The sequence below is a fragment of the Drosophila persimilis genome, unplaced genomic scaffold, assembly GCF_003286085.1.
Source record: "Drosophila persimilis strain 14011-0111.01,24,50 unplaced genomic scaffold, DperRS2 tig00000622-arrow-arrow-pilon, whole genome shotgun sequence".
Taxonomy (NCBI): Eukaryota; Metazoa; Arthropoda; class Insecta; order Diptera; family Drosophilidae; genus Drosophila; species Drosophila persimilis.
The window spans coordinates 423,576-494,236 of record NW_020825326.1 but is presented as its reverse complement, the minus strand read 5'-3'; the positions used below and the strand labels follow the sequence as shown (position 1 = coordinate 494,236).

General features: G+C 44.6%; 2 protein-coding genes and 2 long non-coding RNA genes across 7 annotated transcripts; 2 read left to right on the top strand and 2 right to left on the bottom strand.

The window, feature by feature from the left end:
• Positions 1-19,403: 19,403 nt before the first annotated feature.
• On the bottom strand, positions 19,404-20,361 carry LOC6604179 (S-phase kinase-associated protein 1). Of its 2 annotated transcripts, none has more exons than XM_026990874.1 (2): positions 20,308-20,361; positions 19,404-20,113 (listed from the first exon to the last, which is right to left on the bottom strand). In XM_026990874.1, exon 2 carries the CDS (start codon positions 20,095-20,097, stop codon positions 19,609-19,611), a length of 489 nt encoding a protein of 162 aa, XP_026846675.1. In that variant the 5' UTR covers positions 20,098-20,113; positions 20,308-20,361; the 3' UTR covers positions 19,404-19,608. The 2 variants fall into 2 exon arrangements, with proteins under 2 accessions (XP_026846675.1, XP_026846674.1); XM_026990873.1 differs by lacking the exon at positions 20,308-20,361 and adding an exon at positions 20,206-20,222.
• Positions 20,362-21,091: 730 nt separating this feature from the next.
• Positions 21,092-25,338, top strand: LOC113566210. Of its 3 annotated transcripts, XR_003408990.1 has the most exons (6): positions 21,092-21,170; positions 21,225-21,525; positions 21,620-22,228; positions 22,283-24,929; positions 24,989-25,110; positions 25,170-25,338. It is a non-coding gene; the product is annotated as an uncharacterized LOC113566210 (long non-coding RNA). The 3 variants fall into 3 exon arrangements; XR_003408988.1 differs by having other exon boundaries at positions 24,989-25,338; XR_003408989.1 differs by lacking the exons at positions 24,989-25,110; positions 25,170-25,338 and adding an exon at positions 24,973-24,987.
• Positions 25,339-38,097: 12,759 nt separating this feature from the next.
• LOC113566211 lies at positions 38,098-40,749 on the bottom strand. The gene is made up of 3 exons (XR_003408991.1): positions 39,965-40,749; positions 38,505-39,893; positions 38,098-38,445 (listed from the first exon to the last, which is right to left on the bottom strand). It is a non-coding gene; the product is annotated as an uncharacterized LOC113566211 (long non-coding RNA).
• Positions 40,750-43,953: 3,204 nt separating this feature from the next.
• Positions 43,954-44,822, top strand: LOC6603752 (S-phase kinase-associated protein 1). Its single transcript, XM_002028681.2, has 2 exons — positions 43,954-44,014; positions 44,088-44,822. Exon 2 carries the CDS (start codon positions 44,104-44,106, stop codon positions 44,590-44,592), a length of 489 nt encoding a protein of 162 aa, XP_002028717.1. The 5' UTR covers positions 43,954-44,014; positions 44,088-44,103; the 3' UTR covers positions 44,593-44,822.
• The last annotated feature ends 25,839 nt before the right edge of the window (positions 44,823-70,661 follow it).

Sequence of the window (70,661 nt, the reverse complement as noted above, 5' to 3'; positions counted from 1 at the left end):
CTCTTCGCGTTTCCCGCGCAATTCTGGCAGGTCGGGCAATATACATCGGGCTTTCCACACCGGTAGCAAAAAATTCGCCTCTCCGATGCCATACAGTCTCTAAAGCCATGATTGGTCTGCCCGCAGTTCCAGAAAATCAACTTTTACGGAACACGCCGTGTCACTTGCGCTTTCTTAATGACCTCGACCTCTTCATCGCTAATCGACCGATCCTGTACGACCTCGCGGACGTTCGCATTTGCCCCACGGCCATAGCTGGTGGCTTTGGGTGCTCCTCACCACGAAGATCTAGCCTTCCTCTTCAGGTGTGCCTCTATTTCCACGCATTCATCCCGCAGTTGGTCTAAGGAATAAACCCGTAAGCCGTAAACGAAACTCGCTATCTCATCTGTGAGTGCCTTTTTGACTATTTTTACCATCTCCTTTTCAGGTGGTGCCGTCTCCAACCTCGAGGCGAGCTTCCTCATGATATGGAAAAAGTCTTCCACACTCTCGTTTGACCGCTGCATTCTTTCCCGCAGCTCTCTCATATGGTCGAACTCGGACGCCGAGCTTCGGAAACGTGCAATTAGGTCGTCCCTAAGATCCTGCCAAACACCACCGCCATGATCGCGAATGTACTGCCAGTACCATTCCCGCGCGTTTCCTGTAACCTGGTGATAGAATCCCTTGAGAACCTCATTCCACGGGCAGCGACATTGGGATTGTAGGAATTCAATTCGGAACAAAAAATCCTCGACCGTCATTTTGTTGTCTCGGCCCCACCGTGGCCAAGGTCTATAACCCGGCGGGTTTGAATGCGGATCTTCTCGAGGAATTTCACCAGCTCTCCTTCTCTCGCCACGACCCTGACCTGAGTGTCTACATACTATCGGGTTTCGCCAATCTCGCGCTTGATTCTCAGCTCGTTTATGCTGCTCACTGGATGCGGTCGTCCCTACTCCTGAAGACGGTTCCGGACCAATACCACCTCACCCCAAGCGAGCCAAAAATGGCCATTCTTCCTGGCCTGGACAGCTCCAAGTTCCTCCCGACCTTGATCGAATATCGCCCCGGACGCTTCTCCTATCGGGTCCACTGTTTCGTTTACGCGTGATCGCGTATGATACGGTCGACTACCCCCTTCTTGGGGCATCTGCACTGAGCAACACCAATACTACAACAAAAAACGAGGGGGAACGTTGTGAGTTGCTGCGGACACCGCAACTCTACATTTATACCCGATACTAAGTCAGTATGGCTCTCCTTCGGCAGACGCCGCTAATATTAAACGACACGACAAAGAGTGCGAGAGAGACAGAAAATCAGTCTGAGCGTGACGTCGGGCGCTGCGTAGCCACTGCAAATTGATTTCTTGCTTTTGGCTACAAAAATTATCCGATCTGATCCAGATTCATCAACCGGATAGATATGGTCATTCTCTATGATTCTGCGTTTTTAGTTTTCTCAAATCTGCAATATTGTGGATGCAACAGATTTTCGTCTTTTGTGTGGGCGGAAGGGGGTGGGGAGAAATTTTGAGATATACGTTGTATAGTGAGATCTAACAGAAGTGCGGATACCAAATTTGGTTACTCTAGCCTTAATAGTCTCTGAGATTAATGAATATCCCCAGATTTTCATCCTTTGCGGGGGCGGAAGGGGGTGTGGCGAAATTTTGACACAAAATAGTCAAGGTCCGATATTACAGGAGTGTGGATACCAAATTTGGTTGCTCTGGCTCTTACAGGTTCTGAGATCCTTGAACTCATATTTTACAATTGGCAAAACCGACCATGAAACCTGTGTGTAAGAGAGAGAGACAGAGCGAGAAAGAATGAAATTGTTTTTATACCCGATACTCAAAATGAGTATTGGGGTATATTAGATTTGTGGTAAAAGTGGATGTGTGTAACGTCCAGAAGGAATCGTTTCCGACCCTATAAAGTATATATATTCTTGATCAGCATCAATAGCCGAGTCGATTGAGCCCTGTCTGTCTGTCCGTCTGTCCGTCCGTCCGTCTGTCCGTCTGTCCGTCTGTCCGTCCCCTTCAGCGCCTAATGCTCAAAGACTATAAGAGCTAGAGCAACGATGTTTTGGATCCAGACTTCTGTGATATGTCACTGCTCCAAAAATATTTCAAAACTTTGCCCCGCCCACTTCCGCCCCCACAAAGGGCGAAAATCTGTGGCATCCACAATTTCGACGATACGAGAAAACTAAAAACGCAGAATCGTAGAAGATGACTATATCTTCTAGAGTGCAAAATCTGAACCAGATCGTATAATTATTACAGCCAGAATCACGAAAACAATTTCACTCTTTCTCGCTCTGTCTCACTCTAACACACAGGTTTCATGGTCGGTTTTGCCAATTGCAAAATATGAGTTCAAGGATCTCAGAACCTATAAAAGCCAGAGCAACCAAATTTGGTATCCACACTCCTGTGATATCGGACCTTGACCGTTTCCTGTCCAAATTTCGCCACACCCCCTTCCGCCCCCGCAAAGGACGAAAATCTGAGGCAACCACAAATCTCAGAGACTATTAAGGCTAGAGTAACCAAATTTGGTGCACACACTCCTTTAAGATGTCACTATAAAACGTATATCTCAGAATTTCGCCCCACCCCCATCCGCCCCCACAAAGGACGAAAATCTGTTGCATCCACAATATTGCAGATTTGAGAAAACTAAAAACGCAGAATCATAGATAATGACCATATCTATTAGATTGCTGAATCTGGATCAGATCAGATCATTTTTATAGCCAAAAGGAACAAATCAATTTGCAGTGGCTACGCAGCGCCCGACGTCACGCTCAGACTGATTTTCTGTCTCTCTCGCACGCACTCTTTGTCGTGTCGTTAAATATTAGCGGCGTCTGCCGGAGGAGAGCCATACTGACTTAGTATCGGGTATAACCGTAGAGTTGCGGTGTCCGCAGCAACTCACAACGTTCCCCCTCGTTTTGATTCTGGCTATGATAATTATACGATCTGGTTCAGATTTTGCACTCTAGAAGATATAGTCATCTTCTACGATTCTGCGTTTTTCGTTTTCTCGTATCTCTGAATTTGTGGATGCCACAGATTTTCGCCCTTCGTGGGGGCGGAAGTGGCCGGGGCAAAGTTTTGAAATATACTTGTAGCAGTGACATATCACAGAAGTCTAGATCCAAAACATCGTTGCTCTAGCTCTTATAGTCTTGGAGCACTAGGCGCTGAAGGGGACGGACAGACGGACGGACAGACAGACGGGGCTCAATCGACTCGGCTATTGATGCTGATCAAGAATATATATACTTTGTGGGGTCGGAAACGATTCCTTCTGGACGTTACACACATCTACTTTTACCACAAATCTAATATACCCCAATACTCATTTTGAGTATCGGGTATAATTACAATAACCGTGGAGGAAGACGAGGCCAAAATCGAGGAAGAGGCCGAGGTAACTCCAACCAAGGTTACAATAATACAATTATAATAAAACTCTCAGAACCCTTTAGGAAACAATCAGTAAATGCAAAGGTTCATTCCATCAATTATAGTCTTAATTTATTTGTCACTTTTTATAATCATTCAACTGAAAATAGACTCACATTCCTAATAGATACTGGTGCAGACATCTCACTTTTAAAAATAAATTCAGATAATTTCAATATTCAAGAAGACAAAATTAGAAACATCCAAGGCATAGGCCAAGGTGTTATAAAATCTCAAGGAACAACTTCAATAGAACTTCAATCAACAAAATATATTATTTCACACAAATTTCATTTAGTAAATTCAGATTTTTCAATACCGTGTGATGGAATAATAGGCATTGATTTTATAAAAAATGCAATTGCCAATTAGACTTCAAGCCAAGTGAATACTGGTTTATAATTAGACCTCAAAACTTAAATTATCCTATTTATGTTCCGATAACATATAGTGCTGGCAACAATACAGTTCTTCTGCCAGCCAGATCCCAAGTAATTCGAAAAATAGACATTAATACAGTAAACGATTATATATTTGTTCCTAAACAAGAAATACATAATGGAATTTATGTTGCAAATACAATATCATCATCCAAACATGTCTACATTCGCCTTCTAAACACAACTAATTTCGACCAATTGGTCAATGTGAACAAAATCCAATATGAAAATTTAACAGATTACGACATTCATAACACTAATCCAGAAAATAGAAGCGAACAAGTACTTTCAAAGTTACAGAAAAATTTTCCAGAACAATTCAAAAATCAACTAACAGAATTATGCACCAAGTATAGTGATGTGTTCGGACTGGAAACCGAACCAATAGCGACAAATAATTTTTATAAACAAACATTAAGACTTAAAGATGATGAACCCATTTATATTAAAAACTACAGAAGCCCGCATAGCCACGTTGACGAAATTCAAACACAAGTAGGGAAATTAATAAATGACAAAATCGTAGAACCGCCTGTATCCGAGTATAACAGCCCACTCTTGTTAGTTCCGAAAAAATCATTACCAAATACGAAAGAAAAGAAATGGCGATTGGTAATTGAATATCGCCAAATCAACAAAAAACTTCTTTCTGATAAATTCCCGCTCCCCAGTATTGATGATATTCTAGACCAACTGGGCAGAGCTAAATACTATTCATGCCTTGACTTAATCTCAGGTTTTCACCAAATCGAACTTGAAGAAAATTCAAGAAATATAACATCTTTTTCAACGAGCAATGGCTAATATCGCTTCACGCGATTACCATTTGGTCTTAAAATAGCACCAAATTCATTTCAGAGAATGATGACAATAGCATTCTCCGGTTTAGAACCCTCTCAGGCATTCCTTTATATGGATGACTTAATGGTGATAGGATGTTCCGAAAAACACATGATTAAAAACTTAACTGATGTTTTTAATGTATGTAGGAAATACAACCTAAAGTTGCATCCAGAAAAATGTTAATTTTTCATGCATGAAGTGACATTCTTAGGTCACAAATGCACTGACAAAGGAGTATTGCCAGATGACAAGAAATTTGACGTCATCAAAAATTATCCTGTCCCTCATGATGCGGACAGCGCGAGACGATTTGTAGCATTCTGCAATTATTATCGTCGATTTATAAAAAACTTCGCCGATTATTCACGGCACATAACTAGATTATGTAAACAGAATGTTCCTTTTGAATGGTTAAGTGAATGACAAAACGCATTCCAATACCTTAAAGAAAAGCTTATGCACCCCACATTATTACAATATCCGGATTTTCGCAAAGAATTTTGCATTATAACAGATGCTAGTAGACAAGCTTGCGGAGCGGTTCTAACTCAGAACCGTGACGGAATTTAGCTCCCAATAGCTTATGCATCTCGCTCATTTACAAAAGGGGAAAGCAATAAGAGCACAACAGAACAAGAGTTAGCTGCAATTCATTGGGCAATTACCCATTTCAGACCATATATTTATGGCAAACACTTTACTGTTAAAACGGATCACAGACCATTAACATATAATTTTTCTATGACTAATCCCAGATCGAAATTAACTCGCATGCGGCTAGAACTTGAAGAATATTACTTCACTGTAGAATACCTAAAGGGGAAAGATAATTTTGTAGCACGTATTACTATAAAAGAACTCAAAGACATGCAACATAAAGACCTGAAAGTCACTACCAGGCGACAAAGTAGACAAAATAAAAACTGTCCAGTAGAAAAATATGAACTTCTGCCAAGGCAAAGTCATAAAAATGTATCTAAGCCCAACATGAAGTCATTACAAATGATGAAGTACGAAAAGTAGTGACCTTGCGCATAACAGAATCTAAATGTTTATTTAAACATGGAAATAAAATTATCGCAAGAATTGAAGTTAGCGATTTATATACTAATGGAATTCTCGACCTAGTTCAGTTCTTCCAAAGGCTCGAAAAAGAGGCCGGTATATTAAAAAAACCAACTCAAAGTGGCACCGAGCGAAAAGATCTTTGAATAGTTTCAATAGATTCTTTTAAAAATATGGGCAATGAAATATTAGCGCTACTCCAGCCGGTGACCCAAATAACAGATGAAAAAGAGATACAACAAATATTGTCTACATAGCATGACGACCCAATTCAAAGAGGCCAGAGTGGCATAACAAGAACGCTAGCGAAAATAAAAAGACACTACTACTGGAAAAATATGACATGTCATATAAAAGAGTACGTATGTACGTAGATGTCAAAAATGTCAAATGTCTAAAACAAAGACGCACACAAAAACTCCTTTGACTCTCACAGAAACACCTGTGAATGCTTTCGATATAGTAATAGTGGATACAGTTGGTCCGCTACCTAAATCAGAAAATGGCAATGAATACATAATCACATTAATTTGTGACCTTACAAAATATTTAGTAGCCATTCCAATATATTCGAAAACTTCATACTCAATTTTGGTCCAATGAAGACGTTCATCTCGGACATGGGAACAGAGTATAAAAACCAGATTTTATCTGATTTATGCAAGTGTATGAAGATCGAGAATCTCACCTCTACTGCATATCATAACCAAACATTAGGGACAATAGAACGAAGTCATCGAACGTTTTATGAATACATTCGTTCATACATCTCTGCAGACAAAACTGATTGGGATATCTGGATTCACTTATTTCACTTATTGTTTCAACACGACACCATCAGCAACGCATGAGTATTGTCCATACGAACTAGTATTTGGCAGACTACCAAAACAGTTCATAGATTTAAATAGAACTTATTACATAGATCCTATTTACAATTTAGATGACTACTCTAAGGAAATAAAGTTTAGATTAGAAATAGCATACAAAAGAGCTAGAATTATGTTAGAAAAAGCCAAGGCTTATAGGAAATTAGCATACGATGAAAAAACAAGAAATTTTGAATTAAAAGTAGGAGATAAGGTACTTATAAGAAATGAAGCAGGCCACAAATTAGACCCAGTATATTTAGGACCATATATAGTAGAAACGAGGGGAACATTGTGAGTTGCTGCGGAGACCGCAACTCTACATTTATACACGATACTTAGTCAGTATAGCTCTCCTCCGGCAGACGCCGCTAATATTAAACGACACGACAAAGAGTGCGTGCGAGAGAGACAGAAAATCAGTCTGAGCGTGACGTCGGGCGCTGCGTAGCCAGTGCAAATTGATTTGTTCCTTTTGGCTATACAAATTATCCGATCTGATCCAGATTCCGCAACCGGATATATATGTTTATTCTCTATGATTCTGCGCTTATAGTTTTCTCGTATCCTCAATATTGTGGATGCAACAGATTTTCGTCCTTTCTGGGGGCGGAAGGGGGTAGCGCGCAATTCTGAGATATACGTTTTATAGTCAAATCTAACAGAAGTGCGGATACCAAATTTGGTTTCTCTAGCCTTAATAGTCTCTGAGATTTGTGGATGCCCAAGATTTTCGTCCTTTACGCGGGCGGAAGGGAGTGTGGCGAAATTTTGACACAAAACGGTCAAGGTCCGATATCACAGGAGTGTGGATACCAAATTTGGTTGTTCTGGCTCTTATAGGTTCTGAGATCCTTGAACTCATATTTTGTAATTGGCTAATCCGACCATGAAACCTGTGTGTTAGAGAGAGACAGAGCGAGAAAGAATGAAATTGTTTTCTTGATTCTGGCTATGATAATTATACGATCTGGTTCAGATTTTGCACTCTAGAAGATATAGTCATCTTCTACGATTCTGCGTTTTTAGTTTTCTCGTATCTCTGAATTTGTGGATGCCACAGATTTTCGCCCTTCGTGGGGGCGGAAGTGGCCGGGGCAAAGTTTTGAAATATACTTGTAGCAGTGACATATCACAGAAGTCTGGATCCAAAACATCGTTGCTCTAGCTCTTATAGTCTTGGAGCACTAGGCGCTGAAGGGGACGGACAGACGGACAGACAGACAGGGCTCAATCGACTCGGCTATTGATGCTGATCAAGAATATATATACTCTATGGGGTCGGAAACGATTCCTTCTGGACGTTACACACATCCATTTTCACCACAAATCTAATATACCCCAATACTCATTTTGAGTATCGGGTATAAAAAAGTTATTTATCAATAAACACAAATATTTTTACAAAAGAAATAATCAACATACACGATATCCAAAAAAAAAAAATTTTTTTTAAATAACAACATAATTATATTACGTTATTTCTCTAAAAAGGGAGGTGTAGTATGTTCTATGCCAAATAAGCATATGCCCACCGTATTGTAGTGTATACAATATGTCAAGTGGTCATATGCCTAAAGTTAATGTAGAGTATCACGCTCATAAACATAAAGACACTTTGTCGCAATTTTTACGTAACACAGCCACACTCAAGAGCCGTAATACGATCAGTCCCTTATATGTGGACTGGCCTGCAGCGTGAGAACTGCAGTGTCGGCAATATATTCCAAGTGGTCAAATGAGCATTCCAATGTATATGCCTTCTGCATGTACATTCATACAAATATGTATATACCAATATACTTACATATAAATATAAGACGTAGATATAAGCATTGCATGTTTCGAGTTAGCTGAACCCAACATGAAATTGTAAGATTCATTCTGAATAAAGTAACACTGCGGAGCAGACGCTCCAAATTGAAGTTATCTAAGTTTACACTTATTACAATTTAATTCTGAAGAGTTTTTGTCAAAGTTCACAAATGAGTCGTCCGATTTAAAGGCAAATGGACTCACCATTCAAGATAAAACTGTTCACTTGGAAATTCGAGCTGTTGTTTGCGATGCTCCTGCAAGAGCATTTGTTACAGGCACACCTGGACACACGTCCAGCCACGGCTGTACCAAATGTAGTGGGTTCTACATTAACTTACAGCACTAGTTGTGCAGAGTTAATAACAGATGAAGCCGAAAGTATCCAAATCAGCATAGTAGTGATTATTTAACGGTTCAGTCCGCTTTTGAAAAGCTTGGGGTCCTAATGATTACCCAAGATCCCCTAGATTGCATGCATCTTGTAGATTTGGGTGTAATGCGAAAATTTTTGGAAAGAATATTTTATAATAAAGTAAAAAGTAAAATTTCAAAACAAAATAAAGTTACGATTTCCGAAATATTAACATCAATGTCATACAAAGTCATATACCCAGGGAGTTTGCACGGAAGCCCAGAACATTGTTAGAGCTTCCGAACTGGAAAAGCACTGAGCTTAGGCAATTCTTAAAGATACGATCCCTTAAGAGCAGTACTATGTCTTTCTATTTCTGCACTGTGCATATAGACTACTCTGCTCGCAAAAACAGCGCGAAACTAATATATAAAATGCTCAACAAATGTTAAATCTGTTTGTTGAGAACTTTTTATACCCGATACTCAAAATGAGTATTGGGGTATATTAGATTTGTGGTAAAAGTGGATGTGTGTAACGTCCAGAAGGATTCGTTTCCGACCCCATAGAGTATATATATTCTTGATCAGCATCAATAGCCGAGTCGATTGAGCCCCGTCTGTCTGTCCGTCCCCTTCAGCGCCTAGTGCTCAAAGACTATAAGAGCTAGAGCAACGATGTTTTGGATCTAGACTTCTGTGATATGTCACTGCTACAAAAATATTTCAAAACTTCGCCCCGCCCACTTCCGCCCCCACAAAGGGCGAAAATCTGTGGCATCCACGATTTCAGAGATACGAGAAAACTAAAAACGCAGAATCATAGAGAATAAACATATATATCCGGTTGCGGAATCTGGATCAGATCGGATAATTTTTATAGCCAAAAGGAACAAATCAATTTGCACTGGCTACGCAGCGCCCGACGTCACGCTCAGACTGATTTTCTGTCTCTCTCGCACGCACTCTTTGTCGTGTCGTTTAATATTAGCGGCGTCTGCCGGAGGAGAGCTATACTGACTAAGTATCGTGTATAAATGTAGAGTTGCGGTCTCCGCAGCAACTCACAATGTTCCCCTCGTTTCTACTATATATGGTCCTAAATATACTGGGTCTAATTTGTGGCCTGCTTCATTTCTTATAAGTACCTTATCTCCTACTTTTAATTCAAAATTTCTTGTTTTTTCATCGTATGCTAATTTCCTATAAGCCTTGGCTTTTTCTAACATAATTCTAGCTCTTTTGTATGCTATTTCTAATCTAAACTTTATTTCCTTAGAGTAGTCATCTAAATTGTAAATAGGATTTATGTAATAAGTTCTATTTAAATCTATGAACTGTTTTGGTAGTCTGCCAAATACTAGTTCGTATGGACAATACTCATGCGTTGCTGATGGTGTCGTGTTGAAACAATAAGTGAAATAAGTGAATCCAGATATCCCAATCAGTTTTGTCTGCAGAGATGTATGAACGAATGTATTCATAAAACGTTCGATGACTTCGTTCTATTGTCCCTAATGTTTGGTTATGATATGCAGTAGAGGTGAGATTCTCGATCTTCATATACTTGCATAAATCAGATAAAATCTGGTTTTTATACTCTGTTCCCATGTCCGAGATGAACGTCTTCATTGGACCAAAATTGAGTATGAAGTTTTCGAATATATTGGAATGGCTACTAAATATTTTGTAAGGTCACAAATTAATGTGACTATGTATTCATTGCCATTTTCTGATTTAGGTAGCGGACCAACTGTATCCACTATTACTATATCGAAAGCATTCACAGGTGTTTCTGTGAGAGTCAAAGGAGTTTTTGTGTGCGTCTTTGTTTTAGACATTTGGCATTTTTGACATCTACGTACATACGTACTCTTTTATATGACATGTCATATTTTTCCAGTAGTAGTGTCTTTTTATTTTCGCTAGCGTTCTTGTTATGCCACTCTGGCCTCTTTGAATTGGGTCGTCATGCTATGTAGACAATATTTGTTGTATCTCTTTTTCATCTGTTATTTGGGTCACCGGCTGGAGTAGCGCTACTCTTAAAGATTTTAATATTTCATTGCCCATATTTTTAAAAGAATCTATTGAAACTGATTCAAAGATCTTTTCGCTCGGTGCCACTTTGAGTTGGCTGACTTTTAATATACCGGCCTCTTTTTCGAGCCTTTGGAAGAACTGAACTAGGTCGAGAATTCCATTAGTATATAAATCGCTAACTTCAATTCTTGCGATAATTTTATTTCCATGTTTAAATAAACATTTAGATTCTGTTATGCGCAAGGTCACTACTTTTCGTACTTCATCATTTGTCATGACTTCATGTTGGGCTTAGATACATTTTTATGACTTTGCCTTGGCAGAAGTTCATATTTTTCTACTGGACAGTTTTTATTTTGTCTACTTTGTCGCCTGGTAGTGACTTTCAGGTCTTTATGTTGCATGTCTTTGAGTTCTTTTATAGTAATACGTGAAAGAGCGTCTGCTACAAAATTATCTTTCCCCTTTAGGTATTCTACAGTGAAGTCATATTCTTCAAGTTCTAGCCGCATGCGAGTTAATTTCGATCTGGGATTAGTCATAGAAAAATTATATGTTAATGGTCTGTGATCCGTTTTAACAGTAAAGTGTTTGCCATAAATATATGGTCTGAAATGGGTAATTGCCCAATGAATTGCAGCTAACTCTTGTTCTGTTGTGCTCTTATTGCTTTCCCCTTTTGTAAATGAGCGAGATGCATAAGCTATTGGGAGCTAAATTCCGTCACGGTTCTGAGTTAGAACCGCTCCGCAAGCTTGTCTACTAGCATCTGTTATAATGCAAAATTCTTTGCGAAAATCCGGATATTGTAATAATGTGGGGTGCATAAGCTTTTCTTTAAGGTATTGGAATGCGTTTTGTCATTCACTTAACCATTCAAAAGGAACATTCTGTTTACATAATCTAGTTATGTGCCGTGAATAATCGGCGAAGTTTTTTATAAATCGACGATAATAATTGCAGAATGCTACAAATCGTCTCGCGCTGTCCGCATCATGAGGGACAGGATAATTTTTGATGACGTCAAATTTCTTGTCATCTGGCAATACTCCTTTGTCAGTGCATTTGTGACCTAAGAATGTCACTTCATGCATGAAAAATTAACATTTTTCTGGATGCAACTTTAGGTTGTATTTCCTACATACATTAAAAACATCAGTTAAGTTTTTAATCATGTGTTTTTCGGAACATCCTATCACCATTAAGTCATCCATATAAAGGAATGCCTGAGAGGGTTCTAAACCGGAGAATGCTATTGTCATCATTCTCTGAAATGAATTTGGTGCTATTTTAAGACCAAATGGTAATCGCGTGAAGCGATATTAGCCATTGCTCGTTGAAAAAGATGTTATATTTCTTGAATTTTCTTCAAGTTCGATTTGGTGAAAACCTGAGATTAAGTCAAGGCATGAATAGTATTTAGCTCTGCCCAGTTGGTCTAGAATATCATCAATTCTGGGGAGCGGGAATTTATCAGAAAGACGTTTTTTGTTGATTTGGCGATATTCAATTACCAATCGCCATTTCTTTTCTTTCGTATTTGGTAATGATTTTTTCGGAACTAACAAGAGTGGGCTGTTATACTCGGATACAGGCGGTTCTACGATTTTGTCATTTATTAATTTCCCTACTTGTGTTTGAATTTCGTCAACGTGGCTATGCGGGCTTCTGTAGTTTTTAATATAAATGGGTTCATCATCTTTAAGTCTTAATGTTTGTTTATAAAAATTATTTGTCGCTATTGGTTCGGTTTCCAGTCCGAACACATCACTATACTTGGTGCATAATTCTGTTAGTTGATTTTTGAATTGTTCTGGAAAATTTTTCTGTAACTTTGAAAGTACTTGTTCGCTTCTATTTTCTGGATTAGTGTTATGAATGTCGTAATCTGTTAAATTTTCATATAGGATTTTGTTCACATTAACCAATTGGTCGAAATTAGTTGTGTTTAGAAGGCGAATGTAGACATGTTTGGATGATGATATTGTATTTGCAACATAAATTCCATTATGTATTTCTTGTTTAGGAACAAATATATAATCGTTTACTGTATTAATGTCTATTTTTCGAATTACTTGGGATCTGGCTGGCAGAAGAACTGTATTGTTGCCAGCACTATATGTTATCGGAACATAAATAGGATAATTTAAGTTTTGAGGTCTAATTATAAACCAGTATTCACTTGGCTTGAAGTCTAATTGGCAATTGCATTTTTTATAAAATCAATGCCTATTATCCCATCACACGGTATTGAAAAATCTGAATTTATCTGTGAAATAATATATTTTGTTGATTGAAGTTCTATTGAAGTTGTTCCTTGAGATTTTATAACACCTTGGCCTATGCCTTGGATGTTTCTAATTTTGTCTTCTTGAATATTGAAATTATCTGAATTTATTTTTAAAAGTGAGATGTCTGCACCAGTCTCTATTAGGAATGTGAATTTATTTTCAGTTGAATGATTATAAAAAGTGACAAATAATTTAAGACTATAATTGATGGAATGAACCTTTGCATTTACTGATTGTTTCCTAAAGGGTTCTGAGAGTTTTATTATAATTGTATTATTGTAACCTTGGTTGGAGTTACCTCGGCCTCTTCCTCGATTTTGGCCTCGTCTTCCTCCACGGTTATTGTAATTATACCCGATACTCAAAATGAGTATTGGGGTATATTAGATTTGTGGTAAAAGTAGATGTGTGTAACGTCCAGAAGGAATCGTTTCCGACCCCATAGAGTATATATATTCTTGATCAGCATCAATAGCCGAGTCGATTGAGCCCCGTCTGTCTGTCCGTCCGTCTGTCCGTCCCCTTCAGCGCCTAGTGCTCCAAGACTATAAGAGCTAGAGCAACGATGTTTTGGATCTAGACTTCTGTGATATGTCACTGCTACAAGTATATTTCAAAACTTTGCCCCGGCCACTTCCGCCCCCACGAAGGGCGAAAATCTGTGGCATCCACAAATTCAGAGATACGAGAAAACTAAAAACGCAGAATCGTAGAAGATGACTATATCTCCTAGAGTGCAAAATCTGAACCAGATCGTATAATTATCATAGCCAGAATCAAGAAAACAATTTCATTCTTTCTCGCTCTGTCTCTCTCTAACACACAGGTTTCATGGTCGGTTTTGCCAATTGCAAAATATGAGTTCAAGGATCTCAGAACCTATAAGAGCCAGAACAACCAAATTTGGTATCCACACTCCTGTGATATCGGACCTTGACCGTTTTGTGTCAAAATTTCGCCACACTCCTTTCCGCCCGCGTAAAGGACGAAAATCTTGGGCATCCACAAATCTCAGAGACTATTAACGCTAGAGTAACCAAATTTAGTATCCGCACTTCTGTTAGATCTGACTATAAAACGTATATCTCAGAATTGCGCGCTACCCCCTTCCGCCCCCACAAAGGACGAAAATCTGTTGCATCCGCAATATTGCAGATTCGAGAAAACTAAAAATGCAGAATCATAGATAAGGACCTGAATTGCTGAATCTGGATCAGATCGGATAATTTGTATAGACAATAAAAGCTAGAGCAACCAAATTTGGTATCCACACTCCTAATATATCGGACCGAGACGAGTTTGTTTCAAAATTTCGCCACACCCCCTTCCGCCCCCGCAAAGGATGAAAATCTGGGGATATTCATAAATCTCAGAGACTATTAAGGCTAGAGTAACCAAATTTGGTATCCGCACTTCTGTTAGATCTCACTATAAAACGTATATCTCAAAATTTCGCCCCACCCCCTTCCGCCCACACAAAAGACGAAAATCTGTTGCATCCACAATATTGCAGATTTGAGAAAACTAAAAACGCAGAATCATAGAGAATGACAATATCTATCCGGCTGATAAATCTGGATCAGATCGGATCATTTTTGTAGCCAAAAGCAAGAAATCAATTTGCAGTGGCTACGCAGCGCCCGACGTCACGCTCAGACTGATTTTCTGTCTCTCTCGCACTCTTTGTCGTGTCCTTTAATATTAGCGGCGTCTGACGGAGGAGAGCCATACTGACTTAGTATCGGGTATAACTGTAGAGTTGCGGTGTCCGCAGCAACTCACAACGTTCCCCCTCGTTTGTTGTAGTATTGGTGTTGCTCAGTGCAGATGCCACAAGAAGGGGGTAGTCGACCGTATCATACGCGATCACGCGTAAACGAAACAGTGGACCCGATAGGAGAAGCGTCCGGGGCGATATTCGATCAAGGTCGGGAGGAACTTGGAGCTGTCCAGGCCAGGAAGAATGGCCATTTTTGGCTCGCTTGGGGTGAGGTGGTATTGGTCCGGAACCGTCTTCAGGAGTAGGGACGACCGCATCCAGTGAGCAGCATAAACGGGCTGAGAATCAAGCGCGAGATTGGCGAAACCCGATAGCACGTAGACACTCAGGTCAGGGTCGTGGCGAGAGAAGGAGAGCTGGTGAAATTCCTCGAGAAGATCCGCATTCAAAACCGCCGGGTTATAGACCTTGGCCACGGTGGGGCCGAGACGAAAAATGGGATGTGACGTTCGACGGGGAAAGCAACAAAATGGCGGTCGAGGATTTTTTGTTCCGAATTGAATTCCTACAATCCCAATGTCGCTGCCCGTGGGATGAGGTTCTCAAGGGATTCTATCACCTGGTTACAGGAAACGCGCGGGAATGGTACTGGCAGTACATTCGCGATCATGGCGGTGGTGTTTGGCATCTCTATAATGGGAGAGTCCATGAGAAGCCTTTTGGATTCAGGCTCTACACACAGCATGCTAGGGCGAAATGGTCAGGAATTCCTGGAGAAGCTTGGCGTAGAGGGAGAGGTAAAAAGATTAACGTTTTTGTTATGCCCTTTCTTGAACAGGAAACTTCCTTGGGGGTAGATTTTTGGCGGGTATTCTCATTGGCTCCTGAGGTGATGGGAGAAGGTCTAGTAGGGGCATCTCACAGATTAGTGGAAGAAGTGCTGGCTGATCAAGTCGCTCACTATGTGGAAGGCCCAGAGAAGGAGATAGTGCAGAAAGAATTGGAGTTGTCGGAAGAGCAGAAGGCAGCCTTGGATCACGTGAAGGCAGAGTTTCTGACTTTCAAAGCTGTAGGCCTGGAGAGGACGTCGAGAGAGAGACTCATAAAATTCAGTTAGTGGAGAAGGCTGAACCTGTAAAGGATCGACATTACCCGCTGTCAACAGCGATGCAAGAAGTGGTGTGTGGGGAGGTGTAAAAAATGTTGGTCATCAACAAGTCATCAAGTACAGTGGTGCGAAGGCCGGGCAAAAATCTTTTTTGTCTCGATGCCCGAAAGCTCAACAAAGTAACCATCAAGGACGCATCAAGGCAGTGGGTGCCTAGAATCGAGGGGATTTTGTCTCGATCAGACGATATACATCTCCAGCGTCGATTTAAAATTCGCTTTTTGGCAAATCGAGCTAGACGAGCAGAGTCGAGCATATACGGCATTCATGGTGCCGGGACGGCCTTTTTACCAGTTTCGTATGATGCCCTTTGGCCTCTGCAACGCTGCACAACGCCTATGTGGACTGGTCGACAAGGTCATTCCGGTAGAGATGCGTTCAAACGTCTATGCGTATCTAGACGACTTGTTGATTATAGACGAGGACTTCGAAACGCACGTGAAGATTCTGCGACAGGTTGCCGAGCGCCTACGAGAAGCGAACCTAACGATAGGGCTGAGTAAATCTCACTTTTGTTAATCTCCTGTGAAGATGGATCCTGATCGCATTCCCGAGCCGCGATCTGTCCGAGAATTGCATAACTTCCTGGGAACTGCGGGCTGGTATCGGCGCTTTATGAAGAACTATGCTGAGATAGCCCTTCCGCTTACAGACGCCCTGAAAAAGTCGGGAAAAGGGAAATTTAGATTGACGGAAGAGTCAAAACGAGCCACTCAACTCACAGTGTGACGCCTCACATTATGGGGTAGCCGTACTCTTTCAACGGGATGACAAGCAGAGCGAGAGGCCTATCGCATTTTTCTCTGCCAAACTAAATTGCCACCAGACCTGCAGATTGTTGATGGCATGATATTCAAGCGCATACGCTTTGAGCGATTCGACGATCAACTGGGAGGATCCGTCTGGAAACTGTGGGTTCCGAGTTGATAGACAAAGCGGGATTACATCCGACGGTGTACCGTGTGCAAGGAGTCGAAAGCACAGAATAATCGGATGCAGGTCGGGATGGGGCAAGAGGTGGTCACCGAGCGCCCGTTCCAAAAACTGTATATTGATTTTTTGTGCAAATATCCGAGATCAAAGAACGCGATTCGGGCGTATCTGGAAGGCGACCACCGTGACTGGATGCGCATATGCCGGAGATAGAACTGCCCATTAGGAACTCGGTTCACGAGGCGACGGGCGTAACATAGGTCATGCTACAAGCTGGCGAAGCGACTGCGTTCAATCGGCGAGCATGACATATCGCTGCTGGCGAGAGAGGACAAGCGACCACTCATCCAGGAGAGGATTCGCGCGAGTCTACATCAGGGACGTAGAAGGGTAAGTCTTGACAAGCGAGCTCGGGTGTTCTACGCGACGCCGGGACAAGAGGTATTCCGCAAAAATTTCGTCCTTAGTGACTTTGGCAAGTGCTTTAATGCAAAGTTCATCCGATGCCGGGTAGTGAAGCCAGTAGAAGAGAACGCGTATGCTTTGGAGGTCCTTAACGGCCGTCCCATAGGAGTGTACCACGCCAAAGACCGGAGACTGTAGTGAGGTGTGGGTGTGGCCTACGTTGGGCGCGGCAGAAGAATGTAGGGCCTTAATCCTGTCCTTAACACGGTGGTCATGCCCACGCGTATGTTGTCCCTCCTAGGACTGACGACATACTCGTGGTGGTGTTCCAGTCCCACCTCAGCGATAGTTGGCCCACGTCTGAGAGCGACGCGCCATCTATCGGAATTCCAGGGGGGCTTGATGGTGTATGGTGATATCGGGGGGAGCTGGGATCCGTTACTGGGGATATAAGGAATAGGATAAGATTAGCTATTAGATATGTATTAGTAAGGGTGAAAAGGGATAAATAGACGTGAAAATTATTAGAAAACGTAGAGTGAATTATAGAAATCGTAGAGCGTGGACGTAAGGGTAACATCGCTGAGTCCACGTGGATTTTGATAGTTAAAGCCGAAATTTGGAAGTGAGTACAAGAAAGAAAAAGGAAGGCTGACCAGCCAAATAGGATTTAATGAAGTAAATTTTGCTCATAGCCGGCCCGCAATACAGCCCACAGATTCTGGACAGAAGGTTTCCTGGCGAGGAACAGTGAAGTTCGTGAGAGTGTCGACTACATTGAAGACTGTCCAACGTTAACCTCTCCGAGTGAGTTCGTTCCAATTGCGTGGGTGTGAGCCAAAAAGGTCGGGACGTGAAACGATGGGCAAGAGGACGGCGCTGGTGCCAGGGCGATTCTTGCCGGATCGCGTTGTCGTTGCAGCACCTTATGGTCTCATGAACCCCGTCAGAGCCCGGAACGCTACACATGCATACACACGTATACACCCGGTTAAAACCGACACGCACCAACATACATACATATGTACATATATATGTGTATAGATTTAGGGCTGACCAGCCACGGCCAGCGATCCGCCCGCGTCGCGTAAATTTAAACATACAAAAAAAACAATTTACTTGCAAATCACCTTCCACATTTAATGTTATGTTGTTTCTCGTGTCGTCCTTTATTGTTTTGTTGCATTCATTAGTGATTTAAGTAACTTAAATGTTGGTGATTTCCCTACAGAACTAACTGCCAACAGCTGATCGGTCGCATAGGCTTAACCCTTAGGGGGTGACACGGGGAGCACACGAGCTCTTCGAGTTGTATGGTGTATTTGTGGAAATGTAAACTTACCTGTTTTTGGAGCATGCCTCATTTAATATTGAACAGTCTAGCCCTTGATAGGTTTGTCTCGGTAGTTAACTTAAAGCCTTGTTCATATATATACATATATATATTTACCTCCACACATGCATATAACATCATTCCCGCATGAGTAAGAGTATCCCGTCTCAACACAATCATATACATATTTACACGAAGAGTTATAATTTATTGATTTATCTAGATTTTGCAAAACGTTTTGGTGTTTTTGGTTAGTGGTAATTTTTCTTGTATTTACTACATATGTATTTATCTACACGCAGTAAAGTTAAAGTCTAGTTTAAGCGAAAGATGAGATTGTTGATTATTAGATATTAAAGCTTGGATATATCGAAACATGATGCAGTAAATTTAAATAGAGGAAGGGCGCGTGGCATAAGCCATGGATTAGGACATGACCAGATATAGTTATATTGATATTGATGCTGATACAAAATATATATACTTTATGCGGTCGGAAACGCTCCCTTTTGGGTGTTACACATAGTGTCTGCAAACGACATTCATCAGGTCTTCTGGTAAGACAAGTGCAGCCAAGTCCCATACTGCGATGGCAGTGCCCACGACGCACTAAGTTTTCGAGGGACACTATCACTGGACTACGATAAAACACAAATTTTTTTAGATTGGTTAAATTTATTCATGTGAAGCTATTTTTCTTACGCATAGGGTACATAATTTCGCATATTTTAATTAGTGTATGACAAAGTAACCGCAGAATAGGGTTAATAAATCAAATAAATGAAAATTATTAAATTATTGTGTAATCAGCCAGCAGCTGAAGGCGGCTTGATGGTCAACCGCTTCCCTTTTACGCCTTCTCACTTCTCCTCGCACCACTCATTCTCCTTGCGCACCTGCTCCTCTTCGGCGGGAGTGAAGTCCTTCTTAATGTTAAAAGTCTTACGTATCTCCTCTGGAGTCTTTCCCTTAATCATGTTTGCCACGGTCCTGCAAGTCAGCTCGAGCAAACCCTTGATATCTAGGTAATTGGCGGCCAGGATTAGCTCGAAGAGTGTGCCCTGGTCTACTTTGAGGAAATCGGCGTCCCACGAGATGATGTCGTCGGTGCGCTTTTCCTTGCACTCGTCATCTTCAGTGGGCTGAGGATCATCCTTATGGTAGTGGGCCCAGGTCAGAACTTTACGCAAAATGGTAGAATTCACATTCGGCAGAGGGACAATAGCATTCTCATCATCCTCCATTCCACAATCCTCAAGCATTGTCTTGATAGTTCCAGAGCACTTCGCGATCTGGATGTCGGTATCGAAGATTTCCTCGTCCGAGGACTGCAGTTTAATATTGGGCATTTTGGATATTTTCTCCCTAGAAATAGGAAAAAACGTGGGAAATATATGCATATAGAAAAAACAAAACACATTTTCTAGAAAAACACGCACACGCATATACATATGTACATTTACGAGTGCTCCTATGTGTGCATATTTTTTCGCTCTACACAAGCGTTTAAAAGTGCTGATGTTTCGGTTTTTTATCCTTTTTATTGGTTGAAAGCTCACCTTTACGTATTTTCTTTAGTTAAATGCTGCAAGAGAAGGTGTTAAAGAATTTTTGCAGGCAAAATGTTCAGTTTTTAGAAGCGTCGCAGATAAATGACTGGAATCAGTGTTACCGCGGATTTATCGTTAAATATACCAAAATATACCGTCTCATTTAAACAATATACTGTAAATTTATAGACAAATTCAAGTTCAGTTTTACATGTTCGTCGTTTTTAATATTCCGTGGAATATTACTAGCTATATAGAACATTTAGCCATGCCCACATAATTGTATCCGATCAGGGAATCAATTGTATACTTGACTGGCTTATTCTTAAAAGTTGCTTTTATTGTATTTCTATATACCTTTAAAAATTAAATCTAATAGATTGATGAAATTAACTAAATATTCCATTATATACCGATATACCGTAAATATACCGTCGGTTCAATTTAGACCTAAAAAATACCGTAAACGGTCACCCTGACTGGAATTATTGCAAAAAAAATCGATCAAATATACTAATATATACCATAAAATGGATGGAATATACCAATATATCATAAATCTAACTATCGACTTCAAAATATACCAAAAATTACTGTGAACGGCCATACTGATCCGAACAGAATAGAGTATCTGATGTTTTGTGGTCACACTCTTTTAGTACTTCGGAGAAACGGCTATACTTAGTGATGGCTCTGATGAGCCAAAACTATCGTTAAAGGGACACAGAACCCCTTGGTCGATATACCGAGATTAAGTATCGTTGCTTCTGTCATCCCTATCCCTAACTTGGGTGGCGAAAAAAACTGATTCGGAATATTGCGGAAATTTATAACGCGGAAAAGAAATCTCCGTCCGAGACCGAACTCCTTTTGTAAATTGATTTTAAGCCATTACTTAAACCATCTTTTAAAACTATATCGTTCAGGTGGGGCTGGAACACCACCACGAGTATGTCGTCAGTCATTGGAGGGACAAAATACGCGTGGGCATGACCACCGGATTCAGGAACACTCTAGAGCACATGCCGGCGTGCCTTACATTTTTCTGCCGCGCGTAGAACACCCGAGCTCGCTGCTTATACCGTACCCCACTACGCTCGTATGCCTGATGAAGACTAGCGCGAATCCTCTCTTGGATGATTTGTCGCTTGTCCTGACTCTCCAGCAGCGATATGTCCTGCTCGCCGAGTGACCGCAGTCGTTTTGCCAGCTTGTAGCATGACCCATGTAAGTACATTTGCTGCCCGAAGACTGCGAAGAATGGCGTTACGCCCGTCGCCTCGTGAACCGAGTTCCTAATGGCCAGTTCTATCTCCGGCAGATGCGCATCCCAGTCCCGGTGGTCGTCTTCCAGATACGCCCGACTCGCGTTGAGAACTGTGCGATTCACGCGTTCGGCTACGTTACTCTGCGGAGAATAAACCGGCGTCCTCATATGGGTGACCCCCATTGTCCGTCTCCAAACTTGGAAAATACCTCGTGGACGAAGAACCTCACAACTTCCTTTGCTGTGGCCTTGTTCATGGTCTTCAAGAATGCGAACTTCGGAACCTTCGTTTTTTGATCTCGGATATTTGCCCAAGAAATCAATGTACAGTTTTTGGAACGGGCGCTCGGTGACCACCTCTTGCCCCATCCCGACCTGCATCCGATTATTCTGTGCTTTCGACTCCTTGCACACGGTACACCGTCGGATATAATCCCGCACCTCTAATACCATGTTCGGCCAGTAAAACTGCCGACGCAATAAATGCAAGGGTTTCGCGATTCCACCGTGCACTGTCTTCTATGTGTAAGTGTGCTTTGTCTATCAGTGCGGCCATCAGCGTGCTCGGAACCCACAATTTCCAGACGGATCCCTCCAGTTGATCGTCAAATCGTTGAAACCGTATGCGCTTAAATATCATGCCATCAACAATATGGAGGTCGGGTAAGCGTTCTTGGTTCTCTGTGATTGTATTTTGTAACTCCTGATATTCCTCAGATTCAAACTCCACCGTTTCGAAACCCAGGATACCACTCGGATCCACTTCGACCTCTTCAATACTGCGCGACAATGTATCTGCCACTTCATTGTCTATTCCTTTCCGGTGTTCTATGGCGAAATCGATGGCTTGTAGTTGGAGGGACCACCGAGCCAAGCGACCATCCAGGTTTTTCAGGGGTCATGAGCCATTTGAGACTGGCGTGGTCAGTAATGACTGTAAATGGCAGAAGCTCTACGTACGGACGGAACTTTAGGATCGCCATAAAAGCTGCCAGACACTCCTTCTCTGTCACCGAGTAGTTCTTCTGGCGACAATTTAGCTTGGCGGAACGGCTATCTCAGCATAGTTCTTCATAAAGCGCCGATACCAGCCCGCAGTTCCCAGGAAGTTATGCAATTCTCGGACAGATCGCGGCTCGGGAATGCGATCAGGATCCATCTTCACAGGAGATTAACAAAAGTGAGATTTACTCAGCCCTATCGTTAGGTTCGCTTCTCGTAGGCGCTCGGCAACCTGTCGCAGAATCTTCACGTGCGTTTCGAAGTCCTCGTCTATAATCAACAAGTCGTCTAGATACGCATAGACGTTTGAACGCATCTCTACCGGAATGACCTTGTCGACCAGTCCACATAGGCGTTGTGCAGCGTTGCAGAGGCCAAAGGGCATCATACGAAACTGGTAAAAAGGCCGTCCCGGCACCATGAATGCCGTATATGCTCGACTCTGCTCGTCTAGCTCGATTTGCCAAAAAGCGAATTTTAAATCGACGCTGGAGATGTATATCGTCTGATCGAGACAAAATCCCCTCGATTCTAGGCACCCACTGCCTTGATGCGTCCTTGATGGTTACTTTGTTGAGCTTTCGGGCATCGAGACAAAAAAGATTTTTGCCCGGCCTTCGCACCACTGTACTTGATGACTTGTTGATGACCAACATTTTTTACACCTCCCCACACACCACTTCTTGCATCGCTGTTGACAGCGGGTAATGTCGATCCTTTACAGGTTCAGCCTTCTCCACTAACTGAATTTTATGAGTCTCTCTCTCGACGTCCTCTCCAGGCCTACAGCTTTGAAAGTCAGAAACTCTGCCTTCACGTGATCCAAGGCTGCCTTCTGCTCTTCCGACAACTCCAATTCTTTCTGCACTATCTCCTTCTCTGGGCCTTCCACATAGTGAGCGACTTGATCAGCCAGCACTTCTTCCACTAATCTGTGAGATGCCCCTACTAGACCTTCTCCCATCACCTCAGGAGCCAATGAGAATACCCGCCAAAAATCTACCCCCAAGGAAGTTTCCTGTTCAAGAAAGGGCATAACAAAAACGTTAATCTTTTTACCTCTCCCTCTACGCCAAGCTTCTCCAGGAATTCCTGACCATTTCGCCCTAGCATGCTGTGTGTAGAGCCTGAATCCAAAAGGCTTCTCATGGACTCTCCCATTATAGAGATGCCAAACACCACCGCCATGATCGCGAATGTACTGCCAGTACCATTCCCGCGCGTTTCCTGTAACCAGGTGATAGAATCCCTTGAGAACCTCATCCCACGGGCAGCGACATTGGGATTGTAGGAATTCAATTCGGAACAAAAAATCCTCGACCGCCATTTTGTTGCTTTCCCCGTCGAACGTCACATCCCATTTTTCGTCTCGGCCCCACCGTGGCCAAGGTCTATAACCCGGCGGTTTTGAATGCGGATCTTCTCGAGGAATTTCACCAGCTCTCCTTCTCTCGCCACGACCCTGACCTGAGTGTCTACGTGCTATCGGGTTTCGCCAATCTCGCGCTTGATTCTCAGCCCGTTTATGCTGCTCACTGGATGCGGTCGCCCCTACTCCTGATGACGGTTCCGGACCAATACCACCTCACCCCAAGCGAGCCAAAAATGGCCCATCTTCCTGGCCTGGACAGCTCCAAGTTCCTCCCGATCTTGATCGAATATCGCCCCGGACGCTTCTCCTATCGGGTCCACTGTTTCGTTTACGCGTGATCGCGTATGATACGGTCGACTACCCCCTTCTTGGGGCATCTGCACTGAGCAACACCAATACTACAACAAAAATTAACTCCTAAAAATCGCTCCTCAACTACGATAAATATATATATAAATAAATAAATACCAAAATAAATATCTAGCAATAAATAAATAGCACTACGCTTTGGACCAATAAGTACTCAGATAAATAGATACTTAAATACCGATATAAATATTGCGCCAACTAGCTCCGTTAGCGAGATATATACAATTAAATATTTGAATAAATAATAACATATATGTATATTCGGTCGACACCTAAGACGCTTAAACTTCAAATACATTCAACACAACACAAAACCTAAGAACAAGGACCTAAGGACACGTGACTAGTCGGGACCAGCAACCGCTCCAGTTTCTGCGCTCCACTTGACAGTCGCCCTACGGATATCTACAATTACGTACACCGATAAGCGAGAAGCCTCACGGTGCACGAGCCCACTTTGCTTGTGATTTATTCCTGTCATCCATCATACCGATCTGCCATGACAACCGATGCATCGCGGGCTGTCTTTACGACTCCCGGGCCACCTATTCCTCACCACATCTCGGCAGACAGACCACAGGTTCAAAGCACGAAAGCGGCCTTTTTTTTTTTAGCAAACAGGTGAGAAACTCCAATGAACATTTACCTACCTGACTTACTCTAGCTTATTCCAATATCAGATTCACATCACAGCTCACCAGGCAATGTGTCCGTCGCAAACTTCCTGTTCATTTTTTTTGAACGGCAGTGACTTACGTTCACTTGCGACATCGAACACTGACAAAATGCTCAACTGCAATCCGTAAGTCCCTATCAAATATTTCATATTTACGTTAACTGCCTCCGTCTATCTTTACCTAGCAACGATCACCATGCGCCATTAAGGATCAGCTTTACGCTCCCCTTAAGCCTGCAGAAGCGACTTATGCCGGGAAAGCTAAAATGCGCTTCGCGAGCTGTAGTTTCATTTTAGTTTCTCCCCTGTTTGTTGAAAACAAAAAAAAAAACGAGGGGGAGCGTTGTGAGTTGCTGCGGACACCGCAACTCTACAGTTATATCCGATACTAAGTCAGTATGGCTCTCCTCCGGCAGACGCCGCTAATATTAAACGACACGACAAAGAGTGCGTTCGAGAGAGACAGAAAATCAGTCTGAGCGTGACGTCGGGCGCTGCGTAGCCACTGCAAATTGATCTCTTGCTTTTGGCTATACAAATTATCCGATCTGATCCAGATTCAGCAATTCAGGTCCTTATCTATGATTCTGCATTTTTAGTTTTCTCGAATCTGCAATATTGTGGATGCAACAGATTTTCGTCCTTTGTGGGGGCGGAAGGGGGTGGGGCGAAATTTCGAGATATACGTTTTATAGTGAGATCTAACAGGAGTGTGGATACCAAATTTGGTTACTCTAGCCTTAATAGTCTCTGAGATTTGTGGATGCCCCCGATTTTCGTCCTTTGCGAGGGCGGAAGAGGGTGTGTCGATATTTTGACAAAAAACGGTCAAGGTCCGATATCACAGGAGTGTGGATACCAAATTTGGTTGCTCTAGCTCTTATGGGTTCTGAGATCCTTGAACTCATATTTTGCAATTGGCAAAACCGACTATGAAACCTCTGTTTTAGAGTGAGACAGAGCGAGAAAGAGTGAAATTGTTTTCGTGATTCTGGCTGTAATAATTTTACGATCTGGTTCAGATTTTGCACTCTGTAAGATATAGTCATCTTCTACGATTCTGCGTTTTTAGTTTTCTCGTATCGTCGAAATTGTGGATGCCACAGATTTTCGCCTTTTGTGGGGGCGGAAGTGGGCGGGGAAAAGTTTTGAAATATACTTTTAGCAGTGACATATCTTTGAGCATGTCTTTGAGCACTAGGCGCTGATAGGGACGGACAGACGGACGGACGGACAGACAGACAGGGCTCAATCGACTCGGCTGTTGATGCTGATCAAGAATATATATACTTTATGGGGTCGGAAACGATTCCTTCTGGACGTTACACACATCCATTTTCACCACAAATCTAATATACCCCAATACTCATTTTGAGTATCCTGTATAAAAAGCAAGGCGGGTCTCCCAAATAGGATTTAATGCAGTAAATTTTGCTCATAGCCGGCCCGCAATACAGCCCACAGATTCTGGCCAGAAGGTTTCCTGGCGAGGAACACTGAAGTTCGTGAGAGTGTCGACTACATTGAAGACTGTCCAACGTGAACCTCTCCGAGTGAGTTCGTTCCAATTGCGTGGGTGTGAGCCAAAAAGGTCGGGACGTGAAACGATGGGCAAGAGGACGGCGCAGGTGCCAGGGCGATTCTTGCCCTATCGCGTGTTCGTTGCAGCACCTTATGGTCTCATGCACCCCGTCAGAGCCCGGAACGCTACACATGCATACACACGTATACACCCGTTAAAACCCTGCAGTACGGGTCATCGATGACTCAGCTGCTGACACGTCGATGACCGCGTCACTACCGCCGATGACATAGTCGATGAATGGCCATACTCTGAGCTGCCCTGCCCTCTTCTGTTGGGAATGCGGCAAGCGCGGAACACGCACCGTGGGCTGCTGCCGCCAGGACCCGTCGGGAAACGACTCGCGTCCCCAGCTGACACGGGAACAGCCGGGCACGACGCTTCCTCAGAAAACCAACTAAGAAACCCGCTACAAGTACACGACGGCCGGATAGTGGCGAGAGTGACCATCGGAGGACGGCGCACGGAAGCCACGGTCGACACCGGGGCGTCCCGAAGTTTCATCAACGCCGACCTCGCCCGCCAACTCGGCCACGACAACGACCTGCGCGACGCTTGCATCCCGATACGCCTAGCCGACGGCTCAGCACGCGAGATAACTGAGATCTTGCTAGCGCGCGTCAAACTAGACGAACAAGAGGTACAGATGCCGCTCTTGGTACTACCCAACATGTTAGAGCAAGCCATCATAGGGATGGATTTCCTGTGCGCCATCGAAACCACAATTAAATGTGGCGCCACACGCCTCCATCTCCAGGGCTCCCAACGCCCCCTCCCAAACACGCCGATGATCACCGCCAGCCAAGTACACACCCACGGACCCCAGAACTTGAGACCCCCGCCGCCAACGAACCCTCCGCCACGACACAAGACACGAGCACAAGGAACAAGGAACACAGAATCCATGGCCACAACGAGGCGCACCAGCCCCAGGCTCACCCCGAGAAACTCAAAACTAAGCAAAGCAACGAAGAAAGCGAGCCGGTCTCCCGAGGGCACCGACGCGGTTCCACCAACAATGGGAAAGGAACCCAGGACGCCCCTCCAGAAGACAACCCGGCCCCAGCAACGACAGCCGCCACGCAGCAGCCAGGCGCTCGAGGTACCACCTCCGACCGCCACCCTGGCCCACGAACGTGTCGACACCGCCCTCGACGCGAAAACGACCCCCACGACGCCGACCGACCCGCTACTCCCGCGTCCTCTCAGGCAGGAACCGGGAGAGGCGATCACTGCCGCACGAGGCATCAATCGGAACCCCGCCGCACCTGGAGCCGACACACCATCGGTCGTCACCGACATCACGGAACGCCTTCCGGGCAACACCTCGTACGGCGCCGGCATGCGGCCCAGCACCACGCCTGGAGCCATGTCGGTGAACCTCACCGCCCAAACTAGCCGTCGGTCAAACGCTACGACCGCAATCGTGACCCGCACGTTCGTACATCACGCTGAGTGCAACGTCGCGCAAGCACCCCCCAGGACAACACAGCATGCACCTGGCTTAAACAAAGGATCCAGCAAGTCCAAAACGAACCCCAGAAATACCCGGACTACACGCACGAAAACGGGCAGCTATACCGCTATCTAGGACATGGAGCCGCAAGGTCGAACCCTGTTCGACAGCTGGTGGTTCGAGCAACGGTATCGGACACACCGCCGCGCGCACCACGCACGGGTCTTCGTGACTCTCGTCGGGGAAGAAAGGGGAGGGTGTAACGAACTCGCTACAACGCCTCTCCCAACACCCAATAAAGTTCCGGCTACTAAATTACAACACCTCGCCCAAAGTGATTCGCTACGCGAACACCCCCCCTCCTCACATAGCCACCGATTGACTGGCGCCGTCTTCGTAACGCTGACCCAACACAGGTCACACCGACGTCCCCCCACCCCGAGTCCACACAGTCGTTCCATATACACGACGGTAACAACGCCCACCCGAGCCCCCGATCCACCTCTCTACGACAGGCCGCCCTCCGACGCCGCCCTCAAGGTTCCAACAGATTTCTACAAATTTCTTGTGAACAGACCCCTGGACGTGGCTGAGCTTACCTCAGCCTGAAATAGGATCATCACACCTCAATATTGTAGATGCAACAGATTTTCGTCCTTTGTGGGGGCGGAAGGGGGTGGGGCGAAAGAATTAAATATACGTTTTATAGTGACATCTAAGAGGAGTGTGGATACCAAATTTGGTTACTCTAGCCTTAATAGTCTCTGAGATTTGTGGATGCCCGAGATTTTCGTCCTTTGCGGGGGCGGAAGGGGGTGTGGCGAAATTTTGACACTAAACGGTCAAGGTCCGATATCACAGGAGTGTGGATACCAAATTTGGTTGCTCTAGCTCTTATGGGTTCTGAGATCCTTGAACTCATATTTGGCAATTGGCAAAACCGACCATGAAACCTGTGTGTTAGAGAGAGAGACAGAGCGAGAAAGAGTGAAATTGTTTTCGTGATTCTGGCTGTAATAATTATACGATCTGGTTCAGATTTTGCACTCTAGAAGATATAGTCATCTTCTACGATTCTGCGTTTTTAGTTTTCTCGTATCTCTGAAATCGTGGATGCCACAGATTTTCGCCCTTTGTGGGGGCGGAAGTGGGCGGGGCGAAGTTTTGAAATATTTTTGTAGCAGTGACATATCACAGAAGTCTAGATCCAAAACATCGTTGCTCTAGCTCTTATAGTCTTTGAGCACTAGGCGCTGAAGGGGACGGACAGACAGACGGGGCTCAATCGACTCGGCTATTGATGCTGATCAAGAATATATATACTCTATGGGGTCGGAAACGAATCCTTCTGGACGTTACACACATCCACTTTTACCACAAATCTAATATACCCCAATACTCATTTTGAGTATCTTGCAAATTGATTTGTTCCTTTTGGCTATATAAATTATCCGATCTGATTCAGATTCCGCAACCGGATATATATGTTTATTCTCTATGATTCTGCGTTTATAGTTTTCTCGTATCTCGTACGACGTCACGCTCAGACTGATTTTCTGTCTCTCTCGCACGCACTCTTTGACGTGTCGTTTAATATTAGCGGCGTCTGTCGGAGGAGAGCTATACTGACTAAGTATCGTGTATAAATGTAGAGTTGCGGTCTCCGCAGCAACTCACAATGTTCCCCTCGTTTCTACTATATATGGTCCTAAATATACTGGGTCTAATTTGTGGCCTGCTTCATTTCTTATAAGTACCTTATCTCCTACTTTTAATTCAAAATTTCTTGTTTTTTCATCGTATGCTAATTTCCTATAAGCCTTGGCTTTTTCTAACATAATTCTACCTCTTTTGTATGCTATTTCTAATCTAAACTTTATTTCCTTAGAGTAGTCATCTAAATTGTAAATAGGATCTATGTAATAAGTTCTATTTAAATCTATGAACTGTTTTGGTAGTCTGCCAAATACTAGTTCGTATGGACAATACTCATGCGTTGCTGATGGTGTCGTGTTGAAACAATAAGTGAAATAAGTGAATCCAGATATCCCAATCAGTTTTGTCTGCAGAGATGTATGAACGAAAGTATTCATAAAACGTTCGATGACTTCGTTCTATTGTCCCTAATGTTTGGTTATGATATGCAGTAGAGGTGAGATTCTCGATCTTCATATACTTGCATAAATCAGATAAAATCTGGTTTTTATACTCTGTTCCCATGTCCGAGATGAACGTCTTCATTGGACCAAAATTGAGTATGAAGTTTTCGAATATATTGGAATGGCTACTAAATATTTTGTAAGGTCACAAATTAATGTGACTATGTATTCATTGCCATTTTCTGATTTAGGTAGCGGACCAACTGTATCCACTATTACTATATCGAAAGCATTCACAGGTGTTTCTGTGAGAGTCAAAGGAGTTTTTGTGTGCGTCTTTGTTTTAGACATTTGACATTTTTGACATCTACGTACATACGTACTCTTTTATATGACATGTCATATTTTTCCAGTAGTAGTGTCTTTTTATTTTCGCTAGCGTTCTTGTTATGCCACTCTGGCCTCTTTGAATTGGGTCGTCATGCTATGTAGACAATATTTGTTGTATCTCTTTTTCATCTGTTATTTGGGTCACCGGCTGGTGTAGCGCTACTCTTAAAGATTTTAATATTTCATTGCCCATATTTTTAAAAGAATCTATTGAAACTGATTCAAAGATCTTTCCGCTCGGTGCCACTTTGAGTTGGGTGATTTTTAATATACCGGCCTCTTTTTCGAGCCTTTGGAAGAACTGAACTAGGTCGAGAATCCATTAGTATATAAATCGCTAACTTCAATTCTTGCGATAATTTTATTTCCATGTTTAAATAAACATTTAGATTCTGTTATGCGCAAGGTCACTACTTTTCGTACTTCATCATTTGTAATGACTTCATGTTGGGCTTAGATACATTTTTATGACTTTGCCTTGGCAGAAGTTCATATTTTTCTACTGGACAGTTTTTATTTTGTCTACTTTGTCGCCTGGTAGTGACTTTCAGGTCTTTATGTTGCATGTCTTTGAGTTCTTTTATAGTAATACGTGAAAGAGCGTCTGCTACAAAATTATCTTTCCCCTTTAGGTATTCTACAGTGAAGTCATATTCTTCAAGTTCTAGCCGCATGCGAGTTAATTTCGATCTGGGATTAGTCATAGAAAAATGATATGTTAATGGTCTGTGATCCGTTTTAACAGTAAAGTGTTTGCCATAAATATATGGTCTGAAATGGGTAATTGCCCAATGAATTGCAGCTAACTCTTGTTCTGTTGTGCTCTTATTGCTTTCCCCTTTTGTAAATGAGCGAGATGCATAAGCTATTGGGAGCTAAATTCCGTCACGGTTCTGAGTTAGAACCGCTCCGCAAGCTTGTCTACTAGCATCTGTTATAATGCAAAATTCTTTGCGAAAATCAGGATATTGTAATAATGTGGGGTACATAAGCTTTTCTTTAAGGTATTGGAATGCGTTTTGTCATTCACTTAACCATTCAAAAGGAACATTCTGTTTACATAATCTAGTTATGTGCCGTGAATAATCGGCGAAGTTTTTTATAAATCGACGATAATAATTGCAGAATGCTACAAATCGTCTCGCGCTGTCCGCATCATGAGGGACAGGATAATTTTTGATGACGTCAAATTTCTTGTCATCTGGCAATACTCCTTTGTCAGTGCATTTGTGACCTAAGAATGTCACTTCATGCATGAAAAATTAACATTTTTCTGGATGCAACTTTAGGTTGTATTTCCTACATACATTAAAAACATCAGTTAAGTTTTTAATCATGTGTTTTTCGGAACATCCTATCACCATTAAGTCATCCATATAAAGGAATGCCTGAGAGGGTTCTAAACCGGAGAATGCTATTGTCATCATTCTCTGAAATGAATTTGGTGCTATTTTAAGATCAAATGGTAATCGCGTGAAGCGATATTAGCCATTGCTCATTGAAAAAGATGTTATATTTCTTGAATTTTCTTCAAGTTTGATTTGGTGAAAACCTGACATTAAGTCAAGGCATGAATAGTATTTAGCTCTGCCCAGTTGGTCTAGAATATCATCAATTCTGGGGAGCGGGAATTTATCAGAAAGTAGTTTTTTGTTGATTTGGCGATATTCAATTACGAATCGCCATTTCTTTTCTTTCGTATTTGGTAATGATTTTTTCGGAACTAACAAGAGTGGGCTGTTATACTCGGATACAGACGGTTCTACGATTTTGTCATTTATTAATTTCCCTACTTGTGTTTGAATTTCGTCAACGTGGGTATGCGGGCTTCTGTAGTTTTTAATATAAATGGGTTCATCATCTTTAAGTCTTAGTGTTTGTTTATAAAAATTATTTGTCGCTATTGGTTCGGTTTCCAGTCCGAACACATCACTATACTTGGTGCATAATTCTGTTAGTTGATTTTTGAATTGTTCTGGAAAATTTTTCTGTAACTTTGAAAGTACTTGTTCGCTTCTATTTTCTGGATTAGTGTTATGAATGTCGTAATCTGTTAAATTTTCATATAGGATTTTGTTCACATTAACCAATTGGTCGAAATTAGTTGTGTTTAGAAGGCGAATGTAGACATGTTTGGATGATGATATTGTATTTGCAACATAAATTCCATTATGTATTTCTTGTTTAGGAACAAATATATAATCGTTTACTGTATTAATGTCTATTTTTCGAATTACTTGGGATCTGGCTGGCAGAAGAACTGTATTGTTGCCAGCACTATATGTTATCGGAACATAAATAGGATAATTTAAGTTTTGAGGTCTAATTATAAACCAGTATTCACTTGGCTTGAAGTCTAATTGGCAATTGCATTTTTTATAAAATCAATGCCTATTATCCCATCACACGGTATTGAAAAATCTGAATTTATCTGTGAAATAATATATTTTGTTGATTGAAGTTCTATTGAAGTTGTTCCTTGAGATTTTATAACACCTTGGCCTATGCCTTGGATGTTTCTAATTTTGTCTTCTTGAATATTGAAATTATCTGAATTTATTTTTAAAAGTGAGATGTCTGCACCAGTATCTATTAGGAATGTGAGTTTATTTTCAGTTGAATGATTATAAAAAGTGACAAATAAATTAAGACTGTAATTGATGGAATGAACCTTTGCATTTACTGATTGTTTCCTAAAGGGTTCTGAGAGTTTTATTGTAATTGTATTATTGTAACCTTGGTTGGAGTTACCTCGGCCTCTTCCTCGATTTTGGCCTCGTCTTCCTCCACGGTTATTGTAATTATACCCGATACTCAAAATGAGTATTGGGGTATATTAGATTTGTGGTAAAAGTAGATGTGTGTAACGTCCAGAAGGAATCGTTTCCGACCCCATAGAGTATATATATTCTTGATCAGCATCAATAGCCGAGTCGATTGAGCCCCGTCTGTCTGTCCGTCCCCTTCAGCGCCTAGTGCTCAAAGACTATAAGAGCTAGAGCAACGATGTTTTGGATCTAGACTTCTGTGATATGTCACTGCTACAAAAATATTTCAAAACTTCGCCCCGCCCACTTCCGCCCCCACAAAGGACGAAAATCTGTGGCATCCACAATTTTAAAGATATGAGAAAACCAAAAACGCAGAATCGTAGAGAATGACCATATCTTTTAAACTGCAGAATCTGAATTGAATCGTATCGTTAGTTTAGCCTGAATCAAGAAAACAATTTCATTCTTTCTCGCTCTGTCTCTCTCTCTAACACACAGGTTTCATGGTCGGTTTTGCCAATTGCCAAATATGAGTTCAAGGATCTCAGAACCCATAAGAGCTAGAGCAACCAAATTTGGTATCCACACTCCTGTGATATCGGACCTTGACCGTTTAGTGTCAAATTTTCGCCACACCCCCTTCCGCCCCCGCAAAGGACGAAAATCTCGGGCATCCACAAATCTCAGAGACTATTAAGGCTAGAGTAACCAAATTTGGTATCCACACTCCTCTTAGATGTCACTATAAAACGTATATTTAATTCTTTCGCCCCACCCCCTTCCGCCCCCACAAAGGACGAAAATCTGTTGCATCTACAATATTGAGGTGTGATGATCCTATTTCAGGCTGAGGTAAGCTCAGCCACGTCCAGGGGTCTGTTCACAAGAAATTTGTAGAAATCTGTTGGAACCTTGAGGGCGGCGTCGGAGGGCGGCCTGTCGTAGAGAGGTGGATCGGGGGCTCGGGTGGGCGTTGTTACCGTCGTGTATATGGAACGACTGTGTGGACTCGGGGTGGGGGGACGTCGGTGTGACCTGTGTTGGGTCAGCGTTACGAAGACGGCGCCAGTCAATCGGTGGCTATGTGAGGAGGGGGGGTGTTCGCGTAGCGAATCACTTTGGGCGAGGTGTTGTAATTTAGTAGCCGGAACTTTATTGGGTGTTGGGAGAGGCGTTGTAGCGAGTTCGTTACACCCTCCCCTTTCTTCCCCGACGAGAGTCACGAAGACCCGTGCGTGGTGCGCGCGGCGGTGTGTCCGATACCGTTGCTCGAACCACCAGCTGTCGAACAGGGTTCGACCTTGCGGCTCCATGTCCTAGATAGCGGTATAGCTGCCCGTTTTCGTGCGTGTAGTCCGGGTATTTCTGGGGTTCGTTTTGGACTTGCTGGATCCTTTGTTTAAGCCAGGTGCATGCTGTGTTGTCCTGGGGGGTGCTTGCGCGACGTTGCACTCAGCGTGATGTACGAACGTGCGGGTCACGATTGCGGTCGTAGCGTTTGACCGACGGCTAGTTTGGGCGGTGAGGTTCACCGACATGGCTCCAGGCGTGGTGCTGGGCCGCATGCCGGCGCCGTACGAGGTGTTGCCCGGAAGGCGTTCCGTGATGTCGGTGACGACCGATGGTGTGTCGGCTCCAGGTGCGGCGGGGTTCCGATTGATGCCTCGTGCGGCAGTGATCGCCTCTCCCGGTTCCTGCCTGAGAGGACGCGGGAGTAGCGGGTCGGTCGGCGTCGTGGGGGTCGTTTTCGCGTCGAGGGCGGTGTCGACACGTTCGTGGGCCAGGGTGGCGGTCGGAGGTGGTACCTCGAGCGCCTGGCTGCTGCGTGGCGGCTGTCGTTGCTGGGGCCGGGTTGTCTTCTGGAGGGGCGTCCTGGGTTCCTTTCCCATTGTTGGTGGAACCGCGTCGGTGCCCTCGGGAGACCGGCTCGCTTTCTTCGTTGCTTTGCTTAGTTTTGAGTTTCTCGGGGTGAGCCTGGGGCTGGTGCGCCTCGTTGTGGCCATGGATTCTGTGTTCCTTGTTCCTTGTGCTCGTGTCTTGTGTCGTGGCGGAGGGTTCGTTGGCGGCGGGGGTCTCAAGTTCTGGGGTCCGTGGGTGTGTACTTGGCTGGCGGTGATCATCGGCGTGTTTGGGAGGGGGCGTTGGGAGCCCTGGAGATGGAGGCGTGTGGTGCCACATTTAATTGTGGTTTCGATGGCGCACAGGAAATCCATCCCTATGATGGCTTGCTCTAACATGTTGGGTAGTACCAAGAGCGGCATCTGTACCTCTTGTTCGTCTAGTTTGACGCGCGCTAGCAAGATCTCAGTTATCTCGCGTGCTGAGCCGTCGGCTAGGCGTATCGGGATGCAAGCGTCGCGCAGGTCGTTGTCGTGGCCGAGTTGGCGGGCGAGGTCGGCGTTGATGAAACTTCGGGACGCCCCGGTGTCGACCGTGGCTTCCGTGCGCCGTCCTCCGATGGTCACTCTCGCCACTATCCGGCCGTCGTGTACTTGTAGCGGGTTTCTTAGTTGGTTTTCTGAGGAAGCGTCGTGCCCGGCTGTTCCCGTGTCAGCTGGGGACGCGAGTCGTTTCCCGACGGGTCCTGGCGGCAGCAGCCCACGGTGCGTGTTCCGCGCTTGCCGCATTCCCAACAGAAGAGGATCGATGGGTTGGCGCAGTCGCGAGATACATGTCCAGCTTCTCCGCAGCGTCGACAGGCTGCGTGCGGGTTGGCGATGGGGGTGGTGATCATGCGATGTGTCGCTTCCTGTGCTGAAGCGCCGGCTTGGTGCGGCTTCCTTGCGGGTTCCGAGGTGTTCCAGCGGGGCTTTCGGTATTGGGCCCGATTCGCCCCGTTTTCGTTATGCACTTGTTGTGCCGCTGGCCGTGTGTACCTAGGTGGTTGTCGAGGGGGGATGAGGGTCGCCGGTATGCTCCGCTCCTGGATACTCTCGAATTCTGTGGCCAACATTGTCAGTTGCGTCAGACTTCTCAGTTCGTGCCTTCGCACATACAGCTGGTACGCCGGGAGGGTGTTGTCATAGATCCGGCTAAGTTCCTTGGCTTCGTCGTACCCGGCGTGGTGCATGAGCAACCGGAGCTCGATGACGAAGTCCTTAAACGGTTCGCCCACCGCTTGTTTGCGGTCCCTGATCTGGTCTTCCAATTGCTCGAAGTACCGGGGAGGCAGGAAAAAGGCTAGGAACTCCTGGCGGAAATCGGCCCATGAGGCGCTCTGGAGTCGGCTGGTGCGGAACCAACGGTTGGCTCGGTCGGTGAGGAGCTCTGCCATGGCTCGCGGCACGTAGTTCATGTCTACCCCGTACGAGAGGGCACGCTCTTCCAGTAGTTCGACGAACGACAGTGGGTCGTCCTGCCCGTCGAACTGGATTCCCCACTTTCGGATCCGTTCCGCCATCTGTGCGGCGTGACTGTAGTAATGGCCGTCTGTGGGGCCATTTCCTACTGCTGTCGGCAAGATCCTTCTCATGGGCGAAGGCCTTGGCTCCGGGGGCGGGGGCTTCGGTAGATCTTCGGCGGTTATCGATGTCGGTGAGGTGCTGGCTTTGCCTTCCACGAATCCTGGAACTTGTAGGCTGAGTTTGGGGTCCGTCTTCCTCTTCTCTGTTGGTGCTGAGGTGTCGGGCTGGGGCGATCTGGCTCGTCCTGGCGATCTGGCGTACTGCCGCTCGAGCTCTGACAGCCTGACCCAGGCATCGTGTTCGAGTGGCCCGGCGACTAGTTCGGCGAAACTCCTCCGCAAATCTTCCACGTTCCCCTCGCGGCTGAATCCGAATTCCTCCGCGAAGGACTCCAGCTCCTCTCGGCGACGTTTGTGTATCCAGCCGGTAATCACCCCTGGGTTGGCGATGAATTCTCCAGGGTAATACCCGCTGGCCTGTTCCTCTGTGTGGGATTCCATCGCTCCGATCGTTACTTGAGTTGGCTGTTTCGCTGGGCTTGCGCTTTTCCTTCACTAGGGCACTGTGTCGAGCTTCGCGGCTGACGCTTCGAATTTCTTCTCGGGGTGACGGCACCGTTCGCGTTTCTCTGTCGCTGTGTCGCGCTTTCGTCTGCTCGTTGTGCAACTCTCGGCGTTGATATTGCGCGAGGTCGGGGTTTTCTTTGGGTTGTTCTCTTGTGTTCTTGCTCTAGTGGCCGTGGGGTTTTATTCCACAAACCCTCGCTGACGTTCCCTCAGGTCCCTGCTCGGGCGCCACTTGTGATGATCCTATTTCAGGCTGACGTAAGCTCAGCCACGTCCAGGGTTCTGTTCACAAGAAATTTGTAGAAATCTGTTGGAACCTTGAGGGCGGCGTCGGAGGGCGGCCTGTCGTAGAGAGGTGGATCGGGTGGGCGTTGTTACCGTCGTGTATATGGAACGACTGTGTGGACTCGGGGTGGGGGGACGTCGGTGTGACCTGGTGTTGGGTCAGCGTTACGAAGACGGCGCCAGTCAATCGGTGGCTATGTGAGGAGGGGGGGTGTTCGCGTAGCGAATCACTTTGGGCGAGGTGTTGTAATTCAGTAGCCGGATCTTTATTGAGTGTTGAGAGAGGCGTTGTAGCGAACCCTTTTGGGTTCGTTACAGAGGATACGAAAAAACTATAAACGCAGAATCATAGAAAATAAACAATCAAATCGGATAATTTGTATAGCCAAAAGCAAGAAATCAATTTGCAGTGGCTACGCAGCGTCCGATGTCACGCTTAGACTGATTTTTTGTCTCTCTCGCACGCACTCTGTGTCGTGTCGTTTAATATTAGCGGCGTCTGCCGGAGGAGAGCCATACTGACTTAGTATCGGGTATAAATGTAGAGTTGCGGTGTCCGCAGCAACTCACAACGTTCCCCCTCGTTTTTTTTGTTTTCAACAAACAGGGGAGAAACGAAAATGAAACTACAGCTCGCGAAGCGCATTTTAGCTTTCCCGGCATAAGTCGCTTCTGCAGGCTTAAGGGGAGCGTAAAGCTGATCCTTAATGGCGCAAGGTGATCGTTGCTAGGTAAAGATAGACGGAGGCAGTTAACGTAAATATGAAATATTTGATAGGGACTTACGGATGGCAGTTGAGCATTTTGTCAGTATTCGATGTCGCAAGTGAACGTAAGTCACGGCCGTTCAAAAAAAATGAACAGGAAGTTTGCGACGGACACATTGCCTGGTGAGCTGTGATGTGAATCTGATATTGGAATAAGCTAGAGTAAGTCAGGTAAGTAAATGTTCATTGGAGTTTCTCACCTGTTTGCTAAAAAAAAAAGGCCGCTTTCGTGCTTTGAACCTGTGGTCTGTCTGCCGAGATGTGGTGAGGAATGGGTGGCCCGGGAGTCGTAAAGACAGCCCGCGATGCATCGGTTGTCATGGCAGATCGGTATGATGGATGACAGGAATAAACCACAAGCAAAGTGGGCTCGTGCACCGTGAGGCTTCTCGCTTATCGGCTATCGCTTTGAGCGATGACTAGAGTAGGTGACCGGTCACACAAGTGGTGTACGTAATTGTAGATATCCGTAGGGCTGTCAAGTGGAGCGCAGAAACTGGAGCGGTTGCTGGTCCCGGCTAGTCACGTGTCCTTAGGTCCTTGTTCTTAGGTTTTGTGTTGTGTTGAATGTATTTGAAGTTTAAGCGTCTTAGGTGTCGACCGAATATACATATATGTTATTATTTATTCAAATATTTAATTGTATATATCTCGCTAACGGAGCTAGTTGGCGCAATATTTATATCGGTATTTAAGTATTTATTTATCTGAGTATTTATTGGTCCAAAGCGTAGTGCTATTTATTTATTGCTAGATATTTATTTTGGTATTTATTTATTTATATATATATTTATCGTAGTTGAGGAGCGATTTTAGTTCATTTTTTGTTGTAGTATTGGTGTTGCTCAGTGCAGATGCCACAAGAAGGGGGTAGTCGACCGTATCATACGCGATCACGCGTAAACGAAACAGTGGACCCGATAGGAGAAGCGTCCGGGGCGATATTCGATCAAGATCGGGAGGAACTTGGAGCTGTCTAGGCCAGGAAGATGGGCCATTTTTGGCTCGCTTGGGGTGAGGTGGTATTGGTCCGGAACCGTCATCAGGAGTAGGGGCGACCGCATCCAGTAGGCAGCATAAACGGGCTGAGAATCAAGCGCGAGATTGGCGAAACCCGATAGCACGTAGACACTCAGGTCAGGGTTGTGGCGAGAGAAAGAGAGCTGGTGAAATTCCTCGAGTTTGAATTCCGCATTCAAACCCGCCGGGTTATAGACCTTGGCCACGGTGGGCCGAGACGAAAAATGGGATGTAACGTTCGACGGGGACAGCAACAAAATGACGGTCGAGGATTTTTTGTTCCGAATTGAATTCCTACAATCCCAATGTCGCTGCCCGTGGGATGAGGTTCTCAAGGGATTCTATCACCTGGTTACAGGAAACGCGCGGGAATGGTACTGGCAGTCCATTCGCGATCATGGCGGTGGTGTTTGGCAGGATCTTAGGGACGACCTAATTGCACGTTTCCGAAGCACGGCGTCCGAGCTTGACCATATGAGAGAACTGCGGGAAAGAATGCAGCGGTCAAACGAGAGTGTGAAAGATTTTTTCCATATCATGAGGAAGCTCGCCTCGAGGTTGGAGACCACCTGAAAAGGAGGTGGTAAAAAAGTCAAAAAGGCACTCACAGATGAGATAGCGAGTTTCGTCTACGGCTTACGGGTTTATTCCTTAGACCAACTACGGGATGAATGCGTGGAAATAGAGGCACACCTGAAGAGGAAGGCTAGATCTTCGTGGCGAGGATCAACCAAAGCCACCAGCTATGGCCGCGGGGTGATTAGCAATGAAGAGGCAGAGGTCATTAAGAAAGCGCAAGTGACACGGCGTGTTCCGTAAAAGTTGATTTGCTGGAACTGCGGGCAGACCAATCATGGCTTTAGAGACTGTATGGCATCGGAGAGGCGAATTTTTTGCTACCGGTGTGGAAAGCCCGAAGTATATTGCCCGACCTGCCAGAATTGCGCGGGAAACGCGAAGAGGAGTGCGATCCAAGCAGCGAATAACGCTCACAGAGGGGGCCTGCGCAGAGAAAGAAGAGAAGAAAAATGAATTAGATAGACGTTATTTGCATGCTAGATTAAATAACTTATCATATGAAGAGCGGTTAAGAAATTATTTAGAAACCCGAAATATAATATTTTCTGAACTACAAGTGGATGGTATGCGAGCACCGTCAGTTCGGGTGAAAAAGGCGAGATTCCGGATTAAGCAAAGGCGAACTATGAGGAGGTAGGTGATTGCTTCAGTAAAACGCTGTTGCAAAAAAGACCCGAGAGTTTTCGTAATAATCTCTATAATGGGAGAGTCCATGAGAGGCCTTTTGGATTCAGGCGCTACACACAGCATGCTAGGGCGAAATGGTCAGGAATTCCTGGAGAAGCTTGGCGTAGAGGGAGAGGTAAAAAGATTAACGTTTTTGTTATGCCCTTTCTTGGAACAGCAAACTTACGGGGGGGGTAGATTTTTGGGGGGTATTCTCATTGGCTCCTGAGGTGATGGGAGAAGGTCTAGTAGGGGCATCTCACAGATTAGTGGAAGAAGTGCTGGCTGATCAAGTCGCTCACTATGTGGAAGGCCCAGAGAAGGAGATAGTGCAGAAAGAATTGGAGTTGTCGGAAGAGCAGAAGGCAGCCTTGGATCACGTGAAGGCAGAGTTTCTGACTTTCAAAGCTGTAGGCCTGGAGAGGACGTCGAGAGAGACTCATAAAATGCAGGTAGTGGAGACGGCTGAACCTGCAAGAAGTGGTGTGTGGGGAGGTGTACAAAATGTTGGTCATCAACAAGTCATCAAGTACAGTGGTGCGAAGGCCGGCAAAAATCTTTTTTGTCTCGATGCCCGAAAGCTCAACAAAGTAACCATCAAGGACGCATCAAGGAATCCTAGAATCGAGGGGATTTTGTCTCGATCAGACGATATACATCTCCAGCGTCGATTTAAAATTCGCTTTTTGGCAAATCGAACTACGGCCTTTTTACCAGTTTCGTATGATGCCCTTTGGCCTCTGCAACGCTGCACAACGTCTATGTGGACTGGTCGACAAGGTCATTCCGGTAGAGATGCGTTCAGCCGAGGACTTCGAAACGCACGTGAAGATTCTGGATCCGGATCGTGTGTCGGCCATCTTACGCATTCCCGAGCCGCGATCTGTACGAGAATTGCATAGCTTCCTGGGAACTGCGGGCTGGTATCGGCGCTTTATGAAGAACTATGCTGAGATAGCCGTTCCGCCAAGCTAAATTGTCGCCAGAAGAACTACTCGGTGACAGAGAAGGAGTGTCTGGCAGCTCTTATGGCGATCCTAAAGTTCCGTCCGTACGTAGAGCTTCTGCCATTTACAGTCATTACTGACCACGCCAGTCTCAAATGGCTCATGACCATGAAAAACCTGGATGGTCGCTTGGCTCTGTGGTCCCTCCAACTACAAGCCATCGATTTCGCCATAGAACACCGGAAAGGAATAGACAATGAAGTGGCAGATACATTGTCGCGCAGTATTGAAGAGGTCGAAGTGGATCCGAGTGGTATCCTGGGTTTCGAAACGGTGGAGTTTGAATCTGAGGAATATCAGGAGTTACAAAATACAATCACAGAGAACCAAGAACGCTTACCCGACCTCCATATTGTTGATGGCATGATATTTAAGCGCATACGGTTTCAACGATTTGACGATCAACTGGAGGGATCCGTCTGGAAATTGTGGGTTCCGAGCACGCTGATGGCCGCACTGATAGACAAAGCACACTTACACATAGAAGACAGTGCACGGTGGAATCGCGAAACCCTTGCATTTATTGCGTCGGCAGTTTTACTGGCCGAACATGGTATTAGAGGTGCGGGATTATATCCGACGGTGTACCGTGTGCAAGGAGTCGAAAGCACAGAATAATCGGATGCAGGTCGGGATGGGGCAAGAGGTGGTCACCGAGCGCCCGTTCCAAAAACTGTACATTGATTTCTTGGGCAAATATCCGAGATCAAAAAACGAAGGTTCCGAAGTTCGCATTCTTGAAGACCATGAACAAGGCCACAGCAAAGGAAGTTGTGAGGTTCTTCGTCCACGAGGTATTTTCCAAGTTTGGAGACGGACAATGGGGGTCACCCATATGAGGACGCCGGTTTATTCTCCGCAGAGTAACGTAGCCGAACGCGTGAATCGCACAGTTCTCAACGCGAGTCGGGCGTATCTGGAAGACGACCACCGGGACTGGGATGCGCATCTGCCGGAGATAGAACTGGCCATTAGGAACTCGGTTCACGAGGCGACGGGCGTAACGCCATTCTTCGCAGTCTTCGGGCAGCAAATGTACTTACATGGGTCATGCTACAAGCTGGCAAAACGACTGCGGTCACTCGGCGAGCAGGACATATCGCTGCTGGAGAGTCAGGACAAGCGACAAATCATCCAAGAGAGGATTCGCGCTAGTCTTCATCAGGCATACGAGCGTAGTGGGGTACGGTATAAGCAGCGAGCTCGGGTGTTCTACGCGCGGCAGAAAAATGTAAGGCACGCCGGCATGTGCTCTAGAGTGTTCCTGAATCCGGTGGTCATGCCCACGCGTATTTTGTCCCTCCAATGACTGACGACATACTCGTGGTGGTGTTCCAGCCCCACCTGAACGATATAGTTTTAAAAGATGGTTTAAGTAATGGCTTAAAATCAATTTACAAAAGGAGTTCGGTCTCGGACGGAGATTTCTTTTCCGCGTTATAAATTTCCGCAATATTCCGAATCAGTTTTTTTCGCCACCCAAGTTAGGGATAGGGATGACAGAAGCAACGATACTTAATCTCGGTATATCGACCAAGGGGTTCTGTGTCCCTTTAACGATAGTTTTGGCTCATCAGAGCCATCACTAAGTATAGCCGTTTCTCCGAAGTACTAAAAGAGTGTGACCACAAAACATCAGATACTCTATTCTGTTCGGATCAGTATGGCCGTTCACAGTAATTTTTGGTATACATATTTTGAAGTCGATAGTTAGATTTATGATATATTGGTATATTCCATCCATTTTATGGTATATATTAGTATATTTGATCGATTTTTTTTGCAATAATTCCAGTCAGGGTGACCGTTTACGGTATTTTTTAGGTCTAAATTGAACCGACGGTATATTTACGGTATATCGGTATATAATGGAATATTTAGTTAATTTCATCAATCTATTAGATTTAATTTTTAAAGGTATATAGAAATACAATAAAAGCAACTTTTAAGAATAAGCCAGTCAAGTATACAATTGATTCCCTGATCGGATACAATTATGTGGGCATGGCTAAATGTTCTATATAGCTAGTAATATTCCACGGAATATTAAAAACGACGAACATGTAAAACTGAACTTGAATTTGTCTATAAATTTACAGTATATTGTTTAAATGAGACGGTATATTTTGGTATATTTAACGATAAATCCGCGGTAACACTGATTCCAGTCATTTATCTGCGACGCTTCTAAAAACTGAAAATTTTGCCTGCAAAAATTCTTTAACACCTTCTCTTGCAGCATTTAACTAAAGAAAATACGTAAAGGCGAGCTTTCAACCAATAAAAAGGATAAAAAACCGAAATATCAGCACTTTTAAACGCTTGTGTAGAGCGAAAAAATATGCACATATAGGAGCACTCGTAAATGTACATATATGTGTCTTTCTACTTATATGCATTTCATCGACGCGTACCTGCATATGTGTGGATTCTTTCGTGTGCGTGTTTTTCTAGAAAATGTGTTTTGTTTTTTCTATATGCATATATTTCCCACGTTTTTCCTATTTCTAGGGAGAAAATATCCAAAATGCCCAATATTAAACTGCAGTCCTCGGACGAGGAAATCTTCGATACCGACATCCAGATCGCGAAGTGCTCTGGAACTATCAAGACAATGCTTGAGGATTGTGGAATGGAGGATGATGAGAATGCTATTGTCCCTCTGCCGAATGTGAATTCTACCATTTTGCGTAAAGTTCTGACCTGGGCCCACTACCATAAGGATGATCCTCAGCCCACTGAAGATGACGAGAGCAAGGAAAAGCGCACCGACGACATCATCTCGTGGGACGCCGATTTCCTCAAAGTAGACCAGGGCACACTCTTCGAGCTAATCCTGGCCGCCAATTACCTAGATATCAAGGGTTTGCTCGAGCTGACTTGCAAGACCGTGGCAAACATGATTAAGGGAAAGACTCCAGAGGAGATACGTAAGACTTTTAACATTAAGAAGGACTTCACTCCCGCCGAAGAGGAGCAGGTGCGCAAGGAGAATGAGTGGTGCGAGGAGAAGTGAGAAGGCGTAAAAGGGAAGCGGTTGACCATCAAGCCGCCTTCAGCTGCTGGCTGATTACACAATAATTTAATAATTTTCATTTATTTATTTTTTATTAACCCTATTCTGCGGTTACTTTGTCATATACTAATTAAAATATGCGAAATGTATATGCACCCTATGCGTACCCTTTGTACCCTATGCGTAAGAAAAATAGCTTCACATGAATAAATTTAACCAATCTAAAAAAATTTCTGGGTTGTATCGTAGTCCAGTGCTAGTGTCCCTCGAAAACTTAGTGCGTCGTGGGCACTGCCATCGCAGTATGGGACTTGGCTGCACTTGTCTTACCAGAAGCCCTGATGAATGTCGTTTTCAGACACTATGCTCAAAGATTATAGGGGTATATTAGTTTTGTGGTGGCAACGGAGGTTGCCATTAGTATATAAATAGCTATTCGGTGGTTTGTGTTTGAGTTTTTTATGCTAATTATTTCGTTTTGTGTGTTTAGGGAGTTTAGATGAAGTTTGTGCAAGTTGATGTCATTTATAGAGTTGTTAATCCTGATCTCTTCCAGTGTTGGGATTAATAAGGTGTTCTCCTCTGTGTAGTCAACTTCTTGATCATCATATGTTAATCCGTTTATTGAGCAATTTTTGAAAGTAATGATAGCCGATCCGTTTATCGTCCTCGGTGTGCTGCGTGATGATGTGATTGTTGTATTTAATGTGTTGAAAATTACGATGTACCGTCGTTCCACTTCTCTGATTGTTTGTTCGGTGCCAATATCTTTAGTGTCGCAGGTGGAAATCTGGTTATTGAATATACCCTCTAAGCATTGTTGATTGATGTTATTTGCTGGTGTCATATTGACTTCGCAGATGTAGGTATGGTGTATTTTGAGGCATTTTATTTCGAAGCTTTTTATGTCGTGTAAAATATAGTTAGGTAAGATTAATAACATAGATTTATTTATCGGTAATGGAACATTGTGTAGGAATTTGTAATTATTTTTGTCAAATATTGGAATTTTAATTTTAAAGAATACAGTTTTATTGTTAATTTCTGTTTCTAGGGTCAATAGTCGATGCAGGTGTTCTTCAGAGTTTACAATTATATTTTGTTCTTTCAATATGTCCTGGATAATTTCTGTTTCTTTATCGGTAAGTATGAATTTGAATATTCCTAATTTGGTTAACAATATGCTTTCGGCTATTTTGTTCACATGATTATACAGGACGTCTATATTGAAGTTAATTCTCGAAATATATTGTAAAAGGTATATTTCGTTGTGTTCGTCATTTAATGTTTTAAAAATATTGTTTTTGTAGTTTCTTATAAATACATTTATATTTTCTTGTTCCTCGTTAATATGATTGTTAATATTCTTAAATCTAATCGTTATTTCGTTATTTATAATATTTTGTTGATTAATGTTTTTTAATATGTTTTTTTTCGTTTTATTTTATTTTGTTAAATTCGTTTGTAAAAGTTTCTTCGTCTTTGGCATCTAGGTTGCCTGTGACAACTTTGATAACGCTTCCGAGGCCATTTATAAGTCCTCTTTTGGATCTATTTTTTGGTAGTATTGCGTCTATTTTGTGTTTTAATTGTCTAAGTTTTGTTTTTACTGTACTTATGATTTCGCCTGAAAACTTTGAATCTTTGAGTTGGTTTAGTGTAACCTCGAATTGGTTTACATTGTTAGTGAAGTCTTGTAAATTTATTCTATGGATAAGATACTTATGAGAGATTACGTTTTTGGAGTTTCCGAGATTTATAATGGCAATTTTGTCATTTTGCGTCAGTTGTTGGATTTTAAATGGTTGTGCATTAATTTGATAGCATTTTTTTGTGGTCGAGCGTGTTCGTCGTGGTCGCAACTTGTCTTTTCTTATTTTTTTTTTTTACTGGCTATAATGCGATAGATTTTCGTTAAGGAAGAGTGCAGTCTCTCTACTGGTGAATTGCTTGAGGACTGCTGAAACGATGTAACATGTAGTTGGATGTTATATTGGCTACAAAAATCTTTGAACATTTTGCCTGCGAATTCGGGTCCCTGATCGCAGACGATCTTTAGTGGGATATCGAAGGAGCTAAGGAAATTTCTTATTGATCTTACTATATTCAGGCTATCTCTGGGTGGGATAGTATATCCGGTTGCAAATTTGGAGAATTTGTCGATGATTGTCAAAATAGTTTTAGCGTTAATCGTGTAGATGTCGATATGTAAGATTTGCATGCGTATTTGAGGGGTTTCGGTTTCCTGATAAACCAGCTTTTGCGGTGGCCTGTCGTACTTTAAGGTTTGACAGATACCCGATACTCAAAATGAGTATTGGGGTATATTAGATTTGTGGTGAAAATGGATGTGTGTAACGTCCAGAAGGATTCGTTTCCGACCCCATAGAGTATATATATTCTTGATCAGCATCAATAGCCGAGTCGATTGAGCCCTGTCTGTCTGTCCGTCTGTCCGTCCGTCCGTCTGTCCGTCCCTATTAGCGCCTAGTGCTCAAAAACTATAAAAGCTAGAGCAACGATGTTTTGGATCCAGACTTCTGTGATATGTCACTGCTACAAAAATATTTCAAAACTTCGCCCCGCCACTTCCGCCCCCACAAAGGACGAAAATCTGTGGCATCCACAATTTTAAAGATATGAGAAAACCAAAAACGCAGAATCGTAGAGAATGACCAAATCTTTAGACTGCAGAATCTGAATTGGATCGTATTATTATTATAGCCAGCATCAAGAAAACAATTTCATTTTTGCTCGCCCTGTCTCTCTCTAACACACACGTAGCATAGCCGGCTTTGCTTAGAGTAAAACATTAGTGCCTAGATCTCAGAGACTATAAAAGCTAGAGCAACCAAATTTGGTATCCACACTCCGAAGATATCGGACCGAGACGAGTTTGTTTCAAAATTTCGCAACACCCCCTTCCGCCCCCGTAAAGGACAAATATCTGGGGATATTCAAAAATCTCAGAGACTATTAACGCTAGAGTAACCAAATTTGGTATCCGCACTCCTGTTAGATCTCACTATAAAACGTATATCTCAAAATTTCGCCCCACCCCCTTCCGCCCCCACAAAGGACGAAAATCTGTTGCATCCACAATATTGCAGATTCGAGAAAACTAAAAACGCAGAATCATAGATAACGACCATATCTATCCGGTTGATGAATCTGGATCAGATCAGATCAGATCATTTTTATAGCCAAAAGGAACAAATCAATTTGCACTGGCTACGCAGCGCCCGACGTCACGCTCAGACTGATTTTCTGTCTCTCTCGCACGCACTCTTTGTCGTGTCGTTTAATATTAGCGGCGCTGCCGGAGGAGAGCCATACTGACTTAGTATCGGGTATAACTGTAGAGTTGCGGTGTCCGCAGAAACTCACAACGTTCCCCCTCGTTTTTTTTCTTGACGGCACTGTATAGATATATTTCTGTTTTTGATATTATTTATATTGTTTTATACACGTATTGTTAATTCCACCACAGCATTTGTTTGAGCGACTTATTGCATTTCATTTGTACTATACTTGTGTTAGGGTATTTCATTTTCTTACTTGTTAGATTTTTACATTTTTATCTGTATATATGTATTTGTATTTGGGTATTTTTTTTTCCTTATTGTCATTTTTTCTTTTATCATTTTGTATTTGTCACTTATAACTTACATTAGTAGGAGTAAGATGTTACTCATGGTTCGTTGGTTCGACTGCGCCAGTTACAAGTTCCAGTGAGGCGGGTAGTTGTTCTTACTACAGGTGCTGGAAACTGATAAAGGGGAGAAGGGGTTCTCTTAAATGATGAATGCCGATTTGAAGGTTTTCTTTATGTGAATATGGTAAAACGTTTATTGGAGCTTCAAGATATATCTGGAGTGACAAAAGTATTCCGGCTGGGATTCAGGAATTGACTGCTTGGTCAGTGGCGATCACTGACTTATGTAGGCGGCTCTGCCGCTGGTTCTTTGGCGTCGCTGTCGGCATAGCTGCAGCTGGAATTCCTAAGAAAATGCTGATGTTACATTTAAGGTCAGTTTGCTGATTCTTGGCTGGGGTCCTTCCGGTTTATATGGTAGACAATGTTGACTGTGCTGATGCCATATGCTCAGGCGGCATAAACATCGTGCTCGTGCAACTTGAGTTGGATGTTTATGCTGAGTTGAGTCGTGGTGGTTTAGCGGGAGGCATCTCGAGGGGTGCCAGGACGGTAACTCGCGCCCTTCCTCTATTTAAATTTACTGCATCATGTTTCGATATATCCAAGCTTTAATATCTAATAATCAACAATCTCATCTTTCGCTTAATCTAGACTTTAACTTTTCTGCGTGTAGATAAATACATATGTAGATAAGTAAATACAAGAAAAATTACCAATAACCAAAAACACCAAAACGTTTTGCAAAATCTAGATAAATCAATAAATTATAACTCTTCGTGTAAATATATGATTGTGTTGAGACGATGACGGGGATACTCTTACTCATGCGGGAATGATGTTATATGCATGTGTGGAGGTAAATATATATATGTATATATATGAACAAGGCTTTAAGTTAATGTGGGCAACTACCGAGACAAACCTATCAAGGGCTAGACTGTTCAATATTTAATGAGGCATGCTCCAAAAACAGGTAAGTTTACATTTCCACAAATACACCATACAACTCGAAGAGCTCGTGTGCTCCCCGTGTCACCCCCTAAGGGTTAAGCCTATGCGACCGATCAGCTGTTGGCAGTTAGTTCTGTAGGGAAATCACCATGATTTAAGTTACTTAAATCACTAATGAATGCAACAAAACAATAAAGGACGACACGAGAAACAACATAACATTAAATGTGAAAGGTGTTTGGCAAGTAAATTTTTTTTTTGTATGTTTAAATTTACGCGACGCGGGCGGATCGCTGGCCGTGGCTGGTCAGCCCTAAATCTATACACATATATATGTACATATGTATGTATGTTGGTGCGTGTCGGTTTTAACCGGGTGTATACGTGTGTATGCATGTGTAGCGTTCCGGGCTCTGACGGGGTTCATGAGACCATAAGGTGCTGCAACGACAACGCGATCAGGCAAGAATCGCCCTGGCACCAGCGCCGTCCTCTTGCCCATCGTTTCACGTCCCGACCTTTTTGGCTCACACCCACGCAATTGGAACGAACTCACTCGGAGAGGTTCACGTTGGACAGTCTTCAATGTAGTCGACACTCTCACGAACTTCAGTGTTCCTCGCCAGGAAACCTTCTGGCCAGAATCTGTGGGCTGTATTGCGGGCCGGCTATGAGCAAAATTTACTGCATTAAATCCTATTTGGGTGGGCCGCCTTCCTTTTTCTTTCTTGTACTCACTTCCAAATTTCGGCTTTAAATATCAAAATCCACGTGGACTCAGCGACGTTACCCTTACGTCCACGCTCTACGATTTCTATAATTCACTCTACGTTTTCTAATAATTTTCACGTCTATTTATCCCTTTTCACCCTTACTAATACATATCTAATAGCTAATCTTATCCTATTCCTTATATCCCCAGTAACGGATCCCAGCTCCCCCCGATATCACCATACACCATCAAGCCCCCCTGGAATTCCGATAGATGGCGCGTCGCTCTCAGACCCGGGCCAACTATCGCTGAGGTGGGACTGGAACACCACCACGAGTATGTCGTCAGTCCTAGGAGGGACAACATACGCGTGGGCGTGACCACCGTGTTAAGGACAGGATTAAGGCCCTACATTCTTCTGCCGCGCCCAACGTAGGCCACACCCACACCTCACTACAGTCTCCGGTCTTTGGCGTGGTACACTCCTATGGGACGGCCGTTAAGGACCTCCAAAGCATACGCGTTCTCTTCTACTGGCTTCACTACCCGGCATCGGATGAACTTTGCATTAAAGCACTTGCCAAAGCCACTAAGGACGAAATTTTTGCGGAATACCTCTTGTCCCGGCGTCGCGTAGAACACCCGAGCTCGCTTGTCAAGACTTACCCTTCTACGTCCCTGATGTAGACTCGCGCGAATCCTCTCCTGGATGAGTGGTCGCTTGTCCTCTCTCGCCAGCAGCGATATGTCATGCTCGCCGATTGAACGCAGTCGCTTCGCCAGCTTGTAGCATGACCTATGTTACGCCCGTCGCCTCGTGAACCGAGTTCCTAATGGGCAGTTCTATCTCCGGCATATGCGCATCCAGTCACGGTGGTCGCCTTCCAGATACGCCCGAATCGCGTTCTTTGATCTCGGATATTTGCACAAAAAATCAATATACAGTTTTTGGAACGGGCGCTCGGTGACCACCTCTTGCCCCATCCCGACCTGCATCCGATTATTCTGTGCTTTCGACTCCTTGCACACGGTACACCGTCGGATGTAATCCCGCTTTGTCTATCAACTCGGAACCCACAGTTTCCAGACGGATCCTCCCAGTTGATCGTCGAATCGCTCAAAGCGTATGCGCTTGAATATCATGCCATCAACAATCTGCAGGTCTGGTGGCAATTTAGTTTGGCAGAGAAAAATGCGATAGGCCTCTCGCTCTGCTTGTCATCCCGTTGAAAGAGTACGGCTACCCCATAATGTGAGGCGTCTCACTGTGAGTTGAGTGGCTCGTTTTGCCTCTTCCGTCAATCTAAATTTCCCTTTTCCCGACTTTTTCAGGGCGTCTGTAAGCGGAACGGCTATCTTAGCTTAGTTCTTCATAAAGCGCCCATACCAGACCGCAGTTCCCAGGAAGTTATGCAATTCTCGGACAGATCGCGGCTCGGGAATGCGTAAGATGGCCGACAAACGATCCGGATCCATCTTCAACGCTCCTCCTTTTACCATGAATCCCAGGGATTTAATGTTTTTATAACAAAAGTGAGATTACCTCAGCCCTATCTTTAGATTCGGTTCTCGTGGAAGATTTCCACTTGCCAATAAACCGACCCGTTAACAGCGAATTTGTGAAGAGAATTGTGAGAGATTCACAGAACTCAACATCACAGTTGCGAAGCAGGAAGGCAGAAATGCCATCGCAGTCGGGTTTGTTAGGATTTTCGAACTCATCCGTTGCCTCTAAAATATCCACCTCCGATACATCAAGTGTGCCAATATTGACCGCCGCACAGTGTGAGCCGTTTCAGCTTGCTAAATTAGTAGCTTCTGAATAAATAAAGATATCTTCATGAAACAAACTGCACTTGAAAGAAAAATCTTTCCCAATTTAATTTGCTTTAGTAAATTTGAATACAATGTCTAAAACCTTTACAATAATGGGTTAAAGTTGAACTTTGTTGCATATTTCCCTATGTAAAATTCTCAATTTTTATTTTTTTTTTAGATCGATAAAGTACTTTTAATGGTAATTTTTACTATAAACTATAATTTTTTATTTAATTTTCAACTTAGCCTAATTAAAAAACGAGGGGGAATGTTGTGAGTTGCTGCGGACACCGCAACTCTACGGTTATACCCGATACTAAGTCAGTATGGCTCTCCTCCGGCAGACGCCGCTAATATTAAACGACACGACAAAGAGTGCGTGCGAGAGAGACAGAAAATCAGTCTGAGCGTGACGTCGGGCGCTGCGTAGCCAGTGCAAATTGATTTGTTCCTTTTGGCTATAAAAATGATCTGATCTGATCCAGATTCAGCAACCTGATAGATATGGTCATTATCTATGATTCTGCGTTGTTAGTTTTCTCAAATCTGCAATATTGTGGATGCAACAGATTTTCGTCCTTTGTGGGGGCGGATAGGGGTGGGGCGAAATTCTGAGATATACGTTTTATAGTGAGATCTAACAGGAGTGTGGATACCAAATTTGGTTACTCTAGCCTTAATAGTCTCTGAGATTTGTGGTTGCCTCAGATTTTCGTCCTTTGCGGGGGCGGAAGGGGGTGTGGCGAAATTTGGACAGGAAACGGTCAAGGTCCGATATCACAGGAGTGTGTGTACCAAATTTGGTTACTCTAGCCTTAATAGTCTCTGAGATTTGTGGTTGCCTCAGATTTTCGTCCTTTGCGGGGGCGGAAGGGGGTGTGGCGAAATTTTGACACAAAACGGTCAAGGTCCGATATCACAGGAGTGTGGATACCAAATTTGGTTGCTCTAGCTCTTATGGGTTCTGAGATCCTTGAACTCATATTTTGCAATTGGCAAAACCGACCATGAAACCTGTGTGTTAGAGTGAGACAGAGCGAGAAAGAGTGAAATTGTTTTCGTGATTCTGGCTGTAATAATTATACGATCTGGTTCAGATTTTGCACTCTAGAAGATATAGTCATCTTCTACGATTCTACGATTTTTAGTTTTCTCGTATCGTCGAAATTGTGGATGCCACAGATTTTCGCCCTTTGTGGGGGCGGAAGTGGGCGGGGCAAAGTTTTGAAATATTTTTGGAGCAGTGACATATCACAGAAGTCTGGATCCAAAACATCGTTGCTCTAGCTCTTATAGTCTTTGAGCATTAGGCGCTGAAGGGGACGGACAGACGGACAGACGGACGGACGGACAGACAGACATGGCTCAATCGACTCGGCTATTGATGCTGATCAAGAATATATATACTTTATGGGGTCGGAAACGATTCCTTCTGGACGTTACACACATACAATTTTACCACAAATCTAATATACCCCAATACTCATTTTGAGTATCGGGTATAAAAAACGTTGTGAGTTGCTCCGGAGAACCGACCATGAAACCTGTGTGTTAGGGAGAGACAGAGCGAGAAAGAATGAAATTGTTTTCTTGATTCTAGCTATAATAATTATACGATCTGGTTCAGATTACTCATTTTGAGTATCGGGTATAAAAAGAAGCAAAAAGGTTTGCTATACCAGTACAGAGATTTCTCTACCGCTGAGATTACTTCATGAAGTTCAGTTTCCGTGGATTTTCCTTCGGTGCTTAGAAATGTGTTCTTGAGGGCAAAGCTGGAGCTGTAGCTGGGAACTGTTGGACAGATGTCAAGGTTTCACATCACACAGCGCCGTTAACGGATAATCCTGAACCAGCACGTTCGTGGTTCACACTTAAATATGTAGATGGAAGAATGGTAGACTCCTTTAATATAGGTAAAAGGGTTTAGTAATAAGAAGAATGTTCCATTAAAGAAATGTGCCAAGAAAAGTAGCTGCACAATTTCAATGGACAATTACGGGCAATGTGATTATTCCATCATGTGTTGCGAGGCACCGTACCAAATCTTGAAAAATTCTGCGCATCGGCAAGTTCAGTGTATTTAGCATTCAGCATTTTTTTATTTTGTTTTCTGTGATCGCATATTGTTGAGAAATTAGCCGCTTAGCTTTAGTTCAATATTAATTTATATTCTAACTTTCCCTATTCATATGCTCATCATTGCATTTTCCCGCACAAGCAACTATTTTTACGCGCATAGGTGTGTTGTTATCGCTTGTTTCCAAAAGATAACTGTAACGTTCTCACTCGTATAGCCAAAACCCGCAGCTGCACACGCATTCATAGATGTGTACCGTTTTGCATTGGACCGTCGCATGGCATGATCTTTCAATTCCCTATTGCTTGACTTCTTTTCGTGGAGTCGATTTTAGTAGAAAATTTGAGTCACAACCAACCGCCCGCATATCGACCCGCGCTATTCATATTCTACCTACTATTACATAATCACTAGATATATAAAATGAAACATTTTAAAAATCATACTGTCCACTAATTCATAGCCATATATCGTTTTTTTAGTACTATGCCATTTTTTACACCCCACACTCAAAATTAGTATAGGGATGTATTAGATTTGTGATGAACATGGAACGAAGATTAAAATGTATAACGTCCAGAAGGAAGCGTTACTGACCCGATAAAGTGTATATATTCTTGATCAGCATCACCAGCCAATTTTATTTTTTTTAAGATCGATAAAGTACTTTTAATGGTCAATTTAATTATAAACTGTTATTTTTTCTTTTAATTTTCAACTTCGAGTAATTAAAAAAAAAAATTTGTTTATTCTAAGTTTATTTTTTTTGTTTCTGTAAAATAATCCTCCACTTCTTGTTTAGTGGGACGAATATCTAATAAACTTATAATTTCTGAAGAATAACTGCTTGTCGATTTTTTTTGTGATCTGACATATCTAATGGATGAAATATATGGATATGAAGGGGGTGCCAACATATTGAAATAATCTTGGTTTATCTTAGTTGATGATGATGTCTTGCACGTATTCATATTCCTGTATTTTTTTAAATTTTTGTTTCTCGTTTCCTGGGCTTCCTCTGACATCTCTTCAATTGGTAGGCTCTGATGTCAATAAAATTCTGGCACATGGTCAAGTTTTAATTTAAGAGTGGGAGTTAGCTTCTTCTCAGGATATTTTGACAGTAACAGCTCTGCAGTCTTCGGGGCATATTCACAAAACTTGCGGGTATCTATTTTTTCTTTGCAGCTTAAAATATTCCGAATGACACCCAATCTTCTGATAATGACAATATCCACCCCAGTTATTTCTGCAGTAATTTCGTTTTTCTTAAAGAATTTCCGTGATGAGTTTTCATCGTTTGTGTTTCCCAATTCTTGTTTGGGCAGTCCACTTTCAGTGGTTTGTCTAAGAATTTATCTTGAATCATTTTTGCCCTAGTCTTTTATATTTCCTTGCCTGGCCTTCTGTTGTCAAAAGATTCTCCCCATCGCGGAATGGTATATGCAAGTTCAAAAAGACAGTTAAAGGTAGAAATAAACATAATTGAGGTAGCGCGAATTGGAAAATTATAGCATATGGATTCATTAGCATCTAAATTTTTTAGCAGTTTTTCAAATTTGACTGGACTTTACAAAAATATATTCCTAAATTTTACGTAAGTCTAAAGCGCATTCTGCGCTTCGTAGCCGTTTGGCTTCTATACCGATTTATCTGCTACAACCTTGAACGAAACTCGAGCGTTGTGGGTTGCTGCTGCGAGTGCAACAATTTATACCCGATACATAGTCAGTATGGCTACATTGAGCGACAATGTGTGCGTGCCGGAGAGACAAAAAACGTGTCTGAACATGTCGTCAGGCGCTGCGTAGCCATTGAAAATTAATGTGTTCCTTTTGACTATAAAAATGATCCGATCTGATCCGGACTCGGCAATCTCACAGATACGGTCATTTTCTATGATTGTGCGTTTTTTGTGTTCTCGTATCTTCAATATTGTGGATGCCACAGATTTTCGTCCTTTGTGGGGGCGGAAGGGGGTGGGGCGAAATTTTGAGATATACGTTTGATAGCGAGATCTAACAGGAGTGCGGATTTGGTTTAATTTAATTTGGATTTAATTTGGTTACTCTAGCGTTAATAGTCTCTGAGATTTGTGGATGCCCCAGATTTTCGTCCTTTGCGGGGGCGGAAGGGGGTGTGGCGAAATTTTGACACAAAACGGTCAAGGTCCGATATCACAGGAGTGTGGATACCAAATTTGGTTGCTCTAGCTTTTATAGTCTCTGAGATCCTTGAACTCATATTTCGCAATAGGCAACTCCACGAGGAGCCTAGCGGCTCTCCCAGCGTAACGTTTGGGTATCAACCACCTCAATGTGCAGCCTTGGAACTGCACAACCCGTGGTACCGGTTTTAAGGACTCAGCTCGATCCTCCCTTTTAGCCCCGACCGGCCTGGATAGGGAATCCACCCAGCCCGTGCGCCGCTTGCGCGTTCAGCAGCTGCTGTCGCCTGGAGAACGCCAGTCCGGTGAACCTGTCGAGAGTCCGTATTCTCTCCTGAGAAGCCGTCACATCGGAGAAGGTCCAGTCGCCATCCGTGTACTGCACTCCAAGTCCATCGAGGTCTCTTAAGTCTGTATAGAGGGGACAAGCACATAGGGTCTCCAGCTAATACTTTCAGTGCCATGGTGGACACCATTAGGCATACCGGTGGGCATCCAGTCAGGATGATCCTTTGACACGCAAGCAGATGCCTCCTCGCAATCACTTGCGTCGTCACACTACAGACCAAACCGAGGCCCCAAATAGTGCACAGGCCACCATGAGTCCGGCATATATTGTCCGCTTTGCGCGGGGACTGAGTCACAAGTCGGACTCCGGTCAGCTTATCACGCAAGCCCGTGATGTGAGGGAGAAAACTCAACCGCTCGCCAACCGTGAAACCAAGGTACCGATACTTGCGCTTATATGGCAGGCTTGCTCTGGCGGCAGTCTAAGTATGCCATTGTGCAGCATGATCGCTGTCTTGCTAGTTGAAACGGCAACGCCGACTTCAACTCCCTAAGCGCCTACGATGGACATTAACTCACCTCCTTTTTGCTCGAGCTCTGATCGGGCATTCCCTTCGATGAGGAGGAGCAAGTCGTCAGCATACGCGCTGAGCGCACCAAGGGGGTCTAAGCGCTGGAGCAGCACGTCCATCAAGATGTTCCATATAAATGGACCACTTATGGACCCCTGCGGGCAACCTCTTGTCACCGGAACAGTGGCTGAGAAGCATTCGCCATCTTCGGGATGAAGATGGTTCGTGCCTGTCGGATGGAGACAGGCAACTTTCCGCACCAAAGAATCAGGTTCATTATGCGGAGCATAATTCCTGATGGAATACTCCTGACAGTTTTTGGATTTTGGATTCCATTACGATTAACGAATTACGATTATGGAATAAATCCCCTTATACGCAGTTATTCAGATCCATATCTTCCTTAAGAGAGTCAAAGTTACACCCGCCGTTGACCCGCGCTTACTTGAATTTCTTCACTTTGACATTCAGAGCACTGGGCAGAAATCACATTGTGTCAACACCCGCTAGGGCCATCACAATGCTTTATTTTAATTAGACAGTCGAATTCCCCAAGTCCGTGCCAGTTCTGAATTGATTGTTTATTGATAATCGTTATAATTAATAAGAACTAACTGGTTTAATCCAATTAGTATTCTTAAAAATTTTAGCAAGAAAGTTCCACAATTGGCTACGTAACTAAACTATCCGGGGAACAAGTAACTACCATAAATGATAGAAATTCTATTTACCCAGAACGAGCACATAAACCATGTTATTGTTTCCCAATCAAGCCCGACTATCTCAATCTTCAGAGACAATCCTTATCCCGAAGTAACGGATCTAATTTGCCGACTTCCCTTACCTACATTATTCTATTGACTAGAGACTCTTCCCCTTGGAGACCAGCTGCGGATATTGGTACGGCCTGTTGAGAAGTTTGCGTGTCCCCTCCATAAATTTTCAAGGTGCGAGGAGAAAATATCGACACAACAGTATATGTCATGTTCTTCTAGCCCATCTACCATATCTCTCTGCGAAAGACTTCCATGGTAGTACGGCTATAAAAAAGAAAAGAAAACTCTTCCGATATCTCTCGACGGCTTCTCGAGAAGTCGTTCCTGTTGCCAAGATGAGAACGAGGCCCATATTTAATAACAAACGGATACTCAACAGGTTACGGAATTGGAACCATATTCCCTTTCGTTCAAAATTATTCAAGTATTTAAAAATCATAAAAGATTTGACAATATTACTCACTAATTATACCCGATACTCAAAATGAGTATTGGGGTATATTAGATTTGTGGTAAAAGTGGATGTGTGTAACGTCCAGAAGGAATCGTTTCCGACCCTATAAAGTATATATATTCTTGATCAGCATCAATAGCCGAGTCGATTGAGCCCTGTCTGTCTGTCCGTCCGTCCGTCTGTCCGTCTGTCCGTCCCCTTCAGCGCCTAATGCTCAAAGACTATAAGAGCTAGAGCAACGATGTTTTGGATCCAGACTTCTGTGATATGTCACTGCTCCAAAAATATTTCAAAACTTTGCCCCGCCCACTTCCGCCCCCACAAAGGGCGAAAATCTGTGGCATCCACAATTTCGACGATACGAGAAAACTAAAAACGCAGAATCGTAGAAGATGACTATATCTTCTAGAGTGCAAAATCTGAACCAGATCGTATAATTATTACAGCCAGAATCACGAAAACAATTTCACTCTTTCTCGCTCTGTCTCACTCTAACACACAGGTTTCATGGTCGGTTTTGCCAATTGCAAAATATGAGTTCAAGGATCTCAGAACCTATAAAAGCCAGAGCAACCAAATTTGGTATCCACACTCCTGTGATATCGGACCTTGACCGTTTCCTGTCCAAATTTCGCCACACCCCCTTCCGCCTCTGCAAAGGACGAAAATCTGAGGCAACCACAAATCTCAGAGACTATTAAGGCTAGAGTAACCAAATTTGGTGCACACACTCCTTTAAGATGTCACTATAAAACGTATATCTCAGAATTTCGCCCCACCTCCATCCGCCCCCACAAAGGACGAAAATCTGTTGCATCCACAATATTGCAGATTTGAGAAAACTAAAAACGCAGAATCATAGAAGATGACTATATCTTCTAGAGTGCAAAATCGTTTTTTACTTGAAAATTTTCGGCTTTCGCATTGAACTTAGGACCGACTAACTCGTGATCAACCACTGTTCACACGAAACCCTTCTGCACTTCAGTCCTCCAAGGTCTCATTCGATTATTGGCTACTACCACCAAGATCTGTGCCAATGGCAGCTCCATGAAGGCTTACGCCAAACACTTCTACTTCTATCTGCAACTGTTAACTCGTTTTATAGTTCTATTTACTCCGCCCTTAATACTTTTGTTCCAGATATCACTGTACCTGTATCGTCCAAGCCTCCCTGGTTCTCCAAGTATTTGTCATACTTAAAAAACGAGGGGGAACGTTGTGAGTTGCTGCGGACACCGCAACTCTAAGGTTATACCCGATACTAAGTCAGTATGGCTCTCCTCCGGCAGACGCCGCTAATATTTAACGACACGACAAAGAGTGCGTGCGAGAGAGACAGAAAATCAGTCTGAGCGTGACGTCGGGCGCTGCGTAGCCACTGCAAATTGATTTGTTCCTTTTGGCTATAAAAATGATCTGATCTGATCCAGATTCAGCAATCTAATAGATATGGTCATTATCTATGATTCTGCGTTTTTAGTTTTCTCAAATCTGCAATATTGTGGATGCAACAGATTTTCGTCCTTTGTGGGGGCGGATGGGGGGGGGGCGAAATTCTGAGATATACGTTTTATAGTGACATCTTAAAGGAGTGTGTGTACCAAATTTGGTTACTCTAGCCTTAATAGTCTCTGAGATTTGTGGTTGCCTCAGATTTTCGTCCTTTGCGGGGGCGGAAGGGGGTGTGGCGAAATTTGGACAGGAAACGGTCAAGGTCCGATATCACAGGAGTGTGGATACCAAATTGGGTTGCTCTGGCTTTTATAGGTTCTGAGATCCTTGAACTCATATTTTGCAATTGGCAAAACCGACCATGAAACCTGTGTGTTAGAGTGAGACAGAGCGAGAAAGAGTGAAATTGTTTTCGTGATTCTGGCTGTAATAATTATACGATCTGGTTCAGATTTTGCACTCTAGAAGATATAGTCATCTTCTACGATTCTGCGTTTTTAGTTTTCTCGTATCGTCGAAATTGTGGATGCCACAGATTTTCGCCCTTTGTGGGGGCGGAAGTGGGCGGGGCAAAGTTTTGAAATATTTTTGGAGCAGTGACATATCACAGAAGTCTGGATCCAAAACATCGTTGCTCTAGCTCTTATAGTCTTTGAGCATTAGGCGCTGAAGGGGACGGACAGACGGACAGACGGACGGACGGACAGACAGACAGGGCTCAATCGACTCGCCTATTGATGCTGATCAAGAATATATATACTTTATAGGGTCGGAAACGATTCCTTCTGGACGTTACACACATCCACTTTTACCACAAATCTAATATACCCCAATACTCATTTTGAGTATCGGGTATAATAATAAATCCCGGCTCTATAAAAAGTACCAGAAGTCGGACGCCACGTCGGCCTTAGCTCTATACTCCTCCGCTCGCTCTCTGTTCCTTGCCGTTAATAGTCAGTGTTACAATCATTACCTTTCACAATGTAGTAGTAACTTTCGTAGTGATCCTAAAAAATTCTATTCGTTCGTTAACTCTAAGCGCAAGTCAAACGCTTTTCCTCCGTGCCTTCATTACCAGAACACAAGAGAAGCTTCTGCAGATGGTATTGCAAATTTATTCGCTACCTTTTTCCAAACAACGTACTCGTCTCAAATTTACAACGCATCCCCTCCGTATCCGTACCAGCTACCTCAAGCTAACGGTATTTTTCTGCCCTTTTTCGAGGAAAGCGTTGTTCTGGACGGTTTGTCATCTATGGACATATCGTTTTCTGCGGGTCCAGATAAGGTTCCAAGTTTCATTTTAAAACACTGTGCCCAGTCCCTTTGCAAACCCTTGACCTTTCTCTTCAACCTCTCTTTGGAACAGTCTTGTCTCCCAGTAATTTGGAATGAGTCCTCCATTATTCCGCTTCACAGAAAAGGTTCAAGATCAAACATTGAAAACTATCGTGGTATCGCAAAGCTTTCCGCCATCCCGAAGTTTCTTGAGTTCCTGGTCACCCGGCAACTGCAACATCTTTGTTGCAGCTTGATATCTCCGTCGCAACACGGTTTTTTCAGACATCGTTCAACATCGACTAGCCTTCTTCAGTTTTCTAACCTAATCCACCCTGGTTTTCAACGGATTGGTTTGCAGACGGATGTAGTTTTTACGGACTTCAGCAAGGCATTCGATTCTGTGAACCATGCTCTGCTTATTCACAAGCTCTCTTTATTAGGGTTCCCAACGAATCTTCTAGATTGGATTTTGTCCTATCTCTCTAACCGTACTCAACGTGTTTTGTTTTCTAACGTGTTGTCAAATACTGTTAATGTTACTTCAGGTGTGGCACAGGGAAGTCATCTGGGCCCGCTTCTGTTTATTTTATTTGTGAATGACCTTCCTCAAGTTATAACATACTCTACTACACTAATGTATGCTGATGATGTTCAAATCTGTCTTTCTTACTCTGATTGGTATTTGCACACACGCCTTCTACTTGATCTAAGTGACCTACTATTGTGGTGTTCAACTAATCTTCTTTTTCTGAACCTTTCCAAATGCAAACTTATGACATTTTACCGTCGTGCTCCTCATTTTGTCTCATATGTTCTAGGAAATCATGTCCTTGAGCGAATTTCGAGTTCAAATGACCTCGTCCTTTTTGATCATAAGATGTGTTTTAACACTCATATAGCTGCAACTGTAAATAAAGCTAGGGGTGTTTTAGCGTTCATCAAGCGTTGGTCCAAGGAGTTTGACGACCCGTACGTTACGAAACAACTGTACATCTCGTTAGTACGTCCTATATTGGAGTATTGTTCTTGTGTGTGGAGCCCGCAGTATAAAGAGCAGCAGGCTGTTATTGAATCCGTGCAAAAGCAATTTTTAATTTTTTCCCTTCGGAACTTTAACTGGGACTCGGGTAGAATCTTGCCACCCTACCGGTCTAGGCTAAATCTTATTGACCTGCCGTCGTTGCACCATCGCAGAATATGCAATGGCGTAATGTTCGTGCACAAGCTCCTTCTCGGGTCTGTTGACTCCCAAACTCTCTTGGGTCAGATTGACTTGGCCGTTCCATCTAGACCTACCCGTACTTTTAGGCCTATCCGTCTACCCATATGTAGGTCTAATTATGCTGATCATGAACCTTTTAGGGTTTTATGCCATAATTATAGCTCCCTCTGCCAAACCCTATCCCCTGAACTGTCTCTTAAACTAATTGCATGCAATATTTATAATCACTTAAATTTAGCTAACTTTTAAATTCTCTTTTTCCGCCTTTAGTAACTAAGTACCATTATTAACAGATAATTTGTTAATTTAATAAATAAATAAATACCATTGTACCTTCCTACTCACTAAAGTTTCAAAATTTATATCACGAGTAATATAAATCATCTACTTTAGCGGTAATTTATAGGTATACAACTTAAGCGCCATCCATTTTAAGGGCTAGTTGCTTCGGCAGGTGAGTTGTCACACACTCCTTAGCGGATTTCGACTTCCATGATCACCGTCCTGCTGTTTTAAGCAACCAACGCCTTTCATGGTTTTTGCACGAGTTGTTAATTTGGGCACCGTAACATTACGTTTGGTTCATCCCACAGCGCCAGTTCTGCTTACCAAAAGTGGCCCACTGGGCACATTATATCATAACCTTAAACTTCATATCGAGAAAGTTAAGGTTCTTACCCATTTAAAGTTTGAGAATAGGTTAAGATCGTTTCGACCTTAAGGCCTCTAATCATTCGCTTTACCAGATAAGATTATTTTATATAACATTAAAATGCACCAGCTATCCTGAGGGAAACTTCGAAAGGAACCAGCTACTAGATGGTTCGATTGGTCTTTCGCCCCTATACTCAATTCTGACAATCGATTTGCACGTCAGAACTGTTTCGGTGTTCCATCAGGGTTTCCCCTGACTTCAACCTGATCAAGTATAGTTCACCATCTTTCGGGTCACAGCATATATGCTCAAGGTACGTTCCAGTTAGAGGCATAAATACTATAAATATTATTATACATAACTATATAGAACGCCCCAGGATTGTGTAAATTATCTATAAATAGTTAAAAAACTAATACCATTATTAGTCAAGTTAATTACGCTATTAGTTTTATCTCCCAATAACTTGCACATATGTTAGACTCCTTTGGTCCGTGTTTCAAGACGGGTCCCGAAAGTATCCTGAATATTTCGCATTGTTAATCATACAAATGCATATAATAAACACAAAAATCAATGATAATTATGCCATTATATAATTTCGAAAAATTAACGCACTGTATTAATTTTAATTTATCAACACTTTATCAAATTAATGACATTTATTCTATATTAAAATGCAAGCATAATAATTTGAATAAACTATAAGTCTAGTAACTATAAGTAACTATTATTATAACATTGTTAAAATATTAAAACTTTAATGATGAATTTTCCATAACGGATATTCAGACACCGAAAGAAGCACCGCACAAAGCAGAAAACGAAAATTTTGCATTCGGCAAGCGACACCAGAAAAACACGTTTGCTCTTAATGACAGTCAGAAAGCAACTTCGACCACGTCCCGTGCGTGCACTCCGGCATTTTTGTTCCGCACCACCAAGAACCAGGTGTCAACCGGTCGCGGCTCCACAGGGGATGAAAAACCCACCACTGCGCCTCCATGGGGGGCTGCTGCCGGCAGAACCGGCGCCAGACCGCCAACATTCATCGGACCGATGGCCTCCAAACGGCCCCGCAGTCGCTCATTCTCAGCAATAAGCGAAAAAATCAGCGCCTCATATTGGCTAATGCAGCCTACCAAACTGCACATTACCTCCGTTGTCGCACCACCGTCCAACGCCACGCTCAACACCTGCTGGCTTATAGCCTGCATTCGCTCTACAGTGTTATTCACCTGCGTCTTTGGCAATGCAGGCACCGCAAACTGCGGCATATCTGCCGCCTCCACAGTGGGAGCCACACCCACATTCACTTTCTCAACACTCTTGCCGTGGTCCCCAAGGGTATCCTGGGAACCAACACGAACGTTCTCCGGGGACAGCTTGGCGATATCGGTCTCCGAGGTGGCCCTTTTCAACCGCCAGAAGCAGCCAGTTCTTCATCAGAACAAAGCTTCTCAACGGCCGCCGAATTTTGTGAGGGAGAAAACTCAACCGCTCGCCAACCGTGATACCAAGGTACCGATACTTGCGCTTATATGGCAGGCTTGCTCCAGCAAACCGTACCACTGGCGGCCGTCTAAGTATGCCTTTGAGCAGCATCATCGCCGTATTGCTAGTTGAAACGGCAACGCCGACTTCAACTCCCCAAGCGCCTACGATGGACATTATTGATCGGGCATTCCCTTCGATGAGGAGGAGCAAGTCGTCAGCATACGCGCTGAAGGCACCAAGGGGCTCCTAGCGCTGGGAAAACACGTCCATCGAGATGTTCCATATAAATGGACGCCTGCGGGCAACCTCTTGTCACCGGAACAGTGGCTACTCCATGCCATTCCACTGGACGTTGTCGAAGGCTCCCTTGAAGTCCACGAAGACTCCGAGCACGTATTTCGACCGGCTGGCCGAAACAGTGCTCACGACGTGTTTCCAAGCATCCTCCACACAACGACCTTGGCGAAAGCCAAATTGCCATCTGAGGGCCGGTGGAGCCTCGATTGGGATGGCAATGTGTGCATTCGACTCCGCAACAGGAAAAAAGTTGCGAAGGAGCACACCCGCACAGTCGCGCCATGTTGAGACCAGCCTTCCATCCGTTCGAAGGCATCCAATCGCCGTGCTCTTTTTGCGGCCTCGGCAAATCCTGTATACTTGCCGCCATGGATCATCTCTGTTCTCTCCCACGAGGAGGTCCTCAACGCGACCACAAGTTCCTCTGCTGCGTCGGTCTCGTGCCGACGAGCGTCCTGAAGCCTCCGCCTGAGTCTCCTGACCTCTGGGCGTTTGGCGTGTAGTTCGGCAGTCCACCAAACTACTTTTCTCGCGGCTGTCGGTGTGCTGCGTCCCAGAACTCTGTCGCACACACTGTGCACTACAGAGCGCAGTGCAGACACTTGGTTGTCCAACGGCGATTCGGCGATGTCTTCCGGTAATTCGGTTGTCACCCTTACCACTTCCTCCTCGAACAATCGCCAGCGCGCATTGGAAAGCTTCCAGGACGGCACAGGAGCAATGGGCTCAACTGTGTCGTTCGGGTCAGTAGTCACCACAACATGGATCATGTTGTGATCGCTGGTGTCCCATTCCTTCACTTCCCAATCGTATGTGGCCCACATAGTCGCAGCTTGGTTGACGATTGTCACATCTATATCGCTTTGGCCTCTACGGTTATCGAATGTAAACACCCGACTGGCTTCATTGAGCACGCCGGCTCTCATCTCGGTTATCCACTCAGACAGCAGCTCACCCCGTGCATAGTTAGCTTGCCCCCGATTGTGTCCGGAGAGCTTGCTAACCCACGCTGGGGATACTGCGTTCGCGTCGAGCCCAAAGATGACAGGAGTGCGGCTGCCCAGCAGCAGCACCGCATCTAAGTACCTGAGGTACGGCGCCAAGTCGGTGTCGAATTGGCAGTACACGGAGCATAGGAAGATTGAGCCGAATCTTCCCGTAACTCTGACGCATACTCCAAAGTCCGTGGTAAGGGTCTTCATTGGCGTGCAGATGGCATCCAGTTCGTCGACGATGATAGCAGCTTTTCCTTGACGGAATACTCGCACATTAAACATTAATGTCTAGCTTGCACCCTCGCCAGTACCGTCTCGTAGATCGGGCCCGCCGCTGTAAGCATGGAATGTGCTGCAGGGTACCCCTTGAAGCGGCAGTTGCGGCAGTCCATGGGGTTGGGACACCGTGCAACGTTGTGGCCGTTCTGTCCACATCGGTGGCACACGTTCTCCTTTAGGCGACATTGCGGCACCTTGTGGTCGAAGCCTGCACACCTGTGGCAGGCGTATGCTCGGACCAAGGAGCGGCAGCGGCATCCTGGGCCTTCGCGTCGACCTCTAGCGTCACTTTGATCGTGGCGCCGTCGGTGACCGACCAGGGTTTACTGCTTAGGTGAACCGACTTTTTGAATTCCGCGGCAGTCATGATGTCCTCCAGGTTCTTCGTGAAGAGATCCTCCATGAATTCCTCCTGAGTGACGGACGCGTCGACGTCGTACACCACAACCTGGGGCTTGGTATCCGGCCTCTTCTTCACTTCTAATCCTGCCTCGGAAAATTTGCTGCTAGCCAAAACCTTCTTGGGTTCGCACACTGAAGGGGTGCGAATGATCGCTCCTCCGCTCTTCAGCTCGCGAACCTCGTTGACGTGGACTCCCAGTGTCGGCACCACGGTCTTTTTAACCCGCTCCACTAGTTCCTTGCATGTCTCCTCCGGGTTCTTGCTATTAATTAGAGCAGACCACGTGTCCCTTGGCTTCGGGATTGGTGTGGCGACGATGGCGCTCGGTGCCGGCAAGCCTGGGAAGGCTCTCGCATACGCAGCGGTGGTGACGGCGGTGGTGCCCGTGTTGGCAGCAGCAGCGGGTCTCGGTGGAGGCGGCATCCCTGCCCTCTCCTCCAGGCGCACCTTTTCTCCAGCCAGGGCCATGACCAACTCGTCGTACCGGTTGGTAGCGACGAGGATTCCCATGGAAGCCTCTGGCGGCATCAGCCCCTTCAGCACAGTTTCGCTCACCACCATCCTAATCACAGACATCTCCGCGATGATGGCCGAGTAGCCTTCCGCGACAATGCCAGTTGCCGGGCATGTGGCAGCGGCAGCGGCAGCGGTGGAGGCAGCGATGGTGGCAGCGGCGTCAGAGGTACTGGCAGCGGTGGTGGCAGCGGCAGCGGCAGAGGTGCCTGGAGCCTCCTCAAAGGGGAGCGATGGTGGCGGCGATCTCTCGGTTGGGATCGGCTGCTCTCCGGTTAGCCCAATCCCAAGCCCTATCTTCTTGGCTCCCTTTTTGGCGGCTGTGGATTTTGGCCGGCCTCGCCTGCGGGCGGGAACGCTCGACGTCGAGCTCGCCCCAACACTAGCCAAGTTAGTGTCGCTAGCGTCGGCCTCCGTATCTACTTCCGTACCCGGCGAGTTGCGGCTCCCTTTATTGGCGTGACTCAACACTAAATGGCACTAGTGGAGACGCGAACCAAAAGTCTCAGCGGAGACACGAACCGCAAGTTCTAGCGGAGACTAAACCCAAAAGTGTTAGCGGGGACGCCAACCGAAAAGCTCCGACCTCGAGCTAAAGTTTCGAGCTCGAACTTGTGGACGAACTATTCGCACTTGTTGACGCACTAAAGTTCCGCACGTGGCTGTTTTTGGCGTTTATTTTGCAAAAATTAATTTACCAATATCTTCACTGTTTCTGCACCAAATTATCTCGCGATTACATTGGCGAACAGCGCGTGATCTCGCGGCAACTATGATATAATTTCCACACGAAAAAATCACTTCTTACTTAACTCAAACGACGGTATAGCGGAACGCTTGGAAAACACGTCAGCTTCAAGTAGCAGTCAGAAAGCAACTAGTGAGTAGATAGGGACAGAATGAATCTGATCTTTCAGCTTTATTTTACGTGGTGGTTCCTCAAGGAGGGATTTCAACGGCGTCTAATGTGTGTTTGCGGCTTAGCCTCGATTAGTGCGATATATATACATACATATATCACGCCATCACGCACCACCGCCACAAATGCAGGAACCTGGTACATGCGCCAGTTAGCGCCCCTAAAAAGAAGCTATAGCAATGTACATAGCGACTCTTCCGGTACCAATTGAAAGTATTCTGGTCGGGCATACAATCTCCCTTGGTGAGGGGCGAGGTGTATCCAACACGTCTTCTGATCTATTGGGCTCGGCACCCGGTTGAGAGCGCAACTCCACGAGGAGCCTAGCGGCTCTCCTAGCGTAACGTTTGGGTATCAACCACAGCCACTGCGATACTCCCACTAGGGGGCCGACCTCAATGTGCAGCCTTGGAACTGCACAACCCGTGGTACCGATTTTAAGGACTCAGCTCGATCCTCCCTTGTAGCCCCGACCGGCCTGGATAGGGAATCAACCCAGCCCGTGCGCCGCTTGCAGCTGCTGTCGCCTGGAGAACGCCAGTCCGGCGAACCTGTCGAGAGTCCGCATTCTCTCCTGAGAGGCCGTCACATCGGAGAAGGTCCAGTCGCCATCCGTGTACTGCACTCCAAGTCCATCGAGGTCTCGCAAGTCTGTATAGAGGGGACAAGCACATAGGGTCTCCAGCTAATACTTGCAGTGCCATGGTGGACACCATTCGGCATACCGGTGGGCATCCAATCAGGATGATCCTTTGACACGCAAGCAGATGCCTCCTGGCAATCACTTGCGTCGTCACACTACAGACCAAACCGAGGCCCCAAATAGTGCACAGGGCCCCATGAGTCCGGCATATATTGTCCGCTTTGCGCGGGGACTGAGTCACAAGTCGGACTCCGGTCAGCTTATCACGCAAGCCCGTGATGTGAGGGAGAAAACTCAACCGCTCGCCAACCGTGATACCAAGGTACCGATACTTGCGCTTATATGGCAGGCTTGCTCTGGCGGCAGTCTAAGTATGCCATTGTGCAGCATGATCGCCGTCTTGCTAGTTGAAACGGCAACGCCGACTTCAACTCCCCAAGCGCCTACGATGGACATTAACTCACCTCCTTTTTGCTCGAGCTCTGATCGGGCATTCCCTTCGATGAGGAGGAGCAAGTCGTCAGCATACGCGCTGAGCGCACCAAGGAGGTCTAAGCGCTGGATCAGCACGTCCATCAAGATGTTCCATATAAATGGACCACTTATGGACCCCTGCGGGCAACCTCTTGTCACCGGAACAGTGGCTACTCCATGCCTACTGACGATGCTCGCAATCCGGCCGGAGAAGAAACTTCGCCACAAGCTTGCTTCTCGGCATCCCAGCTCAAGGAGGCGGCGTAGTGCAGCATTCCACTCAACGTTGTCGAAGGCTCCCTTGAAATCCACGAAGACTCCGAGCACGTATTTCGACCGGCTGGCCGAAACAGTACTCACGACGTGTTTACAAGCATCCTCCACACAACGTCCTTGGCGAAAGCCAAATTGCCATCTGCAGCCATCCGGAATGGTGTCCTTCAGACGATTCACCATGATGCCCTCAAGCACTTTGCCCAGCACTGGCAACAGACAGATACCCCGATATGAGGTAGGATCGGTCCGGTCCTTATCGGGTCCCTTTAGGAGTGGAACCACCCTAGGATGCTTCCATTCCGTTGGGAAGTACCCTGTCTCCAGGCGGCGGAAATACATCGCTGTCATGTGCTGAGTGATGGCACGCTACAATGCCTTGCAAATGGCACCTGTGATGCCGTCCATGCCAGGAGAGCGTCTGCTCTTCAACCTGGCGACGCATGCATCAACCTCGAAAGCTTCGAGGGCCGGTAGAGCCTCGATCGGGATGGCAATGTGTGCATTCGACTCCGCAACAGGAAAGAAGTTGCGAAGGAGCACACCCGCACAGTCGCGCCATATTGCGACCAGCCTACCATCCGTTCGAAGGCATCCAATGTGTGCCTCTGTGATCTTTTTGCGGCCTCGGCAAATCCTGTATACTTGCCCCCATGGATCATCTCTGTTCTCTCCCACGAGGAGGTCCTCAACGCGTCCTCAGTCTCCTGACCTCTCGGCGTTTGGAGTGTAGTTCGGCAGTCCAGCAAACTACTTTTCTCGCGGCTCTCGGTGTGCTGCGTCCCAGCACTCTGTCGCACACACTGTGCACTGTCCAACGGCGATTCGGCGATGTCTTCCGGCAATTCGGCTGTCTCCCTTACCATTTCCTCCTCGAACAATCGCCAGCGCGCATTGGAAAGCTTCCAGGTCGGCACAGGAGCAATGGGCTCAACTGTACCTGGCACTTCCTTGTGCAGTGAATTTTATGCCTACTTCCACTCGTCTGAGCGCTTCAATGCCGGACACGAGCGCGAACCTATACGGAAGGTCTCTGGGATGACCACAGTACACTTCTGTTTCGGTTGCCCCTTTATTCCAACTGTAAAGCATTTATCCGGGTTCAGGGTAAGCTCGACTGAAGACAGAAAGTCGACAGTCGTGTCCAGCATTGTCTAAAAGCCCAAACGAGTTTCCGCAAATAAAACAATATCATCTGCGAACGCGGCCGCGTTTGTTATGTGTTCACCGATTGTGGCACCAATCTCATTGGGGTAGGACCTAAGCTAACTTATCAATGATCATGTTGAATATTATGGGAGACAGCGGGTCACCCTGCCTGACACCTCGAGCAGGTATGATTCCCTCTGATCTCCATCCGTCCCCATTGAGCGTTGTGCCACAGACCTCGTACGAATTTTGTACGTAGTCGACGAATTCTTTAGGGGCACCAAATGCAGTTAGCGTGGCGATAACCGCAGCATGAGACACCGAGTCAAATGCTTTGCTTATATCTAAAGTTGAGATATAAAGTGATTTACAACGTTTATGGTGATCCCTTAAGATTAAGTCGACTATCGTCGTATTGTCAGCACATCCGTCTGTTGGCAGGAAACCTCGCTGACGCGGATCCCAGTCGACTGATGAGGTCAACCGGGAAGCCAAAATGGCATTTAAAATCCTTACCATAACAGTCTGCACCGTA

Bases quoted from the DNA above. Each gene is read 5' to 3' on its own strand.
- LOC6603752 (XM_002028681.2), top strand. From the start codon at position 44,104: ATGCCCAATATTAAACTGCAGTCCTCGGACGAGGAAATCTTCGATACC.